Here is a 72,089-nt window from a genome sequence, read left to right as displayed (position 1 = left end):
ATAGTAAACACCTACAGTAGTATCCTTTCTGTTCTTCTCTCCTTGTATTCTTACCCAAACAGTTTCTACAGAGCTACCAGTCTCTGAAGCTTGGATTTCTGTGGAGATATGTTTTCCTAACATACAATGTAACACCTCATCCCCCTTGTTAATCCTGTTTCTAATAAATAAGTTGTAGCCTTCAAGGTTTGTATTCCAATCATCCAACCAAGTTTAAGTAATGCCTATGGCATCCTGTGTTAGCAGTTCCAATTCTCCTTGTTTGTTTCCTATTCTCTGTGCATTTGTCTAGAAATATTTTAGTTTGCAGTTAGTTTATCTTGCTCCTATATTTTTATTCAGAATTTGTTGTTTTTGTTCTTTGTTTACACTTCTAATAGCAGGGTTCTCAAAATAATTAATTAGCTGTATATTTTTCCATGGCTGTTAATTCCCATCCAATATTGCTCTATTTTAAAGTTCTACTGATGGATGTAGCAAGGCGTCAAACCAACTATGCATTTTCCTGCTTTCGTAAGATGCAATTCAACTCTAGCAAGGAGTCCATCTACAGGTAATTCACGCCATGGTCAAGAAACTCACAACGTTACTCATGGCACCATCGAAGAAGCCTGATGTTCATCTGTAAAATCCTGTTCAATCTCCTTGGTCTATGTCCATCCACTGGGAGGATGGATGAGAAGATGACCTGCACTCCCAGTTCCTTTACATTCCAGCCTAAGTCTTCAAAGTCTCTGCATATAGTTACCAGGTCCTTTTTTGCGGTTTCATTTGTTCCTACGTGTATTAGTAATAATAATAATAATCTTTTTTTATTTATATAGCACCAACATATTCCGCAGTGCTTTCTCTATTAGTATGTCTTTGGAATGTGGGAGGAAACCGGAGTACACAGAGGAAACCCACGCAAACATGGGGAGAACATACAAACTCCTTGCAGATGTTATCCTTGGTGGGATTTGAACCCAGGATTCCAGCGCTGCAAAGCTGCAGTGCTAACCACTGAGCCACCATGCTGCCCATTAGTAGACATAGATAGTCATCTGTAAAGCTGAAGAGTCCTGATACCCTATCATACACATCTTTGATTGGGAAACCTGGAAGACAGCAGTCTTCTCATGAGATAATTTCTGGTCGACAGATAGTGGGTTCTGTTGCTCTCAGTAGGGAATTCCCCACAACCACCATTCTCCTTTTATTATTCACCACACTGCTTCTTTTTCTTTTTTCAAAAGGCTTCTGATTCCTCATAAGGGTGTTCTGTGTGGACAAAGCACTTTTTTCATGTACACCTTCATGTCCTGCATGAGAGCCTGGTAGCGGTTCTTCAGCGGTATGGATGCTGACTGCCTCCTCATCCTCTTGTTTCTTTGAGTCACATGCTTCCATTTCTCTTGTTCTGCAGGTACATTGAAAGGTGCTTCTCTTCGAACATTCTGATTAGTTATTTCTACTCTGTTATTAGCTTCCAAAGGAACACTGAAAATTTCTTCTCTTGTAACATTTTTAAGAGATTCTTCTGATTTTTCAAAAAAATCCTCATGTTCTTTGATGACCTTTAGTATAGCTATTATCTCCTGAAGACTTTGCACCTTTTCCTTTAACAGAATCATAAGCTTGAATTTCTGGCTCATAAATTTTGTCTTTTCCTCTGGCAAGTCTGTAAACATATAGCACACATTGCAGCCCACCATATATGTAATCTCCTTCTCCATGTTGAACAAAACAAATTTCTGCGTAATCAGGGAATATTTTACGATTTTCATCCAAGCAGCTTGATCCAGCTACATCCAAAGATTCTCAAACTTCTGGCGTCTCTTCACTCTTTCCAGAATGCACCAGGAATATGCAAATTACCTCCCTTGAGCTTCAATTGCTGGTTTGATGAGTTCCTCCAAGCAGCTCGATCCAGCTACACCCAAAGATCCTCAGATTTGCGGCGACTCTTCACTCTCCCCAGAATGCAACAGGAATATGCAAATCATCTCCCTCAAGCTACAATTCCTATTTTTTTGTATGTTACCCAAACACTGAATGAGTCCAAAGTCTCCACATTTAGCTTCTGGACCACACTCTGGAGTGGAGATATGGTGAACAGCTTCCTACTCACTCTTCAGTGTTCACAAAAACTCAGCCCTTAACATGGCCGATAAACCCGTCTCAGCACTTAGTATGCTGGAGCATTTTTCCAGGTTCATATCACTGAGGTTAACATCCTGAGTGACCCATATCTGCCTTTCAGTATTTTATCAGTGACCTTCTCACTTTAAGTTGTAAAAAAAACTTATACTCACCTCACTGCTCATCTCTCCACTCCTCATCATCCACTCTCAGTTCTCATTCCATCTTCTAATCACTGCTGCAAACTCTAATCACCAGGCCTTTTCAATCTTGGCTGGGACAAGCAGCTCTGATGGGTTCTGGGACAGTGCTATGACAGCACACATAAGGTTACAACATCATGACGTACATCGTGACCTTGCATGTTAATGCACAAAACCGACCCTGGTTTCATCAGAGCTGGATGTCCTGGCCTAACGTGAAGAGGTCCATTGAGTCAGTGCTTGCGGTGTTAAGAAGGTTTGACGAGTGCCAGATGGATCACGGTGAGGAGCGGAGGGGTTAGAGAGATTAGCAGTAAGTTTTCTTTGTTACCTATTGATAACCCTTCATGGTTCAGCAAAATGAGAGCTGCTTGGCACTGAATTCAAGCCGAAGCACATTAAAAAATCTCCACATTTTAGTAAATACAGTATATGAACTCATCTCTAACATGTACCCCACAATAGTTTGTAGAAAAATATTTGCTACCAAAAATTTTTATAATTTTAAAAACACAATCTGTTGTAAACTGATTAAAATAATAAGGAAATAAGCTTTGATAAATTCCACTTCTTACAGTGCATAATATAAGAGATGAAGCTCGTGAGATAAGCTGTCTTACTGTTATCATAAGTATTACTAAACTTCTCTAGCATGGTAACATTAACACAATGATTGATAGATACTTGACTATAAGCTTCCTGTTTATGACAGATGATAAGAAAATACCATTTTCTTTGTTTCAGCATAAGTATAATGAAAAGGTATCATCATGAAAAACGTCTCGGAGTTTCCACTCCCATTTCATGGTTCACTGACATTTAATACATGGCAGGTAAAACGGAAGCATGTCAAAATCAGGGAAAGAAAGCAGAAGGAAACAGATAAGATATCACCTATTGATAGATGAGATTAAATCCACGGAAAACAGAAAAATGAAACCCCTATTGTATGTATTGTTAGAAGGTTCAGGAAACTGAGCAGTATTTACAATGCAATCGTAAAAAGTTCTGTATAACTACATTAGGAATATAACATTGGAAATGTCTATTTTATTGCAATATTATTTTATATTGTTATTAAGATGTAATTTTCTTGCAACTATAAAACTTTCACAATTTATAAACAAAGGAATATCCTCATCAATTTTATTATCTCATATCTTTTATTGAAAATATCACAAAATAACATCAAATAAAGAATGACTGATTGATAGCTTGAAAAATATTTAGAGTAGAAAAGTCAAATTTTTTTTAGTTAGATTTGTGTTGTTAGATTCTGCAGTTTGGCTCTATGATATACTATTGTATCATGAAGTGGGAGTGAAGCTCACTCCACACAGGGTAGTTGCTAGCTGTGTTATACAACTTGTACCTGTAACTTTTGAGAGCGACACTTACATGGTGCTATCTAGCTGGGACATCCATTTGGGCAAAACTTGCTTGCGATTCCAACAACATGATTCTGAGGTGTTAGTGGGCTGACATGACAGCTGAGAGATTCTATTAAAGGTCCCTCCCCATCACTGCAATCTTGGTGCTCCTGTGATGTTCATTCAAAAGCTTGGTGTCCTAGGGGACAATGACTTTCACTGTGTATTGCAATACTCTGGTATTAACCCCTTTCTGCCATCTGACGTACTATCCCGTCCATGGTAGCCAGGCCCGTATGACCAGGGATGGGATAGTACTTCATAGCGATCAGCGGCGTTCCCAGGGGGGAGAGACGCTGATCGCGGCTGGTGTCAGCTGATTATCACAGCTGACACCCGGCACTATGTGTCAGGGGTGGTCACGGACCATCTCCGGCACATTAACCCCTGGCACACTGCGATCAAACATGTTCGCAGTGTACCAGGGGATTAGGGAAGAATCGCGCAAGGAAGGGGTTCCCTGCGTGCTTCCCTGAGACCTGTGGAGCAGTGTGATGTGCTGCGCTGCTCTGAGGGTCTCCCCCCTGCAGGCCCCCGATCCAATATGGCCGTGGGGGCCTTTCGGGGGCCTGCAGGAAGGCGGCTTCCTCAGTGCCTACTGAGAGCAGACACTGAGAAAGCCTCTGCAGCACCTGTCAGATCGCTGATCTGACAGAGTACTGTGCAAACTGTCAGATCAGCAATCTGACACTTTATCATATTGTCCCACATTGGGACAATATAATAAAGTGATAAAAAAACAAGTGTAAAAATAATTTATAAAAAAATCCTAAATAAATAATAAAAAAATCCCTATTAAATTGTTTTTTAGTAAATAAAAAAACAAAAGCAATAAAAATACACATATTTAGTATCGCCGCATCCATAATGACCCACCCTATAAAACTGTCCCACTAGTTAACCCCTTTAGTGAACCCCTTCAAAGAAAAAAAAACAGGGCAAAAAACAATGCTTTATCATCCTACCGCCGAACAAAAATGCAATAACACGCAATCAAAAGACGTATATAAATAAACATGGTACCGCTGAAAACGTCATCTTGTCCTGTAAAAAACGAGCTGCCAAACAGCATCATCAGTGAAAAAAAAAAAATTATAGCTCGCAGAATAAAGCGATGCAAAAATAATTAATTTTTTATATAACATTGTTTTTATTGCATAAAAGTGCCAAAACATAAGAAAAACATATATGAGGTATCACTGTAATCATACTGACCTGAAGAATAAAACCGCTTTATCAATTTAACCACACGTGGAACAGTGTAAACGCACCCCCCAAAAGAAATTCATGAATTGCTGGTTTTTGTTCATTCTGCGTCCCAAAAATCGGAATAAAAAGCGATCAAAAAAATGTCATATGCCCGAAAATGGTACCAATAAAAACATCAACTGCTCAAGCAAAAAATAAGACTTCACATGACTCGGTGGGTCATAATATGGAAAAATTATAGCTCTCAAAATGTGGTGATGCAAAAACTTTTTTTTACAATAAAAAGCGTCTTAGTGTATGACAGCTGCCAAACATAAAAACCCGCTATAAATAGGAAATCAAATCCCCATTTATCACCCCCTTAATTAGGGAAAAATAATACAATTTAAAAAATGCATTTATTTCCATTTTCCCATTAGGGTTAGGGCTAGGGGTAGGGCTAGGGCTAGGGTTAGGGCTGAGATTTGGGTTAGGGTTTTGTTTTTGTTAGGGTTGGAATTAGAATTGGGGGGTTTCCACTGTTTTGGTACATCAGGGGCTCTCCAAATGCAACATGGCGTCTGATCTCAGTTCCAGCCAATTCTGCATTGAAAAAGTCAAACGGTGCTCCTTCCCTTCCAAGCTCTGCCATGCGCCCAAGCAGTGGTTTACCCCCACATATGGGGTATCCGTCTACTCAGGACAAATTGCACAACAACTTTTGGGTTCAATTTCTCCTGTTACCCTTGGGAAAAATAAAAAACTGGGGGCAGAAATATCATTTTTTGGAAAAAAATATGATTTTTTTATTTTTATGGCTCTAAGTTATAAACTTCTGTGAAGCACTTGGGGGTTTCAAAGTGCTCACCAAACATCTAGATATGTTCTTTGGGGGGTCTACATTCCAATATGGTGTCACTTGTGGGGGGTTTCAACAGTTTAGGTACATCAGTGGCTCTCCAAACGCGACATGACACCCGCGGAACATTCCATCAAAGTCTGCATTCCAAAATGTCACTACTTCCCTTCCAAGCCCCGATGTGTGCTCATACAGTAGATTTCTCCCACATATGGGGTATCAGAGTACTGTGGACAAATTGGACTCTACTCTTACCCTTGGGAAAATAAAAAAATTGGGAACTAAAAGATCATGTTTGTGGAAAAAATATTATTTTTTTATTTTCACGCCCGGATGTTATAAACTTCTCTGAAGCACTTGGGGAGTTCAAAGTGCTCACCACACAGACCCCCCCGGCAGCCGGCACAGACCCCCGGCAGTCCCGTACAGACCCCTGGCAGCCGGCACAGACCCCCAGCAGGCCCGTACAGACCACCAAGAGGCCCGCACAGTGCCCGCCCGCACACACAGACACGCACAGTGTCCGCCCACGCACCGTCCACACTCTTCCCCCCTCCCGAACTGGATGTACAAGGAAAGAAAGGGTTTTTTTTTAAATCCGATATTTCTGTCCCATTGACTTGAATGGGACTTCTGGTATCGGAATCAGTGATACCCGATACTTTTTGTGTATCGGGCCGATCCAATCCGATCCAATATTTCTGGATATCGGATGGTATCGCTCAACACTAATAATAACACACTTTATCAAGATGTGCATAATTATTAGGAAGCTTATTTTCCTCAGGCAAAATGGGCCGAAGAGAGATTTACAGTGAAGTAAATAATTATTTGATCCCTTTCTGATTTTGAAAGCTTGCCCACTGACAAAGACATGAAGTCTATAATTTTAATGGTAGTTTAATTTTAACATTGAGAGAGAGAATATCAAAAATGAAATCCAAAAAATCACATTGTATAAGTTATATGAATTTATTTGTATTTTGTAATGAGAAATAAGTATTTGATCCCCTACCAACCATTAAGAGTTTTGGCTCCTACAGACCAGTCAGACGCTCCTGAACAACTCGTTACCTGCATTAAAGACAGCTGTCTTACATAGTCACCTTTATATAAGACTCCTGTCCACAGACTCAATTAATAAGTCAGACTCTAACCTCTACAACATGGACAAGATAAAAGAGCTTTGTAAGGATGTCAGGGACAAGATCATAGAACTGCACAATGCTGGAATGGACTACAAAACCATAAGTATGTTGCTGGGTGAGAAAGAGACAACTGTTGGTGCAATAGTAAGAAAATGGAAGAAATACAAAAAGACTGTCAATCAACATCGATCAGGGGCACCATGCAACATCTCACCATGTGGGGTAGGTTATCTTTGATCATGAGGAAGGTGAGAGATCAGCCTAAACTACAAGGGGGCACTTGTTAATTATCTCAAGGCAGATGGGAACACAGTCACCAAGAAAACCATTGGTAACACATTATGTCATAAAGGTCTAAAATCCTGCAGTGTCTGCAAAGTCCCCCTGCTCGAGAAAGCACATGTGCAGGCCCATCTGAAGTTTGTCAATGAAAAACTAGATGATTCTGTGAGTGAATGGGAGAAGGTGCCATAGTCAGATGAGATAAAAATTGAGCACTTTGGCATTAACTCAACTCGCCATGTTTGGAGGAAGAGTAAGGCTGGCTATGACCCAAGGAACATTATCCCCACTGTCAAGCATGGAGGTGGACATATTATGTTTTGAGGGTGTTTCTCTGCTAAGGACACAGGAATACTTCACTGCATCAATGGGAGAATGGAGCCATGTACCTTAATATCCTGAGTGACAACATCTTTCCCTCTGCAAGTACATTATTATTTTGTCATGGTTGGGTCTTCTAGCAAGACAATAACCCAAAACATATAGCCAATGCAACAAAGGAATGGTTCAAAAGAAGCATATTGATGGCCTAGCCAGTCTCCAGATCTTAATCCCATAGAAAATTTATTGAGTTGAAGCTCCGAGTTGCCATGTGACAGCCTCAAAATCTTAATGATTTAGAGATGATCTGCAAAGAGGAGTTGACCAAAATACCTCCTGACATGTGCGCAAACTTCATCATCAACTATAAAAAACATCTGACTGCTGTACTCGCCAAGAAGGGTTTTGCCACCAATTATAAAGTCTTGTTTAGGGACCAAATACTTATTTCTCACTGCACAATGCAAATAAATTTATATAATTATACAATGTGATTTTCTGGATTTTATTTTTGATATTCTATCTCTCAATGTTAAAATTAACCTACCCTTAAAACTATAGACTATTCATATCTTTGTCAGTGTGCAAACTTACAAAATTATCAAGGGATCAAATAAATATTTCTTTAACTGTAACTGACTTTGCAAAGTCAAAAACTGTTAAATGTCTCTCAGATGGATGCAGCATTCTTGAAATTGCTAAGATATGGGGCTGAGATCACAGAATCATGAAAAGTTTCATTGCAAATAATCAAAAGGTTCACAAAGAATGTATTGAGAAAAGAAGATGCACATTAACTGCCAAAAATTTAAGAAGAATAAAATGTGAAACAACCAGGAACCAATTATCCTCCAGCACTATCATATTCCAGAACTATAACTTCTCTGTAGTGCCCAGAAGTGCAAGGTGTTCAGTGCTCAGAGACATGGCCAAGCTAAGGGAAGCTGAAACCCGACCACCACTGAACAAGTCACACAAATTGAAACATCAAGAATGGGCCAACAAATATCTGAAGTTAGATTTTGGAATTTCATAGACTGATGAGATGAGGGTGACTCTTGACCAGACCAGATGGATAAGCCCACGGTTCGATCAGTAATGGGCACAGACCTCAATATTGACTCTGATGCCAGCGAGGGGTGAAGGAAAACAGTACACCTCTCTGAACACTGTCTGGGAGGTTGTGGTTGGTTCAAGTACTGTAGATTGACAACAGATAAAGAAACTGACAAACATTATGGATGGAAGGCATATACCTTGGATTGAAGAGAAGGGTGTCTTCTGTCAGAAATCTATTTTTGTACATTTTTTAATTGTTTGGTTATTATTCTCATTCTAACAGATGAAAATAAACAGTTGAGATGACAGCATTTTCATTTTTTATCTAGTTGCATAATAATTCTGCACACTAATACCTGCCCAATAATTCTGCACCCATAGTTATTCTCCTAAGAAAGACAAAACCTCACTTTTACTTTTTTTTACATATTCAGATGTCAGGTTTATTAATCTTTGGGATTCACCAACATGACTGTAGTTGTTCAAAAATAAAATTAATAATCAAAAGTACAAATTTTCTAATAATTGAACACACAGTGTATAGTAAAACTAAACAAACACTTGTAGGTTCAAGACATGTATAAGTTTTGGGACCAAAATATGCAGAGTAAAAAGATTAAAACATGAAAAATCAAATTATCCAATTAAAAATAAAGAAGATCAGCTGCGGTGCAAGATGCTTATCACTATAAACACAACCCTCAGGGGTTAAATATCAATAGCTAGGAGAATTTCCCACTTCACAAAACATAACCTTTAATCAGTCATTAAAACCTAAGACATCACAAAATTCGCAAAAACAAACATAATAGTGCTCGTGCAGATCAGTGCTCATTAAAAAATGGTTCGGTCTCACCACTAATCACGGACATGAAAATCCCGGTCTGTTTTCAGATGTGTCCTATTGGGTAGTGGATCCAGTCGGTGGAGCAGGACAGTATATGGGGAAAGGAATATAAATGTATAATGATCCCTATCCTCTCTGTTGTGCCCAAGTTTTGCTCCTGTTCTCACAAGGACAGGCCCCGAGTGGACCCTGTAGTGTCATCCCCAATGTGTAATGAGGGGTCCTTGCTCCCTACACGTTTCCTCCCCAATAATGGGGATTCATCAGGGGAGTTAGATAGATAAGTAAGATAGGGGTTTTTTTCTAGGATTTGTCCGTATATTATGTAAAGGCCCCGCAGTGGCTGAGTGCCTTGTCCAGCAAAGTGACTGTCCATGTCACTGCCAAAAATGAGTCCCATATCTGGATGGTGATGCTTCCTTAAATAGATCCTATTGTGCAATGCCCTGCCCCCAGCGTCTGACCTCATAGGGAGTAGCTTGATTACTGGCCAATAAGGGGTCAATGTATAAGAACAGACCAATCCATTAGTGTAATGGCTCGGAAGGTCCCGCCCCTATATCTTGTTGTATATGCCAGAAAGATGCCCTGTTCCTAAATAAAGATGTAATAATAAAGATCACTTGTCACCTTTTTGAATAACCCCCGATGTTTATTATGCCCAAAAGCTGCTATCATATTCCCCAGGATACAGCGTGTTCAGGCTGGACGCGACTAACTACACAGGTCGCGATATGTCACTTCCGGTTTACAAATGTCACTTCCGGTTTGACGATTTCATACGTTCCATAATGGAACGCGAGTGGAGCGCCCCGCGGGGCCTGGGGGTACTCGGTACTGGGCCCGTTGACTTCCATTGGGGGACGGTGTCATGGCGGCGGCGACCCGGTCCATGGCCCAGAGGTGTCCAGTAATAAAATAGGGGAAAGTTGTGTGGTAAAAATAAGTTATTAGATGGTGAAATACGTGACGCCACCTGTAGTATTCTAGTCAGAGGTGACTAGCGCTGCGGTGTTGCTTCTCTGGGATGGATGTTGGGCGCAGCTATGATGATGTAGCCCTCCACAGGTAGGGCTGTAGTCCCAGGGTAAAGATGTTAAATAAATAGTAAAAATGGCTGTAAACGTTGGGGTGCAGAGAAATGAGAGAAAGACACAGAGAGGTGCAGTTTCTTTACCTTTTACTGGTAATAGGTTGCAGTCCGGAGTACCACATACAGGTGATGGAATGAGTCCGGTTCGCCTGGAGGCATTCAGGGGATCCACCTCGCCAGGTGGGGATTTAGGACCTTACTTTCTGCACTTTGTGTGTGGGTCTCCGCTGTATATAACTATGCTGCGACCCTCTATTCGTGATGGTTTCACTAACCTGTACTGCCCTCAGCGTGAGCCTATTCCACCGGTACCGTTCTCTTCACCGTCGGCCCCGGGCTCCTTATCCGCTGCCGTGCCCTCAGGTGATTAATGTGCACAGGAATTTACAATACCCTGTACTTTCAGATTCGGCTATCAGGGCGTACAGTTCCTGTCAGCCTAGGACTCTGATGTCCCTTTTCTCTTTATTAGCGCTTCACTCAGGGGTCTGCTATATGCTGTATTTTAGCTTCCCTAGGGTCCCTCAGTCTTTGCTCTTGTCCTTTTCCTTTTGTCAGATCAGCTGCCTGTCTTGAACTGACAGGATCTTCCAAAAAGATCCTTTTACCTCATGTACTCACGTTTAAACTGTCCTCTCTCCTCACAGCTGCTTCGTTTCCATGACAACTCCCTCAGCTGATTTCTAGCTGGCTCACCAACCCCCTCTGCTGGCCAGAATTTATAAGGCATCTCCCTTTTCTGACCTGCAGCAGGAAATTGTGTTTTAATCTATGCTGCATGGCATGGGGTCCCTTTCTGCCTCCAAGCATGACTTTACCCATTAGAGGGAGGTAATGTCACTGTGAAAACCGGACTCTGTCGTGTCACATTCCCCCCCAGCTAAGTTCAGTGCTCCTGGACTGAGGAAACATAACAAGAATTGTTAACAGCAACAATTAATGCAAATCTACACAGTCTTAAAAATTATCAAAAACCAGACAAGAAAAAGAAAACAATAGCACAGTTACTGCAGCGACTAGTTTGGTTGGTGGGAACCGCCTTAGCCCACTTTGTGTGTCGTCCCTGGGCGTGGCTACAGGGCACTCTGTAGATGGGCCTGTTTTTTGGCCACTCCGGCGGCTTATTTCAAAGGCCTTTTTGGAGTAACTATTTACAAATACAGTTCTGACCCCACATAGTCCTGTTGCCCAATTGTCCTTTAACTGGTTATTGCGAATACTTAAAAAGGTTCTTACAGTAAGTCTCTGTAGGCTCTCATGCTTAATGGTTACTACTATACATTCTTATTACTTCATTTGCATTACGTAATCTCTGTAACGGGCAGGGATCTGACCTCTAGTACTTCGAGTGGATCTACGCAGTATACACTGTGTTCCAAATTATTATGCAAAAAATATTTCCTCATATTTTCTCTAAATTACCTATATGAATTGCAGTCATTGTTATTTTCCAGTCATCTAATATTCTAGAATAATTGCAATGTTTTTGAACAAACTGCCTATGAAAACAGTATATTTTTAAAAATAAGAAACACTCAAAATGCATGTTCCAAATTATTATGCACAGCAGAGTTTTCAACCTTTTTATTTTTATTTTGAGCAAAAAAATGATCAATTGTGAAATTATAAGCATTATCAGCTTATTACAAAATGAAATCAAACAGTTTTCAAGTCAAAACTTTATTCTAGGTGATGATACATTTGCACATAGGACCCCTTGTTCGAAAGAAGCTTCTGAAATCTCTCGTCCATTGAATTTGTCAGTTTTTGGATGGTTTGTGCTTCAATTGTTTAGCATGTGGACAGAATACTCTCCCAGAGCTGTTGCTTAGATGTGAACTGCCTCCCGCCATCATAGACACTCCTTTTGATGATGCTCCAGAGGTTCTCAATGGGGTTGAGGTCAGGGGAAGATGGTGGCCACACCATAAGTTTGTCCTCTTTTATGCCCATAGCAGCCAGAGATGCAGATGTGTTATTTGCAGCATGAGACGGTGCATTATCATGCATGAAAATGATCTTGCTGCGGAAAGCACGGTTCTTCCTCTTGAACCATGGCAGGAAGTGCTGTTTTAGAAACTCCACATAGATTATGGAGTTCATCTTTACCCCTTCAGGGATCCTAAAGGGGCCAACAATCTCTCTCCCCATGATTCCAGCCCAAAACATTACTCCACCTCCTCCTTGTTGGTGCCTTAGCCATGTTTTCATGGGATGTCCATCAACCAGCCATCCTCCACTCCATCCATCTGGACCATCGAGCGTTGCACGGCACTCATCGGTGAACAAAATAGTTTGGAAGTCAGTCTTCATGTATCGTTTGGCCCACTGGAGCCATTTTTGCTTGTGTGCAGTGGATAGAGGTGGTTGACAGGATGGCTTACGCACAGCTGCAAACCTCTGAAGGACCCTGCATCTTGTTGTTGGTGGGACGATGGAGGCACCAGCAGCTTCAAAAACTTGTCTGCTGCTATGACAAGGCATTTTTGCAGCTGCTCTTTTAACCTGATGCAATTGCCTGTTGGAAAGAGTCCTTAATTTTTCCTTATCAGCACGCACACGTGTGTGCTGGGAATCAGCTACATACTTCTTGATTGTGCGATGATCACGATGAAGTGTCTTGGCAATGTTGATTGTAGTCATGCCTTGACCTAAATACTCCACAATTTGTTGCTTCTCAGCAGCCGACACATCCTTTTTCTTTCCCATTTTGGCAAAAAATGTAGGCTGCTTAATAATGTGGAACAGCCTTCTTAAGTAGTCTTGCCTTTATTTGGACATACCTGTCAAACTAATTTGCACAGGTATCTGCAATTGCTTTCAGTGATATAAAATCCCCTGACACACATCACCATCAATGAGTTTAAATGACAAACAAAAAAATTCTAACCTTATCACTCCTAAACTCTTTTTGCATAATAATTTGGAACACAGTTTAGGTATTTCTGATGACCTGACCTGTTCTCTGATGTCTACTGTTGGTGCATTAGTCACTACGCTATAAGTAGACTTGTGTAAGATAGGTGTTAGGCATCAGATTTCTGTCACTGCACAGTGAGAATCCCAAGCCTTACTTCCAGCAGTCTCCCATTCCTCTACAGCCACAAAGGAGGTTGCTTAGCAAACTCGTCGGTCCAGGAACTCTGCCCAGACAAGCTCCGTGGGTTTGCTTGCTGCTGCCACCTCTGGCACATCTATGGCAATACATGCTGCTCAGCAGCAAGATTCTCCAGGGACTAAGTCCCCATGTCAGGCCACTGAGCATGCCCGTGGAGTGATCTCCCATTGGAGATTGAAGGTCACATGCTCAGGTCCTGCTCAAGTTCGGATTGGCCCATCTGAGAAGCCAGGAAGATCCCGGACGCTCGCAGCTATAAAAGGTTCGCATGGCCGCTCGGACATGCGCTAGGATAGACTGTATTTACAGACTATGTGGAGTGAGTGATGTATGCACGTATGAATGTATCTGGTGACTGACTCATTAAGAAACCCCTACACTTGGTACGCATGTGTTGTGCAGCCTAGCCTGCTAGCGCCCAGACTTAGGTGTAGGTAGGACAGAGGTTGAGTCAGTCATCAGTCCTCATCAGGGACTCGGCATGCCTCAGTGCACGTGCTCCACTTCATAGCCAGCGTCTATAGCGGCACTCGCTGCAGTAATGCCATGCGCTCAGTGGGCCTAGAGGGACTCTAACCCCGTGTCCTTGGGGTAGAGTTCTGTGGCCGTACACTGTGCGCTCCTTTGGCCGGGCTCTGTGAGCTAAACAGGCTCTGTTCTACGATCAGCGGTTGTGCATTAACAGAGTTCGCACTTGTTCACATTGGGTGACGTAACCCACGTGTGACTGTTTTTACGCCGCTCTATTCTTCCGCCATTACCTGGCAGCAGTGTACCACCTCTGCACGGTGGACACCGGGCTGTGAACGCACCTACTATTATTTTATAATTTGCTGCGTTCCCCCAGCCCTAACATTATCCTAGCACCAGGGTCTGGCTAGTAATGGCGGACGAACAGCGACTGCTGCAGTACATCCGGCAGCTGCAGGGCAGGTTGGCGGCTCTCGAGCGACCAGCCTCAGCTGCGGATGTTACTGCGGTCGCTGTTCAGGCAGCCACAGAAGCTGTCTCCCGTGTGACCACTGCCATCCCTGACCCGACTTTGTCCCGCCTCCCACTGCCCGAGAAGTGCTCGGGTGATAGTGCCTCTTGTATGGGTTTCATGAGCCAGTGCTCGATACAGCTGGAGCTGCAGGCAGCACGATTCCCCTCCGAGCGGGCCAAAGTGGGATTTATTATTTGCCTCTTGTCGGGCAGGGCTTTGGAATGGGCAACACTGCTGAGGGAGCGTGGTGATCATGTGGTGCTGAGTGCCTCTCGGTTCCTGGACAGTCTCAAGCATGTCTTCCTGGGACCGCGAGTTTCCCATGACACCGCGCTCCGGCTGCTGGCATTGTCACAGGGTTCGTCCATGGTCAGCCACTTTGCCATCCAGTTCCGGACGCTGGCCTAGGAGTTAGAGTTGCCAGATAAGGTCCTCATTTCGTCATTCTGGAGAGGTTTGGCTGGCCATGTGAAGGACGCTCTGGCAACCAGGGAGATTCCTGCTACACTGGAAGAGCTTATCACCGTCTCCACCCGTATAGACCTTCGCTTTGCCGAGCGAAGGTTGGAGCGGACCCAGTGTAGGCAGAGGTTTAGGTTGGCACCCAGTTTTGCTAAACCTCTGGAATCACCTGATCGGGCGTCCGAGCATCAGGGGGCTTCCTGCGAGGGATCCAGGCCCTGGCCTGCTCGAGCCCCTGTGATCTGTCATGGTTGCCAGCAGTCCGGTCTCTTTGCCAACCAGTGCCCACAGCGGCAGGGAAGACGCTCACCCCTAGTGGCCGTAGGAGGTGGCTCACTAGAATCCGTGGCGTTTTCCTCCAAGTTGTCCTTTATGGGGACACTTGGGTTTGGTTCTTCCACTCTGGCGGTGGAGGTTTGCGTGGATTCCGGAGCAGAGGGCAATTTTATGTCATGTGCCTTCCCTCAACGGCATGCGATACCACTGCTTATGATGTCCAAGCCAGTCACCGTCAGAGTAGTGAATGGCGTGGCACTGCACTCACAGATTACCCACCAAACCGCTCCACTGTTACTCTCGATGTCTCCAACTCATCAGGAGACGATAACCCCTAGAAGGACCTGGTCGATACCCTTGGGCATGACGAGGAGGGATAATTATTTAAATAATTAAAAACTACGGCTTGCAGACCACTCTATTCTTGATAACCAGCCTTGCCGAAGCTGACAGCTGAGGGTTGCAGCCCCTAGCTGTGAGTTTTGCCTGACTAGTTATCAAAAATACAGGTGAACCCAAGCCCTTTTTTAAATTATTTATTTACAGCGTGGAGACGGCTAATGAATACTCACATCAGCCACTCCTGCTCTCGCCGTTATTAGCCGCAGCAGGTGTCAGATGATGGGAGCAGTAGTCCCATCAGCTGACACCAGTGACTGGAGGTGAACTTTATACCTTCGATCACAGCTGCTGGCTAATGCTGTCTTTGACAGCATGGGAACTGCGGTTGTCTGACCAACGGGGATGCTTTCACCGCCGATGAGAAGGGGTGTTTCCCCGCTGCCATGCACATGACAGCATGACAAACACCTGGTGTTTGGGCAGCCGAACCCTTACAGTAACATGGACTTCCTGTTGAAGTCCGTGTTCAGTACTCGAACAGTAGGAGTTCGGTACGGACGCCAAACTTTACTGTTCGTGTTTGCCCATTTCTACACATAATACTCTATGATTGAGTAGCTGAATCCAGAAATATTTTTTAATGATTTTTGTAGTGTTAAATACCAATGAAATGTACTGCAAATCACGTAATACTCTATACTCTATGGGTGAGTAATCGAATCCAGAAAAAATTTGACGCATTTTTGTAGTGTTATATAACACCGAAGTGTACTGCAAAGCACTCACTTCTCTATGGATGAGAAATTGCATTCATAAAATAAAGTCAATGCTTTTTTTGAGTGTTATAAAACACCGAAATGTACAGCAAAGCATGTCATACTTTATGGGGGAGTACTTGAATCCAGAAAAAAAATTTCTACCAGCCACAGGCTTGGAGAAACAGTAGAATAGCCAATAGCCAAGTCTCATGCAATGCAATACATGACGTAAAAACAAAAATAAATGATAAAAATACAGACATTTGGTATCGCCATGTCCGGAACGACCTGACCTATAAAGTGTCACACTAGTTAACCCCTTCATTGAATACCGTAAAAAATAAATTAAAAATTGTGGCAAAAAAGGATGGTTTTTCATCATACCACTGGAAATAAAATGCAATAAAATGCGATCAAAAAGACCAGTGTAAATAAAAATGGTATCTCTGAAGATGTCATCATGTCACACAGAAAACAAGCCATCATGCAGTTCCATCAGTGGAAAAAAAAAGTTATAGCTTTCAGAATAAAGCGATACAAAAGCAATATTTTTTCTATGAAAATAGTTTTTATTGTGTAGAAGCGACAAAACAATTTTTTTTATAAATGTGGTATCGTTGGAATCATACGGACCTGAACAATAAAGCTATCTTATCAATTTTACCACGCAGTGAATGGCATAATAAAAAATGCACAACAATTTCTGAATTGCTGGTTTTTGTTCATTCTACTTCCCAAAAAATGGAATAGAAAGCAATCAAAAAATGTTACATGCCTGAAAATGGTACCAATAAAAATGTCAACTTGTTTGGCAAAAAACAAGCCCCCACATGTCTATGTAGGCAGAAATATGGAAAAATTATAGGTCTCAAAAATGGTGTTGCAAAAACTTTATTTTGCCAAACAAGCGTTTTTAGTGTGTGACAGCAGCCAAACATACTAAAACTATATAACTCTGGTATCACTGTAGACACAAAGAATAAAGTCATCTAATCACTTATACTATACAAGGAACAATGTAAAAAATAAATCTGAACAATTCTTGACCTGCTGTTGATTTGCTTGTTGATCACAGAAAGGCTTGGCTAACATTTTAGCTGCGTCTACTCTGCAGTTTCCATGTAAATCTCTGAAATATGTGATTCATTCGGAACACCGATGGAAGATTCCCTATAATGAGGTACACAAAGACACTGTGGTTGCTGTCTAGCTTATAATCCAGATGTGTACTTTTTTTAGGCTTGCATTAAAAGGCGATCAGCCACAGTTTGGTGCACCTCTGAAAAGCCAGATACTGCTGCCTCATTAGGGAAAGGTGCATCCAAGAAAAAAATGAAAAGTGGCACTCACCAGGTATGTGATTCAAAAAGTCCTTTATTTCTAGTTTATTGGAACAAAGACTAGCAGACTGGAGGGCAGGGAGTGTGCAGAGGAGGAACAGAGAATGATGACCAATTCACAGTGCTGCACTTCAATGGGTTCCCTGCTGCATGAAACGGCCATGAGCACCACCTATAAATATTATATATGGCCATATACTGGAACTGGTGCCTGATCAGCTTCTCTGGATTTTCTTATTAGTGAAAGGATCCCTCTGATACAGGAAAGATATATATCTTTGTACCGCATTAGCCAGTAGATAATAAAATATTTAGAATTGAGAGACCTCAGTGGTTGATACCTTTTAATTGCTAACTGAAAAGATGGTAACTAGAGTTGAGCGACTTTTGTTTTTTTAGGGTCGCGTTTCGTTTCGTGAAACCCGACTTTTCCAAAAGTCGGGTCGAGCAAGTTCGTCCGATTATAGGGAAAAGTCGGGGTCATCCCGAAACACGAAACCCAATGTAAGTCAATGGGGAATAAAAGTCGGCAGTGAGAGGAGGACAGGAAACACACCTACAGTGCCCATTTGAATGCCAAAAACATCAATTCTTCTTACTTAAGCTTGTCAACCTTAATTAACTTCATAATACAAGTTACGCACTGAAAAATGGGGGTTATTTGGCTAAAGTTGTGGGGGGGGAGGGCTGGCTCCAGGTTTTCATGTGCCCTGGGCGAAAGAGCGCCCCTTTAACACATACCACAACTCATCATGCTCCGATACGGCAGAGAAATAGCGGTATAGTACAATGAAAAATACTTCACTTTTTACATCTCATGACGAGGCCCATCTATTTCTCCATACAGAATCATTGGTCCCATATAATGTTTGAAACAGTATATGATGAGCTCCACATAATGCTACAGTATATGTTGGTCCCCATGGATGAAGCTCCACTGTCTTATGGGCCCAAATAATGCTCCAAACATAATGGGCCCCATTTCTAATGCTCTAGTGTATAATGGGCCCTGTAAATGCTGCTCCAGTGTCTGATGTCCACCTTTGGAATGTTCCAGTGTATGGTGGGCACCATCTATCATTCTCCAGAGTATAGTGCTCCCCAAAAATTGCTGTCCCAACATTGAAAACAATCAAATAAGTCTCCTCGCTAGGGAATCCCTGTACTTGTCTGGACTCCTCGTCGTCCCCATCTTCCATCTCACTGGACAGTATTTCAACTTTGCAAGTGCTGTGATCCTGAGCAAGCGGGGGGGGCCCACTCGTTGGCAACGGCACTGGCACAGGGCCCCTGATAGTACGGTGGTGTGTCTGATGGCGGGTGGGCCGAACCTGCACTTTCATCTGCAGCTTCCTCTTTGTCACCGTGTAAGATTCAACTGTATATGGGAAGGGTAACCTGAGTTTCATCAGGGTCAGATTCAGGCCGTGTAGCGTGCAAGGGGAATGTAGTGGTCTGGGTCAATGTACCAGCAGATTCATCGAGCAGTGGCTGGGCATCAGTGCACTTGTGTCGCCCCCAGGAGTACGGTCGCCACAGTGGAATTACCTTCTTCCTAGGGAGTGTGATGTCATGCTTGGGAGCAACGAACGATCTCTCTAGCAGGTTAACTGATTGGGCGGCGTTATTCCCACGAGTCATGACCCTCCAAAGAGCGTTCATGAAGGCAAAGTGTTTGTTTTACGTGGGCAGTATGGTTGCAAAGCTGAACCTTCCAGAAGGGCACCACCAGGAGTGGAGCCTACGGTTAAATTCGACTCCACCTGGGAAACCTCAACCATGCCAGCTACAGAACAGATGCACACATTGCAAGCATAATTCCGTTAACGAACGAGACTCCGTCATGCCCCACGGTCTGAGTCCGGCTTACTAGAGGGACACGTGAGGCTCTGGCACATGAGATTGACCAATAACTGGTGTGTCATGCCATTACATGTCCGTGGCTTCATGTGCGCTACACTGAAAAGGCCAGCGTTTGTCGCTTACAGGTGCAGATAACCCGCTGAACAACGTTAGTGATGGGGATCATTGATTACAATTATTACTCGCAAACGATGATTTCCCAGTAAGTGCAGGTCAACCGCAGTTCCGGAATTAGGCCTAACCGTCATTCCTGAAAAAATGAAAAACTTAGGCCCAGTATGGATTGCACGTGATTGCACAAAGGTTAGAAAGGGTACCGTATCCCCGGATAACATGTATGGATAGCGTACACATTCAAAATATATGTCTGTACATCAGGAGGCAGGCTCAGACGGTGTTAGGCCCAGTATGGATTGCACGTGATTGCACAAAGGTTAGAAAGGGTACCGTATCCCCGGATAACATGTATGGATAGCGTACACATTCAAAATATATGTCTATACATCAGGAGGCAGGCTCAGACGGTGTTAGGCCCAGTATGGATTGCACGTGATTGTACAAAGGTTAGAAAGGGTACCGTATCCCCGGATAACATGTATGGATAGCGTACACATTCAAAATATATGTCTGTACATCAGGAGGCAGGCTCAGATGGTGTTAGGCCCAGTATGGATTGCACGTGATTGCACAAAGGTTAGAAAGGGTACCGTATCCCCGGATAACATGTATGGATAGCGTACACATTCAAAATATATGTCTATACATCAGGAGGCAGGCTCAGACGGTGTTAGGCCCAGTATGGATTGCACGTGATTGCAAAAAGGTTAGAAAGGTTACCGTATCCCCGGATAACATGTATGGATAGCGTACACATTCAAAATATATGTCTATACATCAGGAGGCAGGCTCAGACGGTGTCAGGCACAGTATGGATTTGACGGCCCAGATTACACAGCGGAGGAGCAGGGAGAGGTAAAGATTGCAAATGCTGGGGCCCTGCCCAAGCAAGGGGGGCCCACTCGTGGGCGTCGGTACTGGCACTGGGCCCCTCATAGTACGGCGGTGTGTCTGACGGTGGGTGTGCGCCACCACCGTCAGAGACACTTGATTGCACTATGAGGGACCCTGTGCCAGTGCCCGCACCCAAGAGTCGGCCTACCCACCTGTCCAGGGCAACGGCACTCGCACGGTGTCGTGCGCTAGGTGGTGACCCCGGCCATGGGGGGGGGGAGGCAGCACAGTTAGGGAGTTTTAGAAAGTGGCATATGTTGATGTTGGACATTCAGCTGATGCAAAAGGCGAAATAGGCGAAGTCCCAGGAAGAGGTGGACCAAAGCAAGCCATTTTTCTGTCACCCTATGTGTCATCAGGAGAAGGTGGAACAAAATCCTTGGAAACCCATGCATGGTTCATTTTAATGAAGGTTAGATCATCCACATTTTGGGTTGACAGACGGGTCCTTTTTTCTGTCAGGATTGATCCAGCTGCACTGAAGACTCTTTCCGATAGCACACTTGCAGCTGGGCAAGCGAGCTCCTGTAAGGCATATTGGGCCAATTCAGGCCAGGTGTCCAGTTTAGCGGCCCAATAGTCAAAGGGGAATGACCTGTGTGGGAGAACATCGATATGGGAGGAAAAGTAGTTTGTAACCATAGTTGACAACTGCTATCTCCTGTCACTTTCCATCGATGCAGTATTACCAGTTGTGTGAGCAGTATTTGAAAAATCAGTCCACAACATTGTCATGAAACCCCTGTCTCCAACGCCACTTCTGCTGTGTGCACCACGAACACCTCTGCCAAGCTGCCCCCGGCCCGTACAGCTCGTGTGAGAACCATCACCGCTGCTGTGTGCTGGGAATGCCTCAAGCAACCGATTTACCAGAGTTGCTTGTTTATTAGCCAATATTAGGTCAAGGTTCTCCTGTGGCATGATGTTTTGTAATTTGCCTTTAAAGTGTGGATCCAGGATGCTGGCCAACCAGTAGTCGTCATCGTTCATCATTTTGGCAATGCATGGGTCCCTTTTTAGGATCTGCAAGGCATAATCTGACATGTGGGCCAATGTTCCCGGTGTCAATGATGCACTGCGAGTGCTGGTTGGAGGAGCACTTTCTGGCAAATCCACATCCCCCCAGTCACGCACAAACCCTGTACCAGACCTTGCCACGCCAACATTTTCACTTGCCCCACGAGATGCATCCTCCTCCCCTAAGTAATCATCCCCATCATCCTCCTCCTCTTCTTCCTTCACCTCGTCCAGGAGAGGTCCCTGAGCAGACAATGGCTGAATGTCATCAAGGATTCCCTCCTCCTCTTCCTCCTCATCAACATTGGCTGCAGACGCCTGCTCCTTAAGGTGCGTCAAAGTTTGCATGAGCAGACGCATAAGTGGGATGCTCATGCTTAGGATGGCGTCGTCTGCGCTTACCAGCCGTGTGCATTCCTCAAAACACTGAAGGACTTTACAGAGGTCTTTCAGCTTCGACCACTGCACACCTGTCAACTCCATGTCTGCTCTCAAAGTGCCTGGCCGTGTATCCTCCCACAAATGCATTATGGCCTGCCTCTGCTCGCACAGCCGCTCCACCATGTGCAGGGTGGAGTTCCACCTTGTTGCAATGTCGATAATGAGGCGGTGGTTGGGAAGGTGGAGCAATCGCTGCAGCTTCTGCATACGAACGGAGTGTACAGGCGACCGGCGGATGTGCGCGCACAGTCTTCGCACCTTCTGGAGCAGGGCTGTTAACTCCGGATAATTTTTGAGGAAGCACTGCACCACCAGGATCAAGGTGTGAGCCAAGCAAGGTATATGGCTGAGTTTTGAAAGGGCTATGGCTGCCACAAAATTACGGCCGTTATCACTAACTACCTTGCCTGCCTCAAGATGTACACTGCCCAGCCATGACTCAGTTTGTCGCTTCAAGTACTCGGCCAGCACCTCGGCGGTGTGTCTGTTGCCCAAACACATCATCTGCAACACAGCCTGCTGACGCTTTCCACTAGCTGCTCGATAGGGGGACACATCATGTGCAACAGTGGCAGCTGCAGATGGAGTGCTCGTACAACTGCGCTCTGTGGACGAGCATTCGCTTCTGGAGGAGGAGGAGGGTCGAACGCCTACAGCCAACTGTTTCCTATACCGTGGGCTAGGCAGCACTGTCCCACCATCGCTGTCCCCTGTGGACCCTGCATCCACCACATTAACCCAGTGCGCAGTGATGGACACGTAACGGCCCTGGCCATGCCGACTGGACCATGCATCAGTTGTGAGGTGCACCTTTCCGCTCACTGACTGCTTGAGTGCATGGACAATGCGGTCTTTCACATGATGGTGGAGGGCTGGGATGGCTTTGCGAGAGAAGAAGTGGCGACTGGGTAGGTCATAGCGTGGTACTGCATAGGCCATGAGTTCGCGGAAAGCTGTGCTTTCCACCAACCGAAAGGGCATCATCTCAAACGAGATTAGTTTGGCAATGTGGGTGTTCAAACCCAGTGTACGCGGATGAGAGACTGAGTACTTTCTTGACCTACTCATAGTGTCTAGGAGGGTGAGCTGGACTTGAGAGCTGCATATGGTGGAAGTAGCGGTGGACAGGGCGGACTGAGAGAGGGTTGATGATGGTGATGGAGTTGGTGTTCTTTCTGATGGCCTAGAATCAGTCTTTCGTTGATATAACAGTGGGATTCCCTGACTGCTGTGGCCTTGCAACGACACCTCAACATTTGCTGCTGTGCTAACCGGTGGGCTTACAGTGGGGGAAACAATGTAGCGTTGCTGACTACCTTCGTTGTGATCAGTTGCACATGTGGCACTTGAGGTTTGGTGTTGTGTCCACGCTTGCAAGTGCATGCTGGTTAAATGTCTAAGCATGCAACTGGTATTCAAATTTTTCAGATTTTTCCCTCGGCTAAAGGTCTTTGCGCAATTCTTACAGATAACCTTGGCCTGATCATGAGGATTTTGGTCAAAAAAGTGCCACACTGCACTCTTCCTACTTTGGCAGACATTTTGCGGCCTAGCACGCTGTGATCTTTTGACCCTCTGGACAAGCTGTCCAGCAACTCTTTTGATGTTTGGAACCTGTCTTTGGAGTGCTCCGGGCCTGCCAGATAACAGCTGTTGCGATGTCGATGTCTGCTGTGGATGCTCCTCATCTGAGCTATTGGAAGCAGCACCCTCTTCCCCCAATGGATGCCAATCTGGGTCAACAACTGGGTCATCCATCACCTCCTCTTCTATGTCATGTGCACCTTCCTCTGTGTCACCGTGTATGGTGGTATAGTGTGCGGGAAGGGGCACCTGAGTCTCATCAGTGTCAGAATCTGGCTCTGTACACTGCGAGGACAATGTAGTGCTCTGAGTGAATGTACCAGCAGAATCATCCATCAGCGGCTGTGCATCAGTGCACTCCATGTCAGATTCATCTTGGCCTGGGTAATTCACCATTTGACTTGATAATCCAGGCATGGTATGTGAAAACAGCTCCATGGAGTAATCAGTAGTATGGCCTGCGTCATCCTTCAATCTTGGTTGGGGTGAAGGACACAAGGAAAGGTGTGGTTCATGAACATGAGCCTCCAATGATGACTCAGTGCTTTTACTTTTTACAACTGAAGAAGAGGAGGCGATAGACTGGAGGCTGAGTCAGCAATGTAAGACAAAACTTTTTCCTGATGCTCTGGCTTTAAAAGCGGTTTGCCAACTCCTAGAAAACTAAGCGTTCGAGGCCTTATGTAGCCAGACGATGACGCAGGCTCAACACCTCCTGCATTCGGTCCTATTTTGCTCTTGCCACTACCATCAGATCCACCACCAACACCACCAATTCCACGGCCTCTTCCACCAGCCTTCCTCATTTTTGGTAGAAATGTAGACAAAATCAAACAAACTATATAGTAATGTAAAACAAGGTACAAGGTGTCTATAGGACAGGGGAGATTTTGAATTTCTGCAGACACTTGTGGACACTGGACACTTTTGGATTGTGTGAGGCCCACTGATATCTGAGCGCTATGTGACAGGCTCGATGGCACAGCTGTGACAAAAGTGACGAGAGGATAAGGGAGATTTTGAATTTCTGCAGACACTTGTGGACACTGGACACTTTTGGATTGTGTGAGGCCCACTGATATCTGAGCGCTATGTGACAGGCTCGATGGCACAGCTGTGACAAAAGTGACAAGAGGATAAGGGAGATTTTGAATTTCTGCACACACTTGTGGACACTGGACACTTTTGGATTGTGTGAGGCCCAATGATATCTGAGCGCTATGTGACAGGCTCGATGGCACAGCTGTGACAAAAGTGACTAGAGGATAAGGGAGATTTTGAATTTCTGCACACACTTGTGGACACTGGACACTTTTGGATTGTGTGAGGCCCAATGAATATCTGAGCGCTATGTGACAGGCTCGATGGCACAGCTGTGACCAAAGTGACTAGAGGATAAGGGAGATTTTGAATGTCTGCAGACACTTGTGGACACTGGACACTTTTGGATTGTGTGAGGCCCAATGAATATCTGAGCGCTATGTGACAGGCTCGATGGCACAGCTGTGACCAAAGTGACTAGAGGATAAAGGAGATTTTGAATTTCTGCACACACTTGTGGACACTGGACACTTTTGGATTGTGTGAGGCCCAATGAATATCTGAGCGCTATGTGACAGGCTCGATGGCACAGCTGTGACAAAAGTGACAAGAGGATAAGGGAGATTTTGAATTTCTGCAGACACTTGTGGACACTGGACACTTTTGGATTGTGTGAGGCCCACTGATATCTGAGCGCTATGTCAAAGGCTCGATGGCACAGCTGTGACAAAAGTGACGAGAGGATGAGGGAGATTTTGAATTTCTGCACACACTTGTGGACACTGGACACTTTTGGATTGTGTGAGGCCCAATGAATATCTGAGCGCTATGTGACAGGCTCGATGGCACAGCTGTGACCAAAGTGACTAGAGGATAAGGGAGATTTTGAATTTCTGCAGACACTTGTGGACACTGGACACATTTGGATTGTGTGAGGCCCACTGATATCTGAGCGCTATATGACAGGCTCGATGGCACAGCTGTAACAAAAGTGACGAGAGGATAAGGGAGATTTTGAATTTCTGCAGACACTTGTGGACACTGGACACTTTTGGATTGTGTGAGGGCCACTGATATCTGAGCGCTATGTCACAGGCTCGATGGCACAGCTGTGACAAAAGTGACGAGAGGATAAGGGAGATTTTGAATTTCTGCAGACACTTGTGGACACTGGATACTTTTGGATTGTGTGAGGCCCACTGATATCTGAGCGCTATGTCACAGGCTCGATGGCACAGCTGTGACAAAAGTGACGAGAGGATAAGGGAGATTTTGAATTTCTGCAGACACTTGTGGACACTGGACACTTTTGGATTGTGTGAGGCCCAATGAATATCTGAGCGCTATGTGACAGGCTCGATTGCACAGCTGTGACAAAAGTGACGAGAGGATAAGGGAGATTTTGAATTTCTGCAGACACTTGTGGACACTGGACACTTTTGGATTGTGTGAGGCCCACTGATATCTGAGCGCTATGTCACAGGCTCGATGGCACAGCTGTGACAAAAGTGACGAGAGGAGAAGGGAGATTTTGAATTTCTGCACACACTTGTGGACACTGGACACTTTTGGATTGTGTGAGGCCCAATGAATATCTGAGCGCTATGTGACAGGCTCGATGGCACAGCTGTGACGCAAGTGACTAGAGGATAAGGGAGATTTTGAATTTCTGCACACACTTGTGGACACTGGACACTTTTGGATTGTGTGAGGCCCAATGAATATCTGAGCGCTATGTGACAGGCTCGATGGCACAGCTGTGACCAAAGTGACTAGAGGATAAGGGAGATTTTGAATTTCTGCAGACACTTGTGGACATTGGACACTTTTGGATTGTGTGAGGGCCACTGATATCTGAGCGCTATGTCACAGGCTCAATGGCACTGCTGTGACAAAAGTGACGAGAGGATAAGGGAGATTTTGAATTTCTGCAGACACTTGTGGACACTGGACACTTTTGGATTGTGTGAGGCCCACTGATATCTGAGCGCTATGTCACAGGCTCGATGGCACAGCTGTGACAAAAGTGACTAGAGGATAAGGGAGATTGGATTGCTTTTAAAAAAGCAGTTTGCAGAGCAGTGGGTAAACAGCAATGCCAGCCTGTCAGGAAGCCTTAAAAGGCAGCCCAACAACCAACACCACTGATACACCACAATATAGCCTCCCCTTGCACTGCACACACAGTGACTGGTGTGTTGTGCAGGCCAAATCGCTAGCAGCAGAATCAGTTTTTTTTTCTTCTCAGCAGGACAAAAAAAAAAAAAATTGGGATTGCTTTTAAAAAAGCAGTTTGCGGAGCAGTGGGTAAACAGCAATGCAGGAATGTCAGGAAGCCTTAGAAGGCAGCCCAACAACCAACACCACTGATACACCACTATATAGCCTCCCCTTGCACTGCACACACAGTGACTGGTGTGTTGTGCAGGCCAAATCGCTAGCAGCAGAAGCAGTTTTTTTGTCTTCTTCCCTGCCTAATGCTCTCCCTACAGAATCAGCAGCAACCTCTCCCTATACTGAGATCGGCAGAAGTAAGATGGCGGTCGGCGTGCACGCCCTTTTATACCCCCTGTGACGCCCACCAAAGCAAGCCAATCACTTGCATGCCCTTCTGAAAGATGGTGGTGACCCCTGCCTATGTCATCACGTTGCCCACAGTGTCCATGGATCCTGATTGGCTGAAAAAGAGCGCAAAACAAACTTTTGAAAAGCGACTTTGGCGCGTAAGTCGCCGACCACGTGGCCGACCTCATCCTAGGGTCGGGTTTCGTTTCATGAAACCCGACTTTGCCAAAAGTCGGTGACTTTTGAAATTTTTCGACCCGTTTCGCTCAACTCTAATGGTAACACATAGCAAGCTTTCAAGACTACTCAGGTCTCTTCATTAGGCATAGAATAATGGAAAATCTGAAGGATCACATATTTATAGACAACACAGGAGAGAAATAATGCAATAGATAAGACAAGTGACGTGAAGAAGAACTACCATTGTTGGAGAATGATAAACAGTTGTGGCCACAAATAACAAATATTGGAACAGTTCATAGATAAGGAGTGTGAATGTATTACTGTCCTATGATTGAGGTCTGGTTCTGTGTTGTGATGCCCCTACAAGGTCAGAAGAGCAAATTCCTTAATTGATGCAAAAAGACATAAATCCATGTGACACATTCATTCCGGCACTGAATGTGTCAAAGTTGTCATAAGTTTATATTCACAGACTCTCCTGTCTCTCTGAGATTTGAAGTTACCTTTTAATACAAGTAATTTCATTAGTGTTGAGCATTCCGATACCGCAAGTATCGGGTATCGGCCGATATTAGCTGTATCGGAATTCCGATACTTAGTTCCGATACTTTTTTCATATCGAATACCGGAATCGGAAGTTCCCATAATGCTAGGAGCCCGCTCGATTTGATTCAGCCAATGGGGATCCTCAGAAGTGTGGGCATATCCTGTTAGGCATGTAGGCATGTTAACTACTGGCATGGCTGTGATTGGCTGCTGAAATGATGTCATGATGCACTATAAAAAGCGCTGCAGCCGCCATTTCTGGTCACTCTGCTGTGAATTCAGTTAGGGACAGGCTGCTGTTGAAGACTGTGAGGGACAGTTAGAAATAGCGATTCCAAAAACAATATTGTGCTTTATCCAGGCTACATAAACCACCACTGTAGCTTGCTTTTCCCTAGCAGCGCTGTTTTCACAGCTGTCTGCAAGGGCTGTGTGAGTGCAGACCCACGCTGTGTAGTGTGTCCTGCAGGCACGTCTGCTTGTAGGCCGGCCAGCGTGTGTCTCTGCCTCATACACATTTTTCTTTTATTGCTGCTTTTTTTTTCTCCTGTATAGTGTGCTTCCATACGTATCCATATACGTTGGTTGCAAACACTAAAGGAGTGGACAGCGGAGCCTTTCAGCAGCCTTTCAGTGCTATAGCCAATTTCTCTGCACTGTTTTTGGCTGTCTGATAGGTCTCTCTGTGTGTGAATGCAGCTCACGTTGCAGTGTGTTCTACAGCCACCGCTAGCTGTAGTCCACTCAGCGTGCGTCACTGCCTCATATATAGTCCTTTTTTTGCAGCAAATTTAGCCAGATTTTTGCTCCTATATTAGTGTGCTTCCAACCGCATCCATTGTCATTGGTTGGTTGCAAACACTATATAGGATTAGATAGAGGAGCCTTTTTGCTGGCTTGTGCCCTTCAGGGCCAGCCAGGCTAGTATCACCCTATTTTTTGGAGCCTCATCAATTGCACTGTAGGTTAGCTTCCTGCATTGTAATCGCTCCAAAAAGTTTGTGATACTATAGCTTTCAAACTGGTCACATCCTTTCCTTTACCCCACCCAAAAAAAAAAAGGAAATAAAGTTCACCAAACACTCCACTTTACAGTTGTCTAGGCCACATTAGATCATATTAAAGTGTAGTACACACACTCTTAGCCAAATTAGTGTTTCTTATACTGGTTAGCAGGTGTTCAGGAATAAGAACACTAAGTCACCCCTTTTTTACTTTTCTGCCTATCTTTATCAGTCTACCAAGATAAAGAAGGCAGGGAGTAAGGCACATGGTCGTGGCCGTGGAGTTTCAGCAGGGAGAGGACGGGGGGATTCAGCAGGGAGAGGACGTGGGGATTCGGTATCTGCTGAGGCCACCAGTGACCCGGCATCCCCCACTTTTACCAGGCAACAGTCCTTCATGCGCAGCTTTGTAGGACCTCACCGTACCCCACTGCTGCGTGACGAACAAATGGAAGCCGTTGTCGGATGGATGGCAGCTAACGCATCCACTTCAATGACTTCCGCATCCTCCCAAGGCCAGAGCACTGAAGAGCAACCATCTGTCTCTTCACCACCTGCCAAATTGCCCAGGCAGTCTGAGAGCCCTGGACAGGAGCCATCTCAATCTTTACTTCTGTTCTCAGAATCTGTTGGCTTGGAAAGAGGTGGCCAGCCAAGCAGCATTCTAGAGCGTGAAGAAGAGGGAGTATGCAGTGATGCGCAACTGCTTTGTCCCTCTGAATCTGAAGAGGCGGGTGGGCCAGTGCCTATGGTCAACACACCTCAGTATGCATCAGATGATGATGAGACTCAGTTGCCAATTTCTGGTGCGTACGGTGCTGGCGAGACAACCCAGGACCAGCCGGTGCTTGAAAAGGGGAGTGGAGATGATGAGGTCCTTGACCCATCATGGCGTCAGCCACAGGAAGGTGGTGGGAGCAGCTCTGAGGAAGAGATTCCCCGAACGGCCAAAAGAGGAGGGAGAGGGGGCGGGGGCAGACTTGGTTGCCTGTAGCCTCCACTTTTGGCACCCGTGAGGAGCAATCCTCTTCCAAAACACGAAACAGGCGCTCCCAGGATTTGCAGTGCGTGGTATTTTTTTGACACAGTTGCAAATGACATTTGCTTTGTCAAATGCAAGCTGTGTCATCAGAAAGTGAAACGAGGCAAAAATGTGACCAACCTCAATACCACAAATATGTGGAAACATGTGCGTACCAAGCACGAGGTGGAGTTACACAGACACACTGAAGATGTAGGCCAACCTTCAGCAGCACCTACCACCTCTTCAGCTCGTGTTGGGGCCTCTTCCTCCAGCTCACACACAGCTGGTTCGGCTTCCTCACTGGAACGCCATGGAAGAACCACTGCCACTGTTGTCCAGAGACCCAGTGAAATTCCACCCACTGAACCACGTTCGCAGTCATCAGCACCCTCCCAGGCCTCTCACCAGCAATCGGTAGCACAGGCATGGGAGAAAAAGCGGCCATACTCGGCAAACCATCCCCGAGCACTGGCTCTGAATGCTGGCATTGCCAAACTACTGGCCCTTGAGATGCTGTCATTCAGGCTGGTGGAGACTGACACATTCCGGAACTTTATGTCATTGGCAGTTCCACAATACAATGTGCCCAGCCGCTTTTATTTCAGCAGGCAAGCTGTCCCTGCCCTGCAAAAGCATGTGGAGGGAAAAATTAAAAATGCGCTACTAAATGCCGTCAGTAGCAAGGTCCACCTGACCACCGATGCGTGGACCAGTAGCCATGGACAGGGACGATACCTTTCCCTCACTGCCCATTGGGTCAATGTTGTGGAGCCGGGTACAGATCTGGAGAGTGGCTCTGTACGTATTCTGCCAACTCCAAGGATTGCAGGAATGCAGTCTGTACATATTGAGTCCTCCTCCTACTCTAGTTCCTCGGAATCAGCACTGCGTGAGCCTGTTAGGCCAGATATGAGCACAGGTGTGGCCAAACGTCAACAGGCCGTCCTTAAATTAATTTCTTTGGGGAATCGGAGCCACACAGCACAGGAGCTCTGGAATGCCATCAAGCAGGAGAGCGATGTGTGGTTTGTGCCAGCGAATCTCCAGCCAGGTTTGGTAGTGAGTAGAGTTGAGCGATACCGTCCGATACTTCAAAGTATCGGATCGGAATGGATCGGCCGATCTTTAAAAAAAGTATCGGTATCGCCGATTCCGATACCGGAAGTCCCATTCAAGTCTATGGGACTTCCGGTATCGGAATAAGAAAAACCCTGTTTTTGCCTTGTACAGCCTCTCTGGGGTCTGTACGGGCCTTTCGGGGGGCTGTGCCGGCCTGCCAGGGGGTCTGTGCAGGCTCCGGTGGTCTGTGCCGGCCTGCCGGGGGCTGTGCCGGCCTGCCGGTGGTCTGTGCAGGCTCCGGTGGGCTGTGCCGGCCTGCCGGGGGGCTGTGCCGGCCTGCCGGTGGTCTGTGCAGGCTCCGGGGGGCTGTGCCGGCCTGCCAGGGGGCTGTGCCGGCCTGCCGGTGGTCTGTGCAGGCTCCGGGGGGCTGTGCCAGCCTGCCGGGGGGCTGTGCCGGCCTGCCGGTGGTCTGTGCAGGCTTTGGGGGTCTGTGCAGGCATCGTCCGATGGGACTACAAGTCCCATCGGGCGATGCCTGCTACCATGACAGTGATTGACACATTAGCCAATGATGGGACAGTAGTAGTCCCATCATCCGGCTAATGTGTTAAATGTTAAAAAAAAAAAAAAAAATACTACATACATACTACATGCATGCTACATACATACTACATGCTACATACATACTACATGCTACATACATACTACATATATACTACATGCATGCTACATACATACTACATGCTACATACATACTACATATATACTACATACATACTACATACATGCTACATACATGCTACATACATACTGCATGCTACATACATACTACATACATACTACATACATACTACATGCATGCTACATGCATGCTACATACTGCATGCTACATACATACTACATACATACTACATACATACTACATGCATGCTACATGCATGCTACATACATGCTACATGCATGCTACATACATACTACATGCTACATACATACTACATATATACTACATGCATGCTACATACATACTACATGCTACATACATAATACATGCTACATACATACTACATATATACTACATACATACTACATACATGCTACATACATGCTACATACATACTGCATGCTACATACATACTACATACATACTACATACATACTACATGCATGCTACATGCATGCTACATACATACTGCATGCTACATACATACTACATACATACTACATACATACTACATGCATGCTACATGCATGCTACATACATACTACATGCTACATACATACCACATACATACTACATACATACTACATACATACTACATGCATGCTACATACATACTACATACATACTACATACATACTACATGCATGCTACATACATACTACATGCATGCTACATGCATGCTACATACATACTACATGCTACATACATACCACATACATACTATATACATACTACATGCTACATACATACTACATATATACTACATGCATGCTACATACATACTACATGCTACATACATACCACATACATACTACATACATGCTACATGCTACATACATACTACATATATACTACATGCATGCTACATACATACTACATACATACTACATGCTACATACATACCACATATATACTACATACATACAATACATTCATACAATACATACATAGACATACAGTACATATAACATAGAGTAACATACTTACCAATACTTGTCACATTGTTCCCCGAAGCCATTGTCTTTTCCGGAATAAATATTAACATAACAAACCACAAAAATACTCACCCACGATCCGAAGCAGTCCACGAGTGTGTCCCACGACGATCTTGGGTAGAGAACTGCAGCATCAGATGATGCTGCCGTTCTCTACGGGCTGCAGGAATCCAATGACGGAAGGTAGGTATCCTTCCGCACTGTATTCCTCCGCCACTTAAAAAAAAAAAAGTCCCTAGTCTCACTTTATGCCATTGCTGCGTGGGAAATTCCCACACAGCAATGGCATAAAGTGAGACTAGGGACTTTTTTTTTTTTAAGTGGTGGAGGAATACAGTGCGGAAGGATACCTACCTTCCGTCATTGGATTCCTGCAGCCCGTAGAGAACGGCAGCATCATCTGATGCTGCAGTTCTCTACCCAAGATCGTCGTGGGACACACTCGTGGACTGCTTCGGATCGTGGGTGAGTATTTTTGTGGTTTGTTATGTTAATATTTATTCCGGAAAAGACAATGGCTTCGGGGAACAATGTGACAAGTATTGGTAAGTATGTTACTCTATGTTATATGTACTGTATGTCTATGTATGTATTGTATGAATGTATTGTATGTATGTAGTATATATGTGGTATGTATGTAGCATGTAGTATGTATGTAGTATGTATGTAGCATGCATGTAGCATGCAGTATGTATGTAGCATGCATGTAGTATATATGTAGTATGTATGTAGCATGCATGTAGTATATATGTAGTATGTATGTAGCATGTAGCATGTATGTAGTATGTATGTAGTATGTATGTGGTATGTATGTAGCATGTACTATGTATGTAGCATGCATGTAGCATGCATGTAGTATGTATGTAGCATGCATGTAGTATGTATGTAGCATGCATGTAGTATGTATGTAGTATGTATGTAGTATGTATGTAGCATGCATGTAGTATGTATGTAGTATGTATGTAGCATGTAGCATGTATGTAGTATGTATGTGGTATGTATGTAGCATGTAGTATGTATGTAGCATGCATGTAGTATATATGTAGTATGTATGTAGCATGTAGTATGTATGTAGTATGTATGTAGTATGTATGTGGTATGTATGTAGCATGTAGTATGTATGTAGCATGCATGTAGCATGCATGTAGTATGTATGTAGCATGTAGTATGTATGTAGCATGCATGTAGTATATATGTAGTATGTATGTAGCATGTAGTATGTATGTAGTATGTATGTAGTATGTATGTAGCATGTAGTATGTATGTAGCATGCATGTAGCATGCATGTAGTATGTATGTAGCATGCATGTAGTATATATGTAGTATGTATGTAGCATGTAGTATGTATGTAGTATGTATGTAGTATGTATGTGGTATGTATGTAGCATGTAATATGTATGTAGCATGCATGTAGCATGCATGTAGTATGTATGTAGCATGCATGTAGTATGTATGTATGTAGTATGTATGTAGCATGCATGTAGTATGTATGTAGTATGTATGTAGTATGTATGTAGTATGTATGTAGCATGCAGTATGTATGTAGCATGTATGTAGTATGTATGTAGTATATATGTAGTATGTATGTAGCATGTAGTATGTATGTAGCATGCATGTAGTATATATGTAGTATGTATGTAGCATGTAGTATGTATGTAGCATGCATGTAGTATATATGTAGTATGTATGTAGCATGTAGAATGTATGTAGTATGTATGTAGTATTTTTTTTTTCTTTAACATTTAACACATTAGCCGGATGATGGGACTACTACTGTCCCATCATTGGCTAATGTGTCAATCACTGTCATGGTAGCAGGCATCGCCAGATGGGACTTGTAGTCCCATCGGACGATGCTTGCACAGACCCCCGGACATCAGCACAGCCCCCCGGCAGGCCGGCACAGCCCCCCGGCAGGCCGGTACAGACCCCCACAGGGTGCACAGACCACCGGCAGGCCGGCACAGCCCCCCGGCAGGCCGGTGCAGACCCCCACAGGGTGCACAGACCACCAGCAGGCCGGCACAGCCCCCCGGCAGGCCGGTACCGACCCCGGGCAGTCCACACAGCCCCCCGGCAGGCCGGCAGAGACCCCCGGAAGGCCCGAAATGACCGCGCATCATGATGCGCACACACCGAGCATCATGATGACGTCAGGCCGTCAATCAACTTTGAACTTCCGATTCCGATGCCGAATTCCGATATTGAAAAAATATCGGAAGTCGGTATCGGAATTCCGATACAGCAAGTATCGGCCGATACCCGATACTTGCGGTATCGGAATGCTCAACACTAGTAGTGAGTGACAATGGCCGAAATCTAGTGGCAGCTTTGGGCCTAGGCAACCTCACTCACATACCATGTCTGGCACACGTGCTCAATTTGGTCGTGCAGAGCTTTCTGAGGGACTATCCGGATCTTGATGCACTGCTGCACAAGGTTCGCCTAGAGTGTGCTCACTTGCGGCGTTCCAGCATGGCAAGATCTCGCATTGCATCTCTGCAACGCCGATTCCGCCTGCCAGAACATCGCATCATATGTGACCTCCCCACCAGGTGGAATTCAACGTTACATATGTTGGAGCGGTTGTGTCAGCAGCAGGCAGCAGTAATGGAGTACCAGCTGCATCAGGCACAAACAAGTCGCACTGTGCGCCGGACACACTTCACCACCACTGAGTGGGCCACTATGAGGGACATCTGCCAAGTTTTGCGTGCCTTCGATGACTCCACGCGGATGGCCAGTGCAGATGATGCACTAATCAGCATGACTGTCCCCCTCATCTGTCTGCTTCAAAAAACCTTACAAGCACTAAGTGAGGAGGTTTTTGAAGAGGTCGAGGATGAGCAGTCAGAAATGCCATCTGCTTCTGGCAAGTCTGCGCAACGTGCTTCCACACAAAGGCCCAGGCAGGGGACACTTAGTGAGGAGAATGACGAGGAGTCAATGGAGGAGGAGGAACACATCTCTCCAGAGGAGGGAGGTACACAAGGCTCTAGTAGTCAGTGTGTACAGCGAGGGTGGGGTGATGCTGAGCAGGCAGAGATGCTGCCTCAAGATGGGGACAGCGTTTCCGGTCCAGTTGGCAATCTGCAGCACATGGCTGATTTCATGCTGCAGTGCTTGTTAACTGACCGCCGCATCGCCAACATTCTCCACACGGCTGATTATTGGGTGTACACCCTCCTAGATCCTCGCTACCGGGACAACTTACAAAGCCTCATACCACAGTTGAACCGGGAGTGAAAAATGCGGGAGTACCAAGAAACACTTGTGCAGGCCATCATGTTCTCCATTCCCCCCCACAAGTGTTGCTGGTAGTGCTTTTCAAAGCAGCCATGTGGGTAGAGGCAGTGGAGGAAGCTTTGCACAAAGAGGTAGCAGAGGCAGTGCCGCAGGACAAGGCAAGGCCAGTATGGCCCAAATGTGGAAAAGTTTTGTGGGACCACCACAAACGGCTACACCATCACAGACGGCTCCAGTCAGCAGGAGGCAACGTTTCCGTCAGATGGTGACAGACTACTTGTCGTGCCCTGTTAGTGTTCTCCCAGACGGCTCTTCCCCATTCAAGTATTGGGTCTCTAAGCTGGATACATGGCCAGAGCTTAGCCAGTATGCATTGGAGGTGCTGGCTTGCCCTGCTGCCAGTGTATTATCGGAACGTGTCTTTAGTGCTGCAGGTGGTGTGGTAACAGACCGTCGCGACTATCCGCCGATAATGTTGACCGGCTTACTTTTGTGAAAATGAACAAGGCCTGGATCTCACCTTAATTTGCCAGTCCTCTTCCAGAATAAATAATTGGCTGGCAACAGGATCCAGGTCTCCTGTTGTGTTCATGTTTTTATGACCTGAACTTTATTTCCTGGGCTACAGCAACGCCCGTTGTTGCTCAGAAGTGCTGTCCGCACAGACAAAACACTCGCTCATGTGTAAGTGGGGTTCGGTAACGTCAGCTGATCCCCTGCTGTGTGTACGGCAAACTCTCCTGCTGCCTACAACTTCTGACTACCTCTGATTTAATATGTTCTCTGATTTGCCCTCTGTCTCCACTCTGTTTTGAGTATTTCCTCCGGCCTACAACACCGCCTGTTTCTGCTCTCAAGTGCCGTCTGCACAATCCACACTTGTTCCTGTGGTACCTGGGTCCTGTAACATCTGCTCATCTCCAGAGTTGCAAAAAAAGGGGGAGACAAAAAAGCGCAATAGGGTCTTATCCACGTTACAAAAGACAGTATATCATGAAATATGCTCACCTGGTTAGGATGAGATAAGAGCGTGTAGGTAGCGGCTGCTGCAGATCCACAGGTCTTCAGTGACCAAAGAAATGATGAATCCAAAGGGAGTTTGTAGCTATATTCCGCGCTGCCGCTTTAGACAAATTCCAGGAGAATGCTGTATGATTGCAGTGGTTTTATTCTACGCGTTTCAGGGGTCTCATGCCCCCTTCATCAGGAAATACCACCTAGGATGTTTGTCTGCCACTGTCTCCTGCTCTGTCCACATTCCCACTGCAAGCAGTGGGAATGTGGACAGAGCAGGAGACAGTGGCAGACAAACATCAGGGGATCTGCTGACATTACAGAATCCCAGTAACACAGGAACACGTGTGGATTGGGCAGACGGCTACTGTACGCATAAACTGGCAGTGTTGGTAGTCACGTGAAATCCTGGAAACAGAGTGGAGACAGATGCCTAATTGGAGCACGTTGACAGTCTGTTGTAGCCTACAAACAATCTAAAACTGCCACCAAGTAGGCCTCGGCCTGCACCCTGGTTCTCCCTGGGCTCCAACAACTCTAGTTGGTGCTCGGAAGTGCTATCCACACAGAAAAACACACTTGTTCATGTGAAAGTGGGGGTCAGTAATGTCAGCTGATCCCCTGCTGTGTGGAGGGCAAACTGCTGCTGCCTCCAAATTCAAACAACGTCTTATCTTAAACTGCCTCCAAGTAGGCCTCAGCCTACAAAATGACTATCCCTGGGCTCCAACATCATCAGTTGTTGCTCGGAAGTGCCGTCCATACAGAAAAACACACTCGTTCATGTGAAAGTGGGGTTCAATAACGTCAGCTGATCCCCTGCTGTGTGGAGGGCAAACTGCTGCTGCCTCCAAATTTTAGCTACTTCAGATTTAAACATTCTCTGATTTGGCCTCTGTCTCCACTCTGTCTCTAGTATTTCCCCTGACCTCCAACACCGCCAGTTCCTGCTCACAGTTGCCGTCCACGCATTCCACACGTGTTCCTGTGTTACTGGGGTTCTGTTACGTCAGCAGATCCCCCAATGTGTGTCCGCCACTGTCTCCTGCGCTGTCCACCTTCCCACTGCAAGCGGTGGGAATGTGGACAGAGCAGGAGACAGTGGCAGACACACATCAGGGGATCTGCTGACATTACAGAATCCCAGTAACACAGGAACACGTGTGGATTGGGCAGACGGCTACTGTACGCATAAACTGGCGTTATTGGTAGTCACGTGAAATCCTGGAAACAGAGTGGAGACAGATGCCTAATTGGAGCACGTTGACAGTCTGTTGTAGCCTACAAACAATCTAAAACTGCCACCAAGTAGGCCTTGGCCTGCACCCTGGTTCTCCCTGGGCTCCAACAACGCTAGTTGGTGCTCGGAAGTGCTGTCCACACAGAAAAACACACTTGTTCATGTGAAAGTGGGGGTCAGTAATGTCAGCTGATCCCCTGCTGTGTGGAGGGCAAAGTGTCCAGCTCCCTCCAAAGTCAAAATACCTCAGCTTTACACCTGGCTCCTAGTAGGCCTCGGCCTGCACCCTGGTTCTCCCTGGGCTCCAAGAACGCTAGTTGGTGCTCGGAAGTGCTGTCCACACAGAAAAACCCACTCGTTCATGTGAAAGTGGTGTTCGGTAACGTCAGCTGATCCCCTGCTGTGTGGAGGGCAAAGTGTCCTGCTCCCTCCAAAGTCAAAATACCTCAGCTTTACACCTGGCTCCTAGTAGGCCTCGGCCTGCACCATGATTGTCCCTGGGTTCCAACAACGCTAGTTGGTGCTCGGAAGTGCTGTCCACACAGAAAAACACACTCGTTCATGTGAAAGTGGGGTTCGGTAACGTCAGCTAATCCCCTGCTGTGTGGAGGGCAAACTGCTGCTGCCTCCAAATTGTAACTACTTCAGATTTAAACATTCTCTGATTTGGCCTCTGCCTCCACTCTGTCTCTAGTATTTCCCCTGACCTCCAACACCGCCAGTTCCTGCTCACAGTTGCCGTCCACGCATTCCACACGTGTTCCTGTGTTACTGGGGTTCTGTAACGTCAGCAGATCCCCTAATATGTGTCCACCACTGTCTCCTGCGCCGTCCACCTTCCCACTGCAAGCGGTGGGAATGTGGACAGAGCAGGAGACAGTGGCAGACACACATCAGGGGATCTGCTGACATTACAGAATCCCAGTAACACAGCAACACGTGTGGATTGGGCAGACGGCTGCTGTACACATAAACTGGCGGTGTTGGTAGTCACGTGAAATCCTGGAAACAGAGTGGAGACAGATGCCTAATTGGAGCACGTTGACAGTCTGTTGTAGCCTACAAACAATCTAAAACTACCAACAAGTAGGCCTCGGCCTACACCATGATTGTCCCTGGGCTCCAACAATGCCAGTTTGTGCTCGGCAGTGTCTTTGGCACGGAGACTCCCTGTTGCCCAGCCTGGTTCCAGCACGCCTGCTGTTTCCGGGTAGTGTCAAGGTCACTATGCCACCAATCCGTTGTCCTGTCGTCTTGCGGCCGGGTTAGCCGACTCTACGGTGCCTGCAGTTTAGGTGACTCCTATGTGGGCTGCGGGAACTGGCACTGAAGGCTGGATCCGTAGTGCCAATGGGACATGGACCCCCTGTAGGACTGTGGGTTTCGGTAACTGCGGCCGGCTTGCGGCCTGGCTACTTTGCTTTCAATGGGTACCTTCTGCTACCCACCCGGGTTCCAGCACTGTCTGCTGGTTCTCGCCAGAGCCTTTGGCCTAGGTGCCTCCATCTCGGTATCCGAGGTCCAGCACCGTCAGCTGGTCCTTAGTAGTGCTTTTTAGCACAGGTACCTTCTGCTTAGTAACCGTGGTCCAGCACCGTCAGTTGGTCCTCGGTAGTGCCATTGGCTCTTGTTCCTTCTGCTACCCATCCGGGTTCCAGCACTGTCTGCTGGTTCTCGCCAGAGCCTTTGGCCTAGGTGCCTCCATCTCGGTATCCGAGGTCCAGCACCGTCAGCTGGTCTTTGGTAGTGCTTTCTAGCACAGGTACCTCCTGCCTAGTAACCGTGGTCCAGCACCGTCAGCTGTTCCTCGGTAGTGCCATTGGCTCTTGTAGCTTTTGCTACCCATCTGGGTTCCAGCACCGTCAGCTGGTTCTCGGCAGTGTCTTTGGCACGGGGACTCCCTGTTGCCCAGCCTGGTTCCAGCACGCCTGCTGTTTCCGGGTAGTGTCAAGGTCACTATGCCACCAATCCGTTGTCCTGTCGTCTTGCGGCCGGGTTAGCCGACTCTACGGTGCCTGCAGTTTAGGTGACTCCTATGTGGGCTGCGGGAACTGGCACTGAAGGCTGGATCCGTAGTGCCAATGGGACATGGACCCCCTGTAGGACTGTGGGTTTCGGTAACTGCGGCCGGCTTGCGGCCTGGCTACTTTGCTTTCAATGGGTACCTTCTGCTACCCACCCGGGTTCCAGCACTGTCTGCTGGTTCTCGCCAGAGCCTTTGGCCTAGGTGCCTCCATCTCGGTATCCGAGGTCCAGCACCGTCAGCTGGTCCTTGGTAGTTTTTTTTATCACAGGTACCTTCTGCTTAGTAACCGTGGTCCAGCACCGTCAGTTGGTCCTCGGTAGTGCCATTGGCTCTTGTTCCTTCTGCTACCCACCCGGGTTCCAGCACTGTCTGCTGGTTCTCGCCAGAGCCTTTGGCCTAGGTGCCTCCATCTCGGTATCCGAGGTCCAGCACCGTCAGCTGGTCCTTGGTAGTGCTTTTTAGCACAGGTACCTTCTGCTTAGAAACCGTGGTCCAGCACAGTCAGTTGGTCCTCGGTAGTGCCATTGGCTCTTGTTCCTTCTGCTACCCATCCTGGTTCCAGCACTGTCTGCTGGTTCTCGCCAGAGCCTTTGGCCTAGGTGCCTCCATCTCGGTATCCAAGGTCCAGCACCGTCAGCTGGTCTTTGGTAGTGCTTTCTAGCACAGGTACCTCCTGCCTAGTAACCGTGGTCCAGCACCATCAGCTGTTCCTCGGTAGTGCCATTGGCTCTTGTAGCTTTTGCTACCCATCTGGGTTCCAGCACCGTCAGCTGGTTCTCGGCAGTGTCTTTGGCACGGGGACTCCCTGTTGCCCAGCCTGGTTCCAGCACGCCTGCTGTTTCCGGGTAGTGTCAAGGTCACTATGCCACCAATCCGTTGTCCTGTCGTTTTGCGGCCGGGTTAGCCGACTCTACGGTGCCTGCAGTTTAGGTGACTCCTATGTGGGCTGCGGGAACTGGCACTGAAGGCTGGATCCGTAGTGCCAATGGGACATGGACCCCCTGTAGGACTGTGGGTTTCGGTAACTGCAGCCGGCTTGCGGCCTGGCTACTTTGCTTTCAATGGGTACCTTCTGCTACCCACCCGGGTTCCAGCAATGTCTGCTGGTTCTCGCCAGAGCCTTTGGCCTAGGTGCCTCCATCTCGGTATCCGAGGTCCAGCACGTCAGCTGGTCCTTGGTAGTGCTTTTTAGCACAGGTACCTTCTGCTTAGTAACCGTGGTCCAGCACCGTCAGTTGGTCCTCGGTAGTGCCATTGGCTCTTGTTCCTTCTGCTACCCATCCGGGTTCCAGCACTGTCTGCTGGTTCTCGCCAGAGCCTTTGGCCTAGGTGCCTCCATCTCGGTATCCGAGGTCCAGCACCGTCAGCTGGTCTTTGGTAGTGCTTTCTAGCACAGGTACCTCCTGCCTAGTAACCGTGGTCCAGCACCGTCAGCTGTTCCTCGGTAGTGCCATTGGCTCTTGTAGCTTTTGCTACCCATCTGGGTTCCAGCACCGTCAGCTGGTTCTCGGCAGTGTCTTTGGCACGGGGACTCCCTGTTGCCCAGCCTGGTTCCAGCACCCCTGCTATTTCCGGGTAGTGTCAAGGTCACTATGCCACCAATCCGTTGTCCTGTCGTCTTGCGGCCGGGTTAGCCGACTCTACGGTGCCTGCAGTTTAGGTGACTCCTATGTGGGCTGCGGGAACTGGCACTGAAGGCTGGATCCGTAGGGCCAATGGGACATGGACCCCCTGTAGGACTGTGGGTTTCGGTATCTGCGGCCGGCTTGCGGCCTGGCTACTTTGCTTTCAATGGGTACCTTCTGCTACCCACCCGGGTTCCAGCACTGTCTGCTGGTTCTCGCCAGAGCCTTTGGCCTAGGTGCCTCCATCTCGGTATCCGAGGTCCAGCACCGTCAGCTGGTCCTTGGTAGTGCTTTTTAGCACAGGTACCTTCTGCTTAGTAACCGTGGTCCAGCACCGTCAGTTGGTCCTCGGTAGTGCCATTGGCTCTTGTTCCTTCTGCTACCCACCCGGGTTCCAGCACTGTCTGCTGGTTCTCGCCAGAGCCTTTGGCCTAGGTGCCTCCATCTCGGTATCCGAGGTCCAGCACCGTCAGCTGGTCTTTGGTAGTGCTTTCTAGCACAGGTACCTCCTGCCTAGTAACCGTGGTCCAGCACCGTCAGCTGTTCCTCGGTAGTGCCATTGGCTCTTGTAGCTTTTGCTACCCATCTGGGTTCCAGCACCGTCAGCTGGTTCTCGGCAGTGTCTTTGGCACGGGGACTCCCTGTTGCCCAGCCTGGTTCCAGCACGCCTGCTGTTTCCGGGTAGTGTCAAGGTCACTATGCCACCAATCCGTTGTCCTGTCGTCTTGCGGCCGGGTTAGCCGACTCTACGGTGCCTGCAGTTTAGGTGACTCCTATGTGGGCTGCGGGAACTGGCACTGAAGGCTGGATCCGTAGTGCCAATGGGACATGGACCCCCTGTAGGACTGTGGGTTTCGGTAACTGCGGCCGGCTTGCGGCCTGGCTACTTTGCTTTCAATGGGTACCTTCTGCTACCCACCCGGGTTCCAGCACTGTCTGCTGGTTCTCGCCAGAGCCTTTGGCCTAGGTGCCTCCATCTCGGTATCCGAGGTCCAGCACGTCAGCTGGTCCTTGGTAGTGCTTTTTAGCACAGGTACCTTCTGCTTAGTAACCGTGGTCCAGCACCGTCAGTTGGTCCTCGGTAGTGCCATTGGCTCTTGTTCCTTCTGCTACCCATCCGGGTTCCAGCACTGTCTGCTGGTTCTCGCCAGAGCCTTTGGCCTAGGTGCCTCCATCTCGGTATCCGAGGTCCAGCACCGTCAGCTGGTCTTTGGTAGTGCTTTCTAGCACAGGTACCTCCTGCCTAGTAACCGTGGTCCAGCACCGTCAGCTGTTCCTCGGTAGTGCCATTGGCTCTTGTAGCTTTTGCTACCCATCTGGGTTCCAGCACCGTCAGCTGGTTCTCGGCAGTGTCTTTGGCATGGGGACTCCCTGTTGCCCAGCCTGGTTCCAGCACGCCTGCTGTTTCCGGGTAGTGTCAAGGTCACTATGCCACCAATCCGTTGTCCTGTCGTCTTGCGGCCGGGTTAGCCGACTCTACGGTGCCTGCAGTTTAGGTGACTCCTATGTGGGCTGCGGGAACTGGCACTGAAGGCTGGATCCGTAGTGCCAATGGGACATGGACCCCCTGTAGGACTGTGGGTTTCGGTAACTGCGGCTGGCTTGCGGCCTGGCTACTTTGCTTTCAATGGGTACCTTCTGCTACCCACCCGGGTTCCAGCACTGTCTGCTGGTTCTCGCCAGAGCCTTTGGCCTAGGTGCCTCCATCTCGGTATCCGAGGTCCAGCACCGTCAGCTGGTCCTTGGTAGTGCTTTTTAGCACAGGTACCTTCTGCTTAGAAACCGTGGTCCAGCACAGTCAGTTGGTCCTCGGTAGTGCCATTGGCTCTTGTTCCTTCTGCTACCCATCCGGGTTCCAGCACTGTCTGCTGGTTCTCGCCAGAGCCTTTGGCCTAGGTGCCTCCATCTCGGTATCCAAGGTCCAGCACTGTCAGCTGGTCTTTGGTAGTGCTTTCTAGCACAGGTACCTCCTGCCTAGTAACCGTGGTCCAGCACCATCAGCTGTTCCTCGGTAGTGCCATTGGCTCTTGTAGCTTTTGCTACCCATCTGGGTTCCAGCACCGTCAGCTGGTTCTCGGCAGTGTCTTTGGCACGGGGACTCCCTGTTGCCCAGCCTGGTTCCAGCACCCCTGCTATTTCCGGGTAGTGTCAAGGTCACTATGCCACCAATCCGTTGTCCTGTCGTCTTGCGGCCGGGTTAGCCGACTCTACGGTGCCTGCAGTTTAGGTGACTCCTATGTGGGCTGCGGGAACTGGCACTGAAGGCTGGATCCGTAGTGCCAATGGGACATGGACCCCCTGTAGGACTGTGGGTTTCGGTATCTGCGGCCGGCTTGCGGCCTGGCTACTTTGCTTTCAATGGGTACCTTCTGCTACCCACCCGGGTTCCAGCACTGTCTGCTGGTTCTCGCCAGAGCCTTTGGCCTAGGTGCCTCCATCTCGGTATCCGAGGTCCAGCACCGTCAGCTGGTCCTTGGTAGTGCTTTTTAGCACAGGTACCTTCTGCTTAGTAACCGTGGTCCAGCACCGTCAGTTGGTCCTCGGTAGTGCCATTGGCTCTTGTTCCTTCTGCTACCCACCCGGGTTCCAGCACTGTCTGCTGGTTCTCGCCAGAGCCTTTGGCCTAGGTGCCTCCATCTCGGTATCCGAGGTCCAGCACCGTCAGCTGGTCTTTGGTAGTGCTTTCTAGCACAGGTACCTCCTGCCTAGTAACCGTGGTCCAGCACCGTCAGCTGTTCCTCGGTAGTGCCATTGGCTCTTGTAGCTTTTGCTACCCATCTGGGTTCCAGCACCGTCAGCTGGTTCTCGGCAGTGTCTTTGGCACGGGGACTCCCTGTTGCCCAGCCTGGTTCCAGCACGCCTGCTGTTTCCGGGTAGTGTCAAGGTCACTATGCCACCAATCCGTTGTCCTGTCGTCTTGCGGCCGGGTTAGCCGACTCTACGGTGCCTGCAGTTTAGGTGACTCCTATGTGGGCTGCGGGAACTGGCACTGAAGGCTGGATCCGTAGTGCCAATGGGACATGGACCCCCTGTAGGACTGTGGGTTTCGGTAACTGCGGCCGGCTTGCGGCCTGGCTACTTTGCTTTCAATGGGTACCTTCTGCTACCCACCCGGGTTCCAGCACTGTCTGCTGGTTCTCGCCAGAGCCTTTGGCCTAGGTGCCTCCATCTCGGTATCCGAGGTCCAGCACCATCAGCTGGTCCTTGGTAGTGCTTTTTAGCACAGGTACCTTCTGCTTAGTAACCGTCGTCCAGCACCGTCAGTTGGTCCTCGGTAGTGCCATTGGCTCTTGTTCCTTCTGCTACCCATCCGGGTTCCAGCAATGTCTGCTGGTTCTCGCCACAGCCTTTGGCCTAGGTGCCTCCATCTCGGTATCCGAGGTCCAGCACCGTCAGCTGCTCCTTGGTAGTGCTTTTTAGCACAGGTACCTTCTGCTTAGTAACCGTGGTCCAGCACCGTCAGTTGGTCCTCGGTAGTGCCATTGGCTCTTGTTCCTTCTGCTACCCATCCGGGTGCCAGCACTGTCTGCTGGTTCTCGCCACAGCCTTTGGCCTAGGTGCCTCCATCTCGGTATCCGAGGTCCAGCACCGTCAGCTGGTCCTTGGTAGTGCTTTTTAGCACAGGTACCTTCTGCTTAGTAACCGTTGTCCATCACCGTCAGTTGGTCCTCGGTATTGCCATTGGCTCTTGTTCCTTCTGCTACCCATCCGGGTGCCAGCACTGTCTGCTGGTTCTCGCCACAGCCTTTGGCCTAGGTGCCTCCATCTCGGTATCCGAGGTCCAGCACCGTCAGCTGGTCCTTGGTAGTGCTTTTTAGCACAGGTACCTTCTGCTTAGCAACCGTTGTCCAGCACCGTCAGTTTGTCCTCGGTAGTGCCATTGGCTCTTGTTCCTTCTGCTACCCATCCGGGTACCAGCACTGTCTGCTGGTTCTCGCCAGTTTCTCAGCCTTCTTGTACCTTCTGCTACATTTCCAAGATCAAGCTTTTTGAAATTGTCTTTGGTAATCCTTATTGATCTCCATGACGATGACCCTGATGATGACGACCCTGAAGACCACACCAAAGAAGACCAGAAATATGATCCTAAATAATAAGACCAAGAGGACAAAGAACATGAAGACAACCAACAAGATACAGAACAAAAGACAGAAGAACAAGAAGCAGAAGAAGCAAAAGCAGAAGAACAGAAAGCAGAAGAATATTAAGCATAAGACTAAAAATCAGCATAGAAGAAATCAAAATTATAAGCAGAAGAAGACTAAGCAGTAAATGGGGGTGAGTCCATTCCTCCTCATGGTGCCCCTGGAAAATGCCTGCTGCTGCAGGACAAACTGAACGCGGACAAATCCTGTTGTAAATCTTTTGTGACAGGCAGAACGTAAGGTGTAATCTTATAACTTTTATAGATAAGTACTACAGGAATGCCTGTCACCATAAGAAAATGAAAAAAAAGAAGAATAGGAAGAAGATGAAGAAATAGCATGTGAAAATTAATAATAGCTGAATAAGAAGAATATGAAGAATGGAAAAAAAAATTAATGGGAAGAAGGTGAAGAAGAAGAAGATGAATAAGGTGAAGAAAAAGTTGATGAAAAAAATGCTACTGCTGCGGATCATGAAGGAGAAAGTGTGGGAGAAATACAAAATAAGGTGTAGAGCATGGAAGTTGCGAAACATACATATCTGACTAAATATAAAAAAGTTAACATAGTCAATATCTTTTTAACTCCGAACGTCTTGAAAAAAAAAATTGGAATTAATGCTATGCCATGTGATTTGAATAAACCACTATGCTTTTAATGTCTCCTCCACCTCCCACAATACATTCTACATGATTCTTATTTGTTTTCAATTATGTAGAATTAGCCAACAAGGAAATAAAGGCCTTTTTTTAATTCCGATACCGGAAGTCCCATTGACTTGAATGGGACTTCCGGTATCGGAATCGGCGATACCCGATATTTTTTTCGTATCGGGCGATACCATCCGATACGATATTTTTGGGTATCGAACGGTATCGCTCAACACTAAATTTCATGCTTATGGTGCTGTGATCAGGCATACAAAAGTGTTTGCCAACAGGTAGATTCATTTTTTTTTCTCTTATTGTGTGGCGGTGAGAATTCATCCTTGTCCTAAGCTTTTGCCCGGTCTCCCCCACATACAGACCCCCAGTTGTACATTTAGTACAAATAATTATGTACACCACATTGGATGTGATGCAGCTGAAAGTACCTGGGATCTTGTAATCCTGATGTGAGTTGGGGATCTTTATCTTGTCTGAGGTCTTTATAAATGACCAGGTTTTACATTTTTTCTGGTTGCAAGGAAAGGTTCCTGCAGCTGCTGGAGAGTACAGGGAGCTTCTGACAATGATGCTTCTTAGATTTGGGGGCTGCCTAAACCACAGCAGTGGGGGGTCTGGAAAAATTGATTGTAATCAGGCATTTTTTTTGTAGTAAAGGTTGTAATTTTCATGGATCTCCCCTTAGCACCTCCAGATTTGGATTGTAGAGGACATTCTGTCCCATGCTGTAAATCCATGTGTGGGGATTAATAGTTTTCAACCTGTATGGTGCCAAGATGTGACTGTCTAGCTGAATAAGCTGCTGCGAGTGCAGCATCAGTGAGCAGCAGTGACATCATCGAGGTTACCGTGGGTCACTGAGGCTTCATTCTCAGCTGGGCTGAACTGCGGTGACCTCAGCGCCGTGAGAAAAAGTCACTGAGTTTACCGCAGTTGAGCTCAGTGAGTTCACTGCAGATCAAAGACCAATGATCTGCAGTGAAATCACTCAATGGGTGGGACCCCATTCCGTTTTTGAAAATTTAATTTATTTAAATACTTAAAAAACAGAGTGGGGACTCCTCTATTCTTGATAACCAGCCTTGCTGAAGCTGATAGCTGAGGGTTGAAGCCCGCAGCTGTCAGTTTTGCCTGGCTTGTTATAAAAAATAAAGGGGAATATACGCCATCTTTTTAATTTATTAGTTTATAGCACAGCGACAGCTGATGAATACTTTCATTAGCCACCCCCTGCTCCCGCTGTTACTAGTGGCAGCAATTGTAGGCTGATAGGAGTAGTAGTCCCATCAGTCACAGCCTGCTCTCACTGTTATCAGTTGAATATAACTCTCAACATTCTCTCCCTTTTTTTGCACCGATCGCGGACAGAACAGGGAAAATGATGAGAACTGTCTTCAGCACCCGGTGCAAGGAACAATGCTAACTGTACCGCTGCTTCCCAGGGACCGGTACATGTGGTACTGATGCAGCACACGGTTGCAACATGTATGCCACAAGTATTACACACATGGACACTGATTTCTCCGGTTCTGGTTTTTCCAGTACCTGAAATATCAGGACTTTTAAAATAGGTTGAAGACCCAGTATGGGAGGAGGGCAGTATTGAGAGTGAAGTAATGTATGAGTGGCAATATTCAGATAGAGGGATAACGTGATAGTACAGTACGGGTGAGCAGTATACAGAATGAATCAAATTGTGAAAGCACAGTGTGGGGCAGCTGTATTCACAAGGAGAGACAGCGTGAGGGCAAAATTTAAAGTGGTCTTTTCGAGTCTTGACAGCTATGCTTTATTTTCCTTTTGCAGAGTTTGAACAAATGCTAAAAATTTGTTGGCCAGGAACATGGAAAAGGAATTTCCATCACCATAACCATGACCAGAGCTTTCAGGTGCTTTTGGGCCTCCTCCATCAACAGTAGTTGCATCTACTCAAGTGCTGACAACAGAAGAAGTATATCTGCACCCAGAGGATCGTTTGGCTAAACATTGACATTTTTTCAAAGAATTCTGGTTGGAAAAACATGATATATCTAAAAAAAATCAAGGCCGCTTGCATTAAGATATATCAGTGGATTTATTTTTTTGCAGTAGTGTTTTAGGGCAAACCTTTACTAAAATCTACCATCACTGCTCTAACAATTGTGCTGACAGATGCAGGCAGAATAGAGAAAAGAACACATGCTGACTTTGTTTCCATAGGAAGAAAAAGCAGTTTCACCTGCTGAGCTAACGAGAAAGGTCTGGACCCCATCCAAACCAGCTCATGTTTATTAGATTATATGCATGCATGACTTGTAACTGACTTCCCATGTTTTCTGTCTAAGGCAGTATTGAGATTACAAAACAGTATTATTTCAGTGTTGTATCATGCCAGTGATTTTATTTAGCTAGCTTGTCTCTGCCAAATGGGCCTGCAGTCATATTTTGGCAAATATGAGTGTTACATGAAAGAGTTAAAGCTAAAGTATACTGCATCTAGAATTCCAGGTGCACTACAATGAAAAAAAGGATTTTGTTTCCTGAAGCTTAGATCCTTGAAGTGTAACATTTTGATATTTCAATTCACCTTGTTTGTTTTGCTACAGTGGTTGTTAAAAAGAAATTTGTTATTTAGTGCAAAACACCAAAAAATGGAGTGTGGTCAGGGGTATTTTATTAATGTTTACAGCAGTCTCTGGGAGAAAAATTGCCTAAAAAAATTCCACCAAACCAATAGCATGCAGCATTTTGAAAAAGGTATGCAATTGACATGAAATCTACAAAAAGAACATAAAAAATTAAATATAGAAAAAATACCAGTTCCAAAATAACACTGTACCCATCTAGTTATAGACTCTTAATGAATTGTTTTAAGAAGGAGAATCTGAGGCATGATTATATAAAAGTTATAAAGATTTTATTATTACATCAAAATTACCAATAATAAATATATACAATGTAAAAATTACTGTGGTATACAAGGTTTTGATTGGTAGGTGACATGAAAGAACAGTGACCATATGCCAGGTCAGGATTACATAATAAGAAGTATGCGAACCACCCATAAATTTTAACAACCTACACAAGAGTTGTCAGCATCATTTGACATTCTCATGTAGGTAATTGTTTCTTTTTTTACCCTGTACCAAATTGTGGCAAAAGAGCAATCTAGCGGGGACGCTATGATGCGGGGTCTATTGCGGAATCTAGAGTATGTATCTGGTGCACATTATACATATGATACAATAATAGGAAATTAAAGGTTAATTACCCAGTAGATGAAAAATCCTGCCTGGACTGCGGCAATGTACCCCAACACGCCTTTTGCGTGGATGTCACTTCCTCAGGGGGCGTGCAGTCCAGGCAGGATCTTTCATCTCTAATCATGAGTCAGGTTTTTCTTCTTAGAAAAGATAAAGTAAAATAAAATTGTATAAAAAATAAGCAATATTTTCCTAGTTGCATATTTTCTGAAATGTTGCAAAAGTTTCTGGTGTACAGGGAGGAACTGGAGTTCGTTTGTGACAACTTTTTGAAAAATTGCAAATGATAAATCAGGCAAAAAACATCTGGAAATCCAAAACTACACACACAATGGTGATCTTATAAACAAACAGGCAGATGCATCTAAAATAGATGTTAACAAAGTGGTGAATGGAAAGATGGAAAAATTAATTTGGTGCAAATGAAAATGGCACAAAACAACAAAACTCAACCAAAAACAGACACAAATCTAATGATGAATGTGTCTCTATTTTTCCTAAATAATGGATGTGAATGCAGTTATTTAATATAATAATAATTATAATATAGCAATAATAATACAGCCATGAGCAGCACAATCAATACTACAATAAAATTACTGATGAAATGATGTACAATCCAATATACTGCAGTCATACAGTACACAAAAACGCTATTAATAAGTGCAAGTTATACCAATAGCCAATAAATTCTGATACCTTTGTGCAAGACAGTCATGTTTTGCCACTTTAACCTCTGAAAACAATTTTGATAGATGTAAAATTTGCAGACAAGCAGTAAGATGTAATTGGTTAATTTTGTATTAAGATATCCAATCAGTGGAAATATGGGACCAAGCAAAAACTTAAAATCCTTTTTCTGTAATTATTACAGTTGACACTTCATGCTTCAGGAGCAAGTGTTTTTGTATATATTAGACCCTGACATATCAAATTTTTATGCCCCATATACCCATCTGAGTTTCTGGTTTGCTAATATAACAAAAAGGCCCAGGTTCATCAAGATATCACTGGTCTTGATGAGGGGGTATGTTGAAGACAGGTGCTCACCTCATAATGAATCAGGAGCATCTGACAAGTGGCATGTACCAAATTTTGGTGAAATTGCTTTAATGAATAAGGGTCATAGTGATTTTAGTCTCTAAGCCTATTTGTGTGTCCAAGTTTGATCCTTTTTGTAACTATGAAATGTGTCCGAGAAAAAAACTGACAGCAAATGGATGATTTCTATTTTGCATTAGTGTGGTTTTCACTGACTTTTGACTCATTAAAACACTTATTCAGATGTGATTTTTCTCGCACACAAAAAATGGTCCCAGTTTCAATAGTATCAGTAAATTCCCTGACTATCCACCCCTGTATAATGATTTTAGGTAAAAATTAGGTTTAAGAAAGCATTTATATTGTCCCCTTTTCTATGCTAATTATGGCTTTGACTAGTCGATGGGGTTAGTTGCCCCAGACTATTCAGCCCTCTTTCCATGTTATTGTAAGGTGAAGGAACTACCTAGGCATGTCTCCTCCGTGAAGGGTCCGGAACTGTTGAGGCTGTCACCTATATTGCGAAGTAGAAAGCTTGAGACTACAGACTGTGCTCTGTGTTTGAGAAAAGGGATGTGGCTAAGCAGACAGAGCTGCAGTGTGCGAGTGACCAGACAGTTTGGGCGGGAACTTTGGGCGCACCGGACACCTGTGAGGTAAAATCAGCTGAGAGGTGTCTGGGCAGAGCAGAGCCTGGGACGGCAGAGTGCTTTGACAGGAGATCATCAACTGAGTACCACTCAGACACCGCTGTCTCAGCTGACATCACTGCCCTCGCTGAGACGGCTGATACATCTGACAACGCTGACACAGCCACCCCCGCTGACAGTACTGACAGTGAATGACAAGTTCTGTGAACGGGACTTAAACGTGTGTCGATTCGGCACAGCAAACCAGGCTGCCCATTGTAAACTGTGTTTGGGCAGTGCTGCAAATCTCTGTAGTGATGGAACACTCACCGCTGAGGATAAGGTCGTATCTCTCTTCATCACCTCGCCGCCATCATCAGGACCATGGGAGGATACCGCCAACATCAAAAGATACTACATCATTTACCTCAAGATTGTGACAGACCCCCACTGCGATGCAATCTAGGCAGCACCAGTCACAAACAGAAGTTCAACCGTGATTGGCGCCTGTGTGATAAGTTATATTTTATTGTATTGTCGGCTTTACTTGTCCATGTTCCTTAAGTTATCCCCATTAGCATTTTGATGTATTATCCCTCCCTCCGTTTTCTCCCTGCATGGAGTTCCTACTGTATATTAAACCCCTTCCACCCTTGGTCTGTGTACAGTCCGTTACTGCAACCTATGTGCCTGCAGTCTCCTCATATTATCACACAGCTGTGGGCGTGATAACATAATTTGCAGGAGCTGTCGTCATCGCCAGTCGATGCTAATCTAGCACATGCGAGCCACACATTTTGGCAGAGTCACTGCACCTCTGCTGCCGTGTATACGCTTCCTAGGATTAGAGGCACACTGTGCATCACCGGAGGCCTTATGAACTTCTGCTCATGCCCAGGGTGCCTCTGAAGCCGGGATGTGAACTTAGAAAGAGGGCTGACTAGTCAAGGGCAACTAACGCCCCAACAACTAATCAAAACTCTAATTAGCATAGAAAACCGGGATAATATAAATGCTTTTTTAAACCTAATTTTTACCTAAAAACATTATACAGAGATGGCCAAGAAGGGAATTTACTGATACATATGTGAATGGTGCTAGGTAGAGTTGAGCGACTTTTGGTTTTTTAGGGTCGCGTTTCGTTTCGTGAAACCCGACTTTTCCAAAAGTCGGGTCGAGCAAGATCGTCCGATTATAGGGAAAAGTCGGGGTCGTCCCGAAACACGAAACCCAATGTAAGTCAATGGGGAATAAAAGTCGGCAGTGAGAGGAGGACAGGAAACACACCTACAGTGCCCATTTGAATGCCAAAAGCATCAATTCTTCTTACTTAAGCTTGTCAACCTTAATTAACTTCATAATATAAGTTACGCACTGAAAAATGGGGGTTATTTGGCTAAAGTTGTGGGGGGGGAGGGCTGGCTGCAGGTTTTCATGTGCCCTGGGCGAAAGAGCGCCCCTTTAACACATACCACAACTCATCATGCTCCGATACGGCAGATAAATAGCGGTATAGTACAATGAAAAATACCTCACTTTTTACATCTCATGACGAGGCCCATCTATTTCTCCATACAGAATCATTGGTCCCATATAATGTTTGAAACAGTATATGATGAGCTCCACATAATGCTACAGTATATGTTGGTCCCCATGGATGAAGCTCCACTGTCTTATGGGCCCAAATAATGCTCCAAACATAATGGGCCCCATTTCTAATGCTATAGTGTATAATGGGCCTTGTAAATGCTGCTCCAGTGTCTGATGTCCACCTTTGGAATGTTCCAGTGTATGGTGGGCCCCATCTATCATTCTCCAGAGTATAGTGCTCCCCAAAAATTGCTGTCCCAACATTGAAAACAATCAAATAAGTCTCCTCGCTAGGGAATCCCTGTACTGGTCTGGACAGGTGCTGTAGCTTGCTTAACAGCTCGCCAGCCGTTCTCACGCCCAGTATGGATTGCACGTGATTGCACAAAGGTTAGAAAGGGTACCGTATCCCCGGATAACATGTATGGATAGCATACACATTCAAAATATATGTCTCAGGAGGCAGGCTCAGACGGTGTTAGGCCCAGTATGGATTGCACGTGATTGCACAAAGGTTAGAAAGGGTACCGTATCCCCGGATAACATGTATGGATAGCGTACACATTCAAAATATATGTCTCAGGAGGCAGGCTCAGACGGTGTTAGGCCCAGTATGGATTGCACGTGATTGCACAAAGGTTAGAAAGGGTACCGTATCCCCGGATAACATGTATGGATAGCGTACACATTCAAAATATATGTCTCAGGAGGCAGGCTCAGACGGTGTCAGGCACAGTATGGATTTGACGGCCCAGATTACACAGCGGAGGAGCAGGGAGAGGTAAAGATTGCAAATGCTGGGGCCCTGCCCAAGCAAGGGGGGCCCACTCGTGGGCGTCGGTACTGGCACTGGGCCCCTCATAGTACAGCGGTGTGTCTGACGGCGGGTGTGCACCACCACCGTCAGAGACACTTGATTGCACTATGAGGGACCCTGTGCCAGTGCCCGCGCCCAAGAGTCGGCCTACCCACCTGTCCAGGGCAACGGCACTCGCACGGTGTCGTGCACTAGGTGGTGACCCCGGCCATGGGGGGGAGGCAGCACAGTTAGGGAGTTTTAGAAAGTGGCATATGTTGATGTTGGACATTCAGCTGATGCAAAAGGCGAAATAGGTGAAGTACCAGGAAGAGGTGGACCAAAGCAAGCCATTTTTCTGTCACCCTATGTGTCATCAGGGGAAGGTGGGACAAAATCCTTGGAAACCCATGCGTGGTTCATTTTAATGAAGGTTAGATCATCCACATTTTGGGTTGACAGACGGGTCCTTTTTTCTGTCAGGATTGATCCAGCTGCACTGAAGACTCTTTCCGATAGCACACTTGCAGCTGGGCAAGCGAGCTCCTGTAAGGCATATTGGGCCAATTCAGGCCAGGTGTCCAGTTTAGCGGCCCAATAGTCAAAGGGGAATGACCTGTGTGGGAGAACATCGATATGGGAGGAAAAGTAGTTTGTAACCATAGTTGACAACTGCTGTCTCCTGTCACTTTCCATCGATGCAGTATTACCAGTTGTGTGAGCGGTATTTGAAAAATCAGTCCACAACATTGTCATGAAACCCCTGTCTCCAACGCCACTTCTGCTGTGTGCACCACGAACACCTCTGCCAAGCTGCCCCCGGCCCGTACGGCTCGTGTGAGAACCATCACCGCTGCTGTGTGCTGGGAATGCCTCAAGCAACCGATTTACCAGAGTTGCTTGTTTATTAGCCAATATTAGGTCAAGGTTCTCCTGTGGCATGATGTTTTGTAATTTGCCTTTATAGCGTGGATCCAGGATGCTGGCCAACCAGTAGTCGTTATCGTTCATCATTTTGGCAATGCGGGGGTCCCTTTTTAGGATCCGCAAGGCATAATCTGACATGTGGGCCAATGTTCCTGGTGTCAGTGATGCACTGCGAGTGCTGGGTGGAGGAGCACTTTCTGGCAAATCCACATCCCTCCAGTCACGCACAAACCCTGTACCAGACCTTGCCACGCCAACATTTTCACTTGCCCCACGAGATGCATCCTCCTCCCCTAAGTAATCATCCCCATCATCCTCCTCCTCCTCTTCTTCCTCCACCTCGTCCAGGAGAGGTCCCTGAGCAGACAATGGCTGAATGTCATCAAGGATTCCCTCCTCCTCTTCCTCCTCATCAACATTGGCTGCAGACGCCTGCTCCTTAAGGTGCGTCAAAGTTTGCATGAGCAGACGCATAAGTGGGATGCTCATGCTTAGGATGGCGTCGTCTGCGCTTACCAGCCGTGTGCATTCCTCAAAACACTGAAGGACTTTACAAAGGTCTTTCAGCTTCGACCACTGCACGCCTGTCAACTCCATGTCTGCTCTCAAAGTGCCTGGCCGTGTATCCTCCCACAAATGCATTATGGCCTGCCTCTGCTCGCACAGCCGCTCCACCATGTGCAGGGTGGAGTTCCACCTTGTTGCAATGTCGATAATGAGGCGGTGGTTGGGAAGGTGGAGCAATCGCTGCAGCTTCTGCATACGAACGGAGTGTACAGGCGACCGGCGGATGTGCGCGCACAGTCTTCGCACCTTCTGGAGCAGGGCTGTTAACTCCGGATAATTTTTGAGGAAGCACTGCACCACCAGGTTCAAGGTGTGAGCCAAGCAAGGTATGTGGCTGAGTTTTGAAAGGGCTATGGCTGCCACAAAATTACGCCCGTTATCACTAACTACCTTGCCTGCCTCAAGATGTACACTGCCCAGCCATGACTCAGTTTGTCGCTTCAAGTACTCGGCCAGCACCTCGGCGGTGTGTCTGTTGCCCAAACACATCATCTGCAACACAGCCTGCTGACGCTTTCCACTAGCTGCTCGATAGGGGGACACATCGTGTGCAACAGTGGCAGCTGCAGATGGAGTGCTCGTACGACTGCGCTCTGTGGACGAGCTTTCGCTTCTGGAGGAGGAGGAGGAGGGTCGAACGCCTACAGCCAACTGTTTCATATACCGTGGGCTAGGCAGCACTGTCCCACCACCGCTGTCCCCTGTGGACCCTGCATCCACCACATTAACCCAGTGCGCAGTGATGGACACGTAACGGCCCTGGCCATGCCGACTGGACCATGCATCAGTTGTGAGGTGCACCTTTCCGCTCACTGACTGCTTGAGTGCATGGACAATGCGGTCTTTCACATGATGGTGGAGGGCTGGGATGGCTTTGCGAGAGAAGAAGTGGCGACTGGGTAGGTCATAGTGTGGTACTGCATAGGCCATGAGTTCGCGGAAAGCTGTGCTTTCCACCAACCGAAAGGGCATCATCTCAAACGAGATTAGTTTGGCAATGTGGGCGTTCAAACCCAGTGTACGTGGATGAGAGACTGTGTACTTTCTTGACCTACTCATAGTGTCTGGGAGGGTGAGCTGGACTTGAGAGCTGCATATGGTGGAAGTAGCGGTGGACAGGGCGGACTGAGAGAGGGTTGATGATGGTGATGGAGTTGGTGTTCTTTCTGATGGCCTAGAATCAGTCTTTGATATAACAGTGGGATTCCCTGACTGCTGTGGCCTTGCAATGACACCTCAACATTTGCTGCTGTGCTAACCGGTGGGCTTACAGTGGGGGAAACAATGTAGCTTTGCTGACTACCTTCGTTGTGATCAGTTGCACATGTGGCACTTGAGGTTTGGTGTTGTGTCCACGCTTGCAAGTGCATGCTGGTTAAATGTCTAAGCATGCAACTGGTATTCAAATTTTTCAGATTTTTCCCTCGGCTAAAGGTCTTTGCGCACTTCTTACAGATAACCTTGGCCTGATCATGAGGATTTTGTTCAAAAAAGTGCCACACTGCACTCTTCCTACTTTGGCAGACATTTTGCGGCCTAGCACGCTGTGATCTTTTGACCCTCTGGACAAGCTGTCCAGCAACTCTTTTGATGTTTGGAACCTGTCTTTGGAGTGCTCCGGGCCTGCCAGATAACAGCTGTTGCGATGTCGATGTCTGCTGTGGATGCTCCTCATCTGAGCTATTGGAAGCAGCACCCTCTTCCCCCAATGGATGCCAATCTGGGTCAACAACTGGGTCATCCATCACCTACTCTTCTATGTCATGTGCACCTTTCTCTGTGTCGCCGTGTATGGTGGTATAGTGTGCGGGAAGGGGCACCTGAGTCTCATCAGGGTCAAAATCTGGCTCTGTACACTGCGAGGACAATGTAGTGCTCTGAGTGAATGTACCAGCAGAATCATCCATCAGCGGCTGTGCATCAGTGCACTCCATGTCAGATTCATCTTGGCCTGGGTAATTCACCATTTGACTTGATAATCCAGGCATGGTATGTGAAAACAGCTCCATGGAGTAATCAGTAGTATGGCCTGCGTCATCCTTCAATCTTGGTTGGGGTGAAGAACACAAGGAAAGGTGTGGTTCATGAACATGAGCCTCCAATGACGACTCAGTGCTTTTACTTTTTACAACTGAAGAAGAGGAGGCGATAGAGCTGGAGGCTGAGTCAGCAATGTAAGACAAAACTTTTTCCTGATGCTCTGCCTTTAAAAGCGGTTTGCCAACTCCTAGAAAACTAAGCGTTCGAGGCCTTATGTAGACAGACGATGACGCAGGGTCAGCACCTCCTGCATTCGGTCCTATTTTGCTCTTGCCACTACCATCAGATCCACCACCAACACCATCATTACCAGCTGCCAACCCCCGCCCAATTCCACGGCCTCTTCCACCAGCCTTCCTCATTTTTGGTAGAAATGTAGACAAAATCCAACAAACTATATAGTAATGTAAAGCAAGGTACAAGGTGTCTATAGGACAGGGGGATTTAGAATTTCTGCACACACTTGTGGACACTGGACACTTGTGGATTGTGTGAGGCCCACTGATATCTGAGCGCTATGTGACACGCTCGATGGCACAGCTGCCTGTGACCAAAGTGACGAGAGGATAATGGAGATTTTGAATCTCTGCGCACTCTTTTGGACACTGGACACTTGTGGATTGTGTGAGGCCCACTGATATCTGAGCGCTATGTGACACGCTCGATGGCACAGCTGTGACAAAAGTGACTAGAGGATAATGGAGATTGGATTGCTTTTAAAAAAGCAGTTTGCGGAGCAGTGGGTAAACAGCAATGCCAGCGTGTCAGGAAGCCTTAAAAGGCAGCCCAACAACCAACACCACTGATACACCACTATATAGCCTCCCCTTGCACTGCACACACAGTGACTTGTGTGTTGTGCAGGCCAAATCGCTAGCAGCAGAAGCAGTTTTTTTGTCTTCTTCCCTGCCTAACGTTCTCCCTACAGAATCAGCAGCAACCTCTCCCTATATTAAGATCGGCAGAAGTAAGATGGCGGTCGGCGTGCACGCCCTTTTATACCCCCTGTGACGCCCACCAAAGCAAGCCAATCACTTGCATGCCCTTCTGAAAGATGGTGGTGACCCGTGCCTAGGTCATCATGTTGCCCACAGTGTCCGTGGATCCTGATTGGCTGAAAAAGAGCGCAAAACAAACTTTTGAAACGCGACTTTGGCGCGTAAGTCGCCGACCTCGTGGCCGACCTCATCCTAGGGTCGGGTTTCGTTTCATGAAACCCGACTTTGCCAAAAGTCGGCGACTTTTGAATTTTTTCGACCTTTTTCGCTCAACTCTAGTGCTAGGTTGTAGGGCGTGGGGGGCCTGAATGGTTCCCTTTAATATTCTTATGTATTATTATCTGCACCTCTTTGTTCACCTTTTTTATTATTGTATCCTACTTGATATTACTTTAGCAGTGTCTACCAATAGACATTCTACATTCATGGCTGTAATGGCAAACAAAGCAGTGATATGCTTGTATCCCAGAGCCAGATTTTGACCCAGGAAACATGTTCTTGTGTAGGTTTTTATGTTTGCTATACTATAATTGACATTGTTATGATTTAGAAGGAAAAAGTTGGTGTATTGTTCCACATTACTGAAGGAATTAAACAAATCCCGTACCAATAGATATATTAATGTGATTTTTATTTGACGCACTTCAAAATATAATACACTTCTTTCTCAGGAAACAACCACTTATAGACTTGCGCATGAGTCTATATGTGGTTGCTTCCTGTGGAAGAAGTGAGTTATACTTCAAATAAAAGCCTTATTAATGCATCCATTGATACCAAATTCTCTTCAGTCCTTCAATAGTGCGGAACAATCCATCAACTTTTTTCTTCTAAATTGCAATTGGTCTGGTGATCCGTGGATCTGCAGCAACTGATCACCAACAAAACGTTGTGTATATAGCTACATCAGGTTACATATACTGTTTTTAAATAAATCAATTATTGTTGAATAAGACCCAATTTGCGCTTATTGGCTCCCCAGCTCTTCTACTATATTGTTATAATTTAGGAATTGCTTCCAGTCTTTTCTTCCTGTCAATTGTATACTACATGTTTTAGTTTTACACATATTTTGGTTAGCACTCCATGAGTGTAAATGTTATTTGTTTTTCCAAATAACTAAAAATAATTGTCAGGTAATTCCTAATAACGTCATGCTGCATTTTCACAGCAGCTGTTAGTTTGCTATAAAGGGGTCATCTGGGGTTTTTTTTTTACACGTTGGGCTTAGAACTTACAGGCAAATAACTACCTTCTTGTTTTCCCCCGTGATGATGTCTGCAAACTCAGAGCAGTCACAGTCCACACTTGCTGGCAATTCCCATTCTTCCTGTGACGTCACATCAACACAGCAGTGTCTTTTCTTCCTTTTTGCTCTGTCAGTGGGGCATTAGTGTCAATATAATGCTAATTAACTGCCATATTACCACTGTCTAACTGCAAGAAGCATTCTGTCAATCAGCATTACATTGGCAATGATGACTCATTAATAAATCAGACCAGAAGAGAAGACTCTGCTAGGATGATGTGGGGTGAAATGAATGAGAAGAGTCATCACCTGGACAGACAGATATAATTTCTGACATGTAACAGGTAAATAATTAAGAATGACCTTCCTATAAGTTGTTAGGCAAACAGGTAAATAAAATAACCAAAGCCTGAGGTAGCACCTTCAAGCTATGTACACATGGAGATTTTTGACCTGTTTAAAAATCACAAGATTTTCAAGCGAAACCACTTTAGGACGCTCACTTTTTTGGTAGATTCTTTGTTTTCCTGAAGCGGTTTTGGAAGAGTTTTTTTTCTTGATGCATTCTTTGCAGTCTGTTGATGTGACAATGCTTAGTTTTGAAGTTTCCTTCAAGATTATAATCAAAGAAGTGGCATGCAATTTTTCCCACCAGGATATTTTTTAAATCTGTTCAGAAAAACACATCTAGATAGAATTCTTGAGGGGTCTAGTTGCCAAAATGGTGCCAAGGAGTAAAGGCCAATATTTACAATCACTCTTTGAGTCCCTTCTCCCTCTTACAGACATAGCTTCCCTTCATGACACAGATGCTGTTGCCACTTTTTATAACACCACAATAACAGCAACACTTGATTCGGCTGCCCACCTCGCACAGAGCAAAACTCGAACAATCAACAGGCAGCCCTGGCTGACTAGCCTGACCAAAGAACTGAGATGGGTTTCCAGGGCCGTTGAGCGGAGATGGAAGAGAACCCATTCTACTGAGCACTTCAGCGCATACAAGCAGTCCCTTGCCAGTCCACGCTCTCTGCCGAAAAATAAACTTAATTCGCATCTCTCATATCCTCCCTGTCTCACAACCCTGAACAGCTCTTCAACACTTTCAATTCTCTACTCAGTCCCACAGCACCTCCTCCCTCTCCTCTCATTTCTGCTGAAGACTTTGCCTCCTTCTTTAAGCAGAAGATCGACATGATCAGACAAAACTTTGGCCCGCAGCACTCAATGCCCCTCTTAGCCGCTCAGCCCTGTTCTGCAAAAGCCAGCTTCTCCACCATGACAGAAGATCAGCTCTCCACCCTTCTGTCAAGATCACACCTCTCCACTTGTGCCCTCGACCTACTCCCATCTCACCTCATCCGTAACTTGGCCACAGTCTTCATCCCATCTCTAACACACCTCTTCAACCTTTCACTTACAAATGGTGTCTTTCCCTCATCCTTCAAACATGCCTAAATCACACCCATCCTCGAAAAGCCCTCCCTTGACCCATCCTTTGTGTCTAACTATCGGCCGATATCTCTTCTCCCTTACGCCTCAAAACTACTGGAACAGCATGTATATCTTGAACTGTCCTCCCACCTCTCCTCCTCTTCCCTCTTTGAAAGGTTACAATCTGGCTTCCGACTGCATCACTCAACTGAAACTGCCCTAACTAAGGTCACTAATGACTTACTAACCGCCAAGAGCTAGCGACACTACTCTGTCCTCCTTCTCCTGGACCTGTCCTCTGCCTTCGACACCGTAGACCATTCCCTCCTGCTACAGACTCTCTCACCTCTTGGCATCACAGACTTGGCCCTATCCTTGATCTCATCATACCTAACAGACTGAACATTTAGTTTCTCCCTCTCACACACCACCTCCTCACCTCATCCCCTGTCTGTCGGTGTTCCTCAAGGCTCTGTCCTAGGACCCCTACTATTCTACATCTACACCTTCGGCTTGGGACAGCTCATAGAATCCCACAGTTTGCAGTATCACCTCTACTGATGACACGCAGATCTACCTATCTGGACCCAACCTCACCTCCTTACTGACTGAAATCCCACAATGTCTGTCTGCTATCTCAGAATTCTTATCTGCTTGCTTTCTCAAACTGAACATGGACAAAACAGAATTCATCATCTTTCCCCATCTCACTTTACCCCTCTACCAGACCTATCCATCAATGTCAATGGCTACTCTCTATCCCCAGTCCTGCACGCTCGGTGCCTCGGGGTGATCCTCGACTCTGCGCTCTCTTTCAAACCACATGTCCAAGCCCTAGCCTCCTCCTGCCGCCTCAAACTCAAAAAAATTTCTCGGATACGCTCATTCCTCAACCACAAAAACACTAGTGCATGCTCTTATCTCCCACCTCGACTACTGCAACCTCCTACTCTCTGGCATCCTCTCTAGCACTCTGGCACCACTCCAGTCCATCCTTCACTCTGCTGCCTGACTAATCCACCTGTCTCCCCGCTATTCTCCAGCCTCCCCCTATGCCAGGCCCTTCACTGGCTTCCTATTGCCCAGAGGCTCCAATTCAAAACCCTAACCATGAAATACAAAGCCATCCACAACCTGTCTGCTCCATACATCTGTGACATGGTCTCCAGGTACATACCTGCATGCACCCTTTGATCATCTCAAGATCTCCTTCTCTACTCCCCCTTATCTCTTCCTCCCACAACCGCATACAAGACTTCTCCCGTGCTTCCCCCATACTCTGGAACTCTCTGCCACAACACATCAGACTCTCACCATCAACGGAAACCTTCAAGAAGAACCTGAAGACCCACCTGTTCCGACAAGCCTACAACCTGCAATGATCCTTTGTCTACTGAACCACCGCACGACCTGCTCTACCCTCTCCTACTGTATCCTCACCCATCCCTGTAGACTGAGCCCTCGCGGGCAGGGTCCCCTCTCCTTATGTACTTGTGTGTCCCTTGTCTTACACATGTTTATTATACTTGTCTATATTTCCTCTTTTCACATGTAAAGCACCATGGAATAAATGGCACTATATAAATGCATAATAATAAAAATAATAATAATAATAATATTTAGCAAAGACCTGACACTTCAAATTCCATTATGAGCGGTAATTCGTAATCATCTTCACATTATTAGTCTTATGATTTTGACCCCTCACATCTTTTCGGGATGTATATATAAAGTCATGTCTCCTCTGTTTACGCGCTCTATCATAAGCCAAATTGATTAGTCTTTTGCTATATCCCCTAACATAGAATCTTCTTTTCAAGTCTGTTGCCCTTTGTTCAAAATCCTCATAAGATGAGAATATCCGACGGATTCTCAAAAATTGAGCATATTTCAAGCAGAAAATGCCAGAAGAATGGAAATGTCACTTCCTTTAACTGCTACAGTGGGTACAGAAAGTATTCAGACCCCTTTAGATTTTTCACTTTGTTTCATTGCAGCCATTTGGTAAATTCAGAAAAGTTAATTTTTTTTCTCAATAATGCACACTCTGCACCACATTTTGACCAGAAATGTAGAAATGTTTGCAAATGTATTAAAAAAGAAAAACTGAAATATCACATGGTCATAAGTATTCACACCCTTTGCTCAGACACTCATATTTAAGTCACATGCTGTCCATTTCCTTGTGATCCTCCTTGAGATGGTTCTACTCCTTCACTGGAGTCCAGCTGTATATAATTAAACTGATAGGACTTGATTTGTAAAGGCACACACCTGTCTATATAAGACCACTTAGTTCGCAGTGCATGTCAAACCAAGTGAGAATTATGAGGTCAAAGGAACTGGCCAAGGAGCTCCGAGACAGAATTGTGGCAAGGTACAGATCTGGCCAAGGTTACAAAAGAATTTCTGCAGTACTCAAGGTTCCTAAGAGCACAGTGGCCTTTATAATCCTTAAATGGAAGACGTTTGGGACCACCAGAAGTCTTCCTAGACCTGGTTGTCCAGCCAAACTGAGCAATCATGGGAGAAGAGCCTTGGGGAGAGAGGTAAAGAAGAACCCCAACATCACTGTAGCTGAGCTCCAGAGATGCAGTAGGATCACTGTGGTTGAGCTCCAGAGATGCAGTAGGGTAATAGGAGAAAGTTCCAAAAAGTCAACTATCACTGTAGCCCTCCATCAGTTGGGCCTTTATGGCAGAGTGGCCAAACGAAAGCCTCTCAGTGCAACACACATGAAAGCCCGCATAGAGTTTGCGAAAAAACACATGAAGGACTCCCAGACAATGAAAAATAGTATTCACTGGTTTGATGAGACAAAGATAGAACTTTTTGGTGATAATTCTATGAGGGTGTTTTTCAGCTGGAGTGACAGGATGACTGGTTGTAATTGAGGGAAACATGAATGTGGCCAAGTACAGAGATATCCTGGATGAAAACCTCTTCCAGACTGCTCTGGACCTCAGACTTGGCCTAAGGTTCACTTTCCAACAAGATAATGACCCTAAGCACACAGCTAAAATAACAAAGGAGTGGCTTCAGAACAACTCTTCGACCATTCTTGACTGGCCCAGCCAGAGCCTTGACCTAAACTCAATTGAGCATCTCTGAAGAGACCTGAAAATGGCTGTCCACCAACGTTAACCATCCAACCTGATGGAACTGGAGAAGATCCCCAAATCCAGGTGTGAAAAAGTTGTTGCATCATTCCCAAGAAGACTCATGGCTGTACTAGCTCAAAAGGGTGCTTCTACTCAATACTGAGCGAAGTGTCTTAATACTTATGACCATGTGATATTTCAGTTTTTCTTTTTTTTATAAATTTGCAAAAATTTCTACATTTGTTTTTTTCAGTCAAAATGGAGTGCAGAGTGTACATTAATGAGAAAAAAATTAAATGGCTACAATGAAACAAAGAAAAGTTTAAAGGGGTCTGAATACTTTCCTTATCCACTGTAGGTGTTTTTAGAAATCTGGAGAGTTTAAAAGATGCTCAAAAGACTGATCATGCATCATAGGAAGTCATTTTACATACAATGTTATTTTTTTTTAATTTTTGTTAATGGATTTTGATTTTGCGATTTCTGCAGCTGTATTTGCCTGAAATAGATGTTGTGTGCACATAGTGACTGGCAATGTGCACATGGAGTCTTTTTGATGTGTTTTCAGATCAGAAAGTCACAAGTTTTTTAAGAGTTTTGAGATTTGAAGGAGAATTTCTGCTCAGAATCTGCCCCAAAAACTACTTGAAAATTTCCATATGCATAAAACCATTGGTAAGTGGAGACTTTTTGATGAATTTTCAGAGCAAAAACTCAAAAGCTTTTATGGAATCTTCAGATTTGGAGGAGGATGTAGAGAGTTTTCACTCAAAATCTGCTTTCAAAAATCATCAAAAAACTCCAAGTCCACATAGCACCAAGCAGAAATTCCTAGTTTTTGAGGTGGATAAGGAGAGTTTCCACTTCAAAATATCCTCAAAAAAGTCTGTGTGTGCATAGCTAGAGAGAAGGTCTGCTGAATTTCTGCTCTCAAAAACTTAGCAAAAAGAACAAGTGTTCTGCAATATAATGAGAAAATGTAGATTAGTGTGTTCTAAAAATTGTGCAGTTAATGATGGGGTACTCTGCTGTTGTAGACAGCTTGGTGCCTATTAGAGAAGGTTAAACACTTCTTTAATATAAAGTAGAACAAATAAATCCCTTTCTAGCCCATGTTTTATGTTAAAATAACTGGCAGACTTAAGACGACCCAAGTTACATTTCTGTAGGTGATAAAAAAATAGTTTGAATTGGAAAAGCCCAAAAAATAAAATAAAAAATGCATGTAAAAAAAACCATAATAAAAAATTTAGAATTTTGTTTAATAACTGAAAACAAAATGTTTTAAATTAAATCAATAGAATAATACATGTGGCTAATTTATACCAAGCTGAATTATTTTAAATAATTCAATGGAGATTAGATAAGTTTTTGAAGAAGTTATACATGTATAGTATAGCACCAGAAAGGGGCTAATACAGATATTTAACAAAAACATATGGCCAAGATTTTTACAATGTATAAAAATTCTGTGCAGGAAACGTTGCTGTAGAGCAATTAAGGAAATATTGTTTGTTCATTTAGTTCCTAAATATGTGAATTTAGGTTTAATGAGTATGTGCAACAAGGAAGGAATTTTCCAGCATCATTAACACTGCTCTGAAAGGGAACATCCATGTAGGTTTCTAGTTTACTGCATTTGTGTTACATTTAGAATTGCATAGAAGTGACGGCAGTTCTGCTCAACAGCTTTTTATCATAGAAGAAGGTGTGATTGGAATCCATCCAAGTGAAAATAATGTGTCCATTGCTCACATGTCCCATTTTATTTATGACATTTCTATTTTTCTTTATTTCGGAAACCAGGATTAGCAAGTTCGGGCAGTATTAGTTCTTACGAAAACCAGAAAAATCTGGTCCATAAAAGCAGATCTGGTTTTGATTACATCTAGTAATCACAAAGTGTAAGAGAACAGATTAACTTAATGTTTCAGAAAATGTTAATGTGGGTATTAAAAATGCTGCAGCACTGATCTGCAAGAAAGGACAAGGAACAAAGAATAATGAAGTATGCTACTTTTATACATTTCTGTCGTAGTTGGGTTTTATACTAAAAGATGGCTGGTTTAGTATTTTGTATGACTTTTACTCCTTTACTCAAACTGATATGATGGTACTTGATATAATGTAGTAGATGCCCATTAAGTACATACTGTAGGTTACATACATTTGAATTGGGATGTTTTTGCCGAAAATTAATGCATTAGTTCAAGCTCCACTTATTCTGTAAGTAGGATAGTAGTCAAAATTTCACTGCAAAATCTGACAAGTGTGAACATATAATTATCCACATAAATCTGGTAAACTTTAATAAAGGCATTTTGGTGCTTCTAGGTTTCATTAGTCATACTGACTGTCAACACAAGATACCTTCTTCATTCATAGTCTTTTTTTCAGAGTTATAACAATACTTACTATAGTCCTCTTATATACAGCCCAATAGTTGCCCAGCACTAGAGATGGGCGAACCTGAACAATAAAGATCGGCATCCGTACCAAACACCTGCTGTTCAGGCATGGACACCGAACACAGACTTAACCAGGAAGTTCATGTTATTCTTCGGGTTCAGCTGTCCAAATACCGTGTGTTTGTCATGCTGTCATATGCATAACAGTGCTGCAAACACCGCTTATGATCGGCGCTGAAATCATCATGGCAGGTCAGAGAGCCATGGTTCCCACATTGTCAAAAGACCGCGTGAGCGCTTAGCTGTGATCGGAGGTATAAATTTTACCTCCAGTCACTGGGGTCAGCTGATGAGACTACTGATCCCATCATCCAACACCTGCTGCCACTAATTACAGTGGAAGCAAGCAAGAGCAGCTGATGGGAGTATTCATTAGCCGCTCCTGCGCTGGAAATAAATAATTAAAGGGAACCTGTCACCACGTTTTTCCACAATAAGCTGCGGCCACTGCCTTTCGGAGCTTATCTGCAGCATTCTATAATGCTGTAGATAAGCCCCCGATCTAACCTGAAAGAGAAGAAAAACAAGTTATATTATACTCAACCGGGGGCGGTCAGCCTAAAAATAGCAGCCCGCAGCTTTTTTTAAAGGGAACCTGTCACCTCGTTTTTCCGCAATCTAGAATGCTGTAGATAAGCGCCCGATCTAACCTGAAAGAGAAGAAAAGCAAGTTACATTATACTCACCCAGGGGTGGTCCAGTCCGATGGATGTCGCAGGTCGGGGTCCGGCGCCTCCCATCTTCATGCGATGTCGTCATCTTCCTTGCTTCTTGTTGTGGCTCCTGCACAGGTGTACTGATCTGCTCTGTTGATGGCAGAGCCAAGTATGCAGTGCGCAGGCACCAGGAAAGGTCAGAGAGGTCCAGAGAGGCGTCTTTTACACTTACCGGGTTTTATGCGGGCTGTATCGCCGCAATTTTCACGGTCTGCTGCAATAACGGACCGCAAAAAAATTGCGGATCGTTGTTTTTCAGGTTTCCAAAACTATGAATAAAGCATTGGAAAAAAACGGCATTCTGCAAAACCGGAAGTCACGGTGCACCACAAAAACAAACTTCCATTGTTTTTGCGGCCCCATTGATTTTCAATGGAGGCCGCGTCCGTAAGCTGTGAAAAAGATCGAGCAAATACGGCCCTCACGGCCATACGGCTCATGGCGCTCTGACTAATTTTTGCAGGCCGATTTTGCGGCACCATAGAAATCTATTGGGGCCGCAAAAACATGGTAAATTAAGAGAAGCCTTAAGCTGCCCAGATAATAACCAGTTGATTGTGTGCCTACAATTAAGAGCTATATTATATACAGGTGGTTCTCACAAAATTAAAATATCATGAAAAAGTTAATTTATTTCAGTTCTTCAATACAAAAAGTGAAACTCATAGATTATTTAGAGTCATTACAAACAGAGCGATCTATTTCAAGTGTTTATTTCTGTTTATGTTGATGATTATGGCTTTCAGCCAATAAAAACTCACACGTTATTATCTCAGTAAATTAGAATAATTACCAAAAACACCTGCAAAGGCTTCCTAAGCATTTAAAAGGTCACTTAGTCTGTTTCTGTAGGATTCACAATCATGGGAAAGACTGCTGACTTGACAGATGTCCAGAAGGCAGTCATTGACTGTGTTTTATTAAGACCAAAGTTGGGCCAGTCATCTATCAGGTAATGACTCTATATAATATATGAGTTTCACTTTTTGTATTGAAGAACTGAAATAATTTTTGATTATATTCTTATTTTGTGAGAAGCACCTGTATATGATGAAAGATTATTAGCATTTTTTAATTTATTAACTTGCCTTGAATCGCATATAATTTGACAGCTTCATGTATTTTCATTTTGTAGTTATTTATTAAAACACTAAAGCATTACAGTAGTTTTTTCTAAGCTATGATTTATTCTAAGAATTCAATAATTTTATGTTTACACAAAAAGCAAACAGCAAACTAAAACTCAAAGAACACATTAACTAAAGGAAAGTACTTTCTTTTTAGTCTGCAAGAACATTCCTGGCAGCTGCACTTATGGTAATAACAGGCTATTGAAGGATGGGCAGTTGTTAATTTTTTTTTAATTAATATGCTACCAGAAGAGGGCAGACATGCAGCACAAACCTGTCAGCTGCCACAGTCACCTATCTAACAATACAGCATGGTTAACCAGAAAGCAGACTCTTATCTGGCCTGCACCTTGCTTAACATTAGTACATCACTTTCAATGTTACTTGTGTTTGTTTGCTCAAGAAATCATATGGCAAAGTAAAGAAAGAATTATGGACCGTCTACAGCAGCGATGATATTATAGAAGTCAAGCGCTTCTGTAGACACATATTTGGATGGCAGTCACATAATAAGTAGGAAAACACACTAAAAAAATACTAAATATATTGGGGCACATACTTATTTATTTATTATGCATTGCTTATATAGTGCTATCTTATGCTGCAGAGCTTTGCATGCATTATCATCACTGTCCCCAATGAGGCTCACAATCTACATTCCCTATCAGTATGTCTTTAGAGTGTTGGAGGAAACCCACACAAATATGGGGAGAACATACAAACTCCTTGCAGATGTTGTCCTTGGTACATTGATGTTCAAAAGTTTTAGGCATGTGTGGAAAAAATACTGCAAAGTAAGAATGCTTTCAACAAATAGAAAGGTAATAGTTTTCCTTTTTATAATTTAACAAAAGGCAAAGCAAGGCAAAAGAACAAAGGTTCAAATTTAGAGAAATCTAAACCAAATCAGTATTTGGTGTCACCACCTTTTGCCTTCAAAACAGTATCAATACACTTGCACAAAGTCAGGCATTTTGTAAAATTATTGTTAGGTGTATGAGTAACCAGTTATAACAAACAACTGATAATGATCATCATTTTCACATGTAGGTTGAAACACAGTCAATAACTGAAACAGAAGAAGAGTTACCGTGTTTTTCGGACTATAAGACGCACCTAGGTTTTAGAGGAATAAATTAAGGAAAAAAAATTGAACCAAAAAATGTTGTCAATTCTGTACTTAATATCCCCTATCCTGGTATATATGGTCCCCTCATCCCCATCCTGGTATGCATGACCTCCCTCATCCCTACCCTGATATGCATGACTCCCCTCATCCCTATTCTGGTATGCATGGCTCCCTCATCCATATCCTGGTGTGCATGGCCCTCTTATTACTATCCTGGTGTGTATGGCTTCCTTATCCCTATCCTGGTGTGCATGGCTCTCATCTCCATCCTGGTATGCATGACTCCCCTCATCCCTACCCTGATATGCATGACTTCCCTCATCCCTATTCTGGTATGCATGGCTCCCTCATCCGTATCCTGGTGTGCATGGCCCTCTTCTCACTATCCTGGTGTGTCTGACTCCCTTATCCCTATCCTGGTATGCATGTCTACTCATCCTTAGCATTGTATGTATGCCCCCCTTTTGCCTATCCTGGTAGGAATGGTCCCCCTCATCCCTATTCTGGTAGGAATGGTCCCCTTCGACATCCTGGCAGGAATGACCACCTTCATCCCTATCCTGGTATGCAGGCCCCCATCTTGGCCTAGTATGCATGACCCTATCCTGGTATGCAGGGCCCCATCCTTATCCTGGTATGATTGGCCTCTATCCCTGTCCTGGTATGCATGGTCCCATCTTTATCCTGGTATGATTGGCCCCATCCCGGTCCTGGTATGCATGGTCCCATCCTTATTCTGGTATGATTGGCCCCCAACTCCATCCTGGTATGCATGGCCCCCATACCCATCCTGGTATGCATGGCATCATCAGAAAGCATTAAAAAACCAAAAAAAATTACACTTACCTTCCCGACGCTCCCTCGCAGCATCCTGTTCCGATGCCAGCAACTGCTTTATGTTTGTAAGCAGCACATGTCAGGGATGTTATGCACTGCTTTCTGCCGGAATACACAATGCTCTGCATGCTGGGACTGTGCGCATGCAAAGCAGTGAGTATTCATGGCTCTAGCGAGCACAGTGTCAGCCAGAGCCTTCCTGTTGCTGCCAGTGGTCACGTGTGCTGATACTTAAAAGAAATTAATATTTACTCTATTTCATGAATATTCATTTCTCTTAGGTATACGCGCATGTCACTGCCAGCAGCAGCAGGAAAGCTCTGGCTGACACTGTGCTTGTTAAAGAGCAATGAATACTCACTGCTTTGTGTGCACACAGTCCTGGCATGCAGATCATTGAGTATTTCGGCAGCTACCCTTTGGCTTGCAAGCAGCACATGACATCCCTGCCATACACTGCTTGCAGGCATTAAGCAGCTACTGACATTGGATCAGGACGCTGCGAGGGAGCGCCGGGAAAGTAAGTGTAATGGTTTGTTTTTTAATGTTTTCTGATGGGGCCATGCATACCAGGATGGGGGTGGGGGCCAATCATACTAGGATAAGGAAAGGATGGGACCATGCATGCCAGGACCGGGATGGGGGCTCATCATACCAGGATGCCATTAAAGAGAAATGAATGGAGTGAAACAGCATGGGAAACACTGGCATAGCCCTTCTGATTGGTGGTGAAATCATCCACACTGGTTAGAAGCCACGGTTCCCACGCTGTCAGAAGACATCGTGAGCACTCTGCGGTGATCGGAGGTATAATGTTTACCTCCAGTCACTGTTGTCAGCTGATGGGACTACAGCACCCATCATCCAACACCTGCTGTGGCTAATAACAGTGAGAGCAGGAGCGGCAGATGGGAGTATTCATCAGCAGCTACTGCACTGTAAATAAATAATTTAAATAAAAACATGCCTGTATTTTTGATAACCAACCAGGCAAAACTCACAGCTGGGGGCTGCAACCCTCAGCTTTCAGCTTCAGCAAGGTTGGTTATCAAGAATAGAGGGGTCCCCATGCTGTATTTTTAATTATTTAAATAAATAATTTTAAAAAACGGAATGTGTCCCCCCATGTTTGCCAACCAGCCTTGCTAAAGCAGACAGCTGGGGGCTGGTATTCTCAGGCTAGTAAGGGGCCATGGATATTGGCAACCGCAGCCTAAAAATAGCAGAACAGCTACCCAGAAAAGGCATATCTTTGAGATGCTCCAATTCTGGTGCTTTGCCCGACTCTTTCCATTTGCCTTGTAGCGGTGGAAAGTGGGGTTCATATTTGTATTGTCAGATGACATCA

General features: G+C 45.6%; 1 long non-coding RNA gene across 1 annotated transcript; it reads left to right on the top strand.

Annotated features, from left to right (window-relative positions):
• The first annotated feature begins 13,869 nt into the window (after window positions 1-13,869).
• Window positions 13,870-52,414, top strand: LOC141082879 (uncharacterized). Its single transcript, XR_012230600.1, has 3 exons — window positions 13,870-13,931; window positions 17,732-17,845; window positions 48,654-52,414. It is a non-coding gene; the product is annotated as an uncharacterized lncRNA (long non-coding RNA).
• The last annotated feature ends 19,675 nt before the right edge of the window (window positions 52,415-72,089 follow it).

Source organism: Dendrobates tinctorius, unplaced genomic scaffold (genome assembly GCF_039654945.1).
Source record: "Dendrobates tinctorius isolate UK_male_01 unplaced genomic scaffold, ASM3965494v1 ptg000004l, whole genome shotgun sequence".
NCBI classification, from domain to species: Eukaryota; Metazoa; Chordata; class Amphibia; order Anura; family Dendrobatidae; genus Dendrobates; species Dendrobates tinctorius.
This window is presented reverse-complemented; position numbering and strand designations above follow the sequence as displayed.